Here is a 66,427-nt window from a genome sequence, read left to right as displayed (position 1 = left end):
TTCATTTTTTTGGACCTTAGTCTTTTTCCGAGAACGCTGTTTTTTGATAATGAAGGAAGAACAAATATTCTCTTTTTCTGGGAGGATGAAACAGTGATTCATTGTGTGTGATGGGTGATTTCATCTTCAAGTAAAAAACGCTGTGCCCTTGTTTTATTCTGCTACACTATGCACGTTATTTTTCTTGGCTTGGAGAAATGATGATTTAACTTGGGGAGGGGCTGGAACGTTTTTTTGAGTATTCACTTTTCAAAAAGAGGGGCGCTGATTCCAGTAGCTGCACGGTGATGGCTGGAAACATTTGAAGGAAGCACACGGTCGGCACAACATTCACGTTGTTGAGTTGGAGAAAAGAGAAGGGCTGGAATGAATGGTGTGCACGGTCCAGCAGTAGAGCAGTAGGTGAATTCTTTTAGAAGCTTTCGGTCCACGCTGATGCTAGAATGAAATGGAGGCAAGTGGTTGAATGTAGTAGGAGAATGGTGTGCACGCGCTGATGCTGAAGGGAGCACACAGCTCACGATTGTTGGCAGTAGGGAGCGTACGGGAATGGTGCTGGAATGAAGGGTCACGACTGGAAGCATTGAAGGGTAGCAAATGTTGATTGAGTTGGAGAATGGTGTCACGTCTAGGAAGCACGCAGAGAGGAGAGTGGAGTGACGCTTTGGAAGAAGAAACGGTGATGAGGTGAAATGCAGTGCACGGTACCGTGATTGAGCATTTCAATATGAAGAAGTGATTAGGTGGAGCTGGAAGAAGTGAAGCACCGAGAGAAGTTGGCAGACGCACATGTGAGTCATTTCTCATTTAAAGGCTCTCGGTCCAGCAGGTGGTGTCACGGTAAGCGTGTGTGCACGTTGCTTGAGATGGAGTGCGCAAGTGGTGGAGAGGTGTGGATGTTGAAATGCTGAAGCACGGGATTCAAGGGGCAGTGGTGTCACGTTTGTGAGGTGCTACATTGGCTTTGATTCACGGCCTGGGAAAATGCTCAAGCAGTGAATGTTTTTATTCATTTTGTTGATTAAGGAGAGCACATGAGTCACGTGAAATGGTAGAAAAAAATTTATCTTTTCTTATTTCTTTTGCCTTAGGATATTTTACATTATATGTGGAATTGCTTGTCATCTTTTTAATTAAGTGTTGCATTTTAATAGCATGAAATTGTGTTGGGATATTTATCTGTTGCTGTGTTCAGTTTAGTGTTTTTATGCACTTGAATACCGTCAATTATATTCGGTTGTGTTAGATTTTCAAGTTTTAATTTAGTTCATCCGCATTCACAAATTTTTCACAAACCCCCCCCACTGCGTGTTTGATCTGAAACTGAACCCAAATTGGTCCTTGAGAGACGACCTAGGAGTCACTTCCTAGTCTATACTGCATTCTTTTATGCACAACTTTTGTGGGAGGTGTGATCCTCTCAACACACCTCACCTACTCTCATCTGCCCTTTTTCATTTTACACGGTGGACTGTTGCCTCTCGTAGAAGTAGAAACAAAGAGGTTTTCTTTCCTCTCGCAGAAGCAGAAATAAAGAGGGTAATCTCTCTTCTCCTACTTGGCAGCCACGGCACGAGGAGGTTCTTTCCCCATTGAAGCAGCTTGCGCTCTGGCAAGGATGACGATGGTGAGCGGAGGGGAGGCACGATGGTTAAGATGAGTACCGCGGCGATGATGATGGGAGGCTCGCCAATCTAAGGCGTTTGGCGTGCAGAGAAGATGGTGCCTTGGAGATGATGGTAGGTTCGCCGATCTAAGAGTTGAACGAATCGTGGTGGTTTCTATGGAGGCGAGGTGGCGGCGAGGTCACAGCGAGGACGCAGCGAGACCGTAGTAAGGCCGCGACGAGGTCGTGGCGAGGTGGCGGCGAGGTCGTGGCAAGGTCGCGACGAGGGCGTCCTGCAGCGGTGGCGTTGGCGAGGTGGCGGCGAGGTCGTGGCGAGGGCGTTCTGTAGCGATGGCGTTGGCGAGGTGGCGGCGAGGTCGCGATAAGGTCGTGGCAAGGTCGCGGTGAGGGCGTCCTAAGGTCGCGGCCAAGGGGAGGCATCAACCTTCATCTTTTCTTCTCTCTGTTCTGGTTTGGCCTTGCAGGAGCCTCCTTTCTTCCCCAAATCGTTCTCAGAGTTGGTGATGGCAACCTCCGCAATGCTCATTGCATCAAAACCCATACTTTTTTTTTGTGTTATTTTGGGAGCAATTTTGTCAAGGCTGGTGTATTTGCTGTTGGAGTGCTTGCTTCTGAGATTTGGTTCTTAATCTTTTGAGAATTGGTTCTGTGAAAGGAAAGGAAAATTCAATAACCACTGTGGACTGTTTTGCTTGGACTGTGGACTGTGCAACGAAGAGGGAGAAGTGAACTGTGCATACCGAAAAAAAAACACGCTATTGCCTCGGTTATCTAAGAACCGAGGCATAATCCTATCTCGTTTTAACCCGGTTAAGAAGAAGGAACACGAGATTTGGAGATGATGATAGGTGAGAAATGAAGGTAGAGGTCGAGTTTGTGAGTGAAGAAGGCTTACCGAGATGATGAACGACTTGCGGTGAGGAGATTTCTCTCTCGAGAGTGAAGACGCCAGGAAGCTGAAATTGAGAGAAATGAGAGTGATGCTCTCTGATGCATGAGAGAGAAACTAATGAATGATGTGGCAATGCACATGCTGATGCGTGCAAAGAAGCTGAAATGTAGTTGCTAAGGCGCGCCACGCAGAGGAAGTGGATTGGTGGAGAAGCGACGTCGTGGAGGAGAGAGGTATGGAAGCACGGTGAAAAAAATGGAGAAACGAAAGAATGGGGTAGCTTGCTGGAAGGTGGCTAGAGGAAGTCTTCAGACTCTCTAGCCTGACTTTCAAGACAGAATAGTTTCAGATTCATAAAACTCAATTCTCATTATTCTCAAAAGTGAAAATTACAAGAGAGGAGCTGGGTATTTATAGTAACCCATGCTCCTTGAAAGCTAAGATACGTATACAATGAAATGTAAAAGTACAAAAAGAGGATTATGTAATGTAGGATTCCATCATACCCTCCCTCTTAAAAAAAGATTTGTCCTCAAATCTGACAATCGTCTTATGAAGAAGCTCCACAAAGTCTTGGGAGCATGGCCATCTTGGAGTGGCCTTATTCTTTTAGATCCACATTTCTTCCTCCTGGATCAAACACGAATATGCAATACACATCAAATATATCTTCAATTAATATTGATCCAAAGAAGAAACTTTTTACAAAAACAAGAGAATAAGGACTTCTAACATTTTGATTTGTCATCTTTGGAAATTTTAGAAGTCCAAATTCAATTTTGTCTTAAGTTACTTGTTTTGTTAAAGATAACAATAACTCAAGATTTGAATTGCCATATTTTGAAAAAGTATGCATAGAATATGGAATGACAATTGGTTTGAAAGAGAAATTAATAGTTGAAGAATAAACAATTACTGGAAAAAAAGTACAGTATTGGAAACCTTTCCTTTTAGGTTCCATAGTGTTTGAAAGAATAGGATTTCTCATTAGCAATTTCTCCTTTTCTTGCCCTTCTCTCCTTTTCTTCTTCTCTTTTTTTATCCTCTTCTCTTCTCTCTTCTTTCATTTCTTCTCTTTTCTTCTTCTTTTCTTCTCTCTTCCTCTTCTCTTTTCTCTTTTTCTTCTCTCTCTCTTCTCTTCTTCCTTTCTTCCTCTTCTTTTCTCTCAATCTCTCTTTCTCTTTTCTTATCCTTGAGTTCTTTAAGTCTTGCCCCAAATTCTAGTTCTCTACGAAGGAAACCATGATCATTTAAACTCTCAAGAAATAATTTTCCATCTTCAATGCAATCTCTAATTAGTTCTAGGTTTCTTTTAATGATTGAAGGCACAAACTTTCTTCTCATGCAAGCTTTTAATTCATACCAATCACGAATGAAGGACTTTCTACCTTTCCTAACATGATATTGTCTTTCATTCCACCACTCACTTGCATGCTCTTCTAACTTAGAGAGATATATGCTAAGGACATAAGATTCACTCTCTTTATAAAACCAAGGATTTATTTTATCAATTTTTTGTTCCCAAGCTAGGTATGTTAATGAACCTATGTCTTTACCAAAGAATGGAAGATTAATTTTCTATCCTAGATGACCTAGATGAACTATAACAAGACATTTTTGTTTCTAAAAGTTTTTCTAGTCTAAAGGGTTAGAAGCTTCACTCTTAGACAAGTCCCAGGTAAGAGAGGTGAGTCATGAAGACTGCTTAAGTACCAAATCTTGTCTTGCCAGAAATGTCTTAGGTTACTAATTATTTACCCCTTAAACTAAAATTACCTTTAAATTCAAAGGACAAGACTCAAACACAAATTTTTGGACACTAATGACCCCTAAACGTGAAACACAAAAATCAAAGGCAATCAATATCAAATTCCACTCCTATGGTAAGACTTGTAGCTTTGGCTAAAAGACACACTCACCGTCTACTATCGATGCAAGGAAAGAAAATTGCCAAGATTGGAGATAGCACCAAGGACTCTTCCAAACACTTGGTCTTAATGGCCTTTTTACAAGAAAACAAATGGAAACTAAATCTAAAACATACTAGAATCAAGCTATACTACTCTGCTGCTCCATGCATTGCATTTGAATTCGGTTCAGCTGCTCCTTTGGTTGCATTGCTTTAAATCTGCTCCTTTGGTTGCATTGCTTTAAATCTACTCCTTTGGTTGCATTGCTTTAAATATGCTCTTTTGGCCTTACACCTCCTTGGGCTTGCTGTGAAGATATTGAGTAGAAGTTTGCGACGTTTCCAAGATGAAGGCTGTCGTGTTGGAGAATTGGTTTTGTCCATACTTGCTTGGAAGGTTGATGGACAAATTTATGATCACCAAAATATGATGTCACAAACTTGTTTAACAATCGGCAAGTATGACCGAATCGTTTAATAAACTCGGTAAGATCAAGTATCGTTCTCCCAAAGGACTCACGGCCTAGTTTAGTTATGTGATTTGTTGATTAGCTAAGACTTAAGAACAAAATAATTGGATTTTACTATACAAAAGACGAAAATAAACATGTATGCATGAGGTTGATCAATGGCTAAAACAAAAGACAGACACTTTCAATGAAATATATTGATGAATATGTTGTTGGGGGTCAATTTCATCTAATCCACTCTCATATATTTTAGGAATTCAACATTCAAGTCATCATTGTTAATGCCACTCTCTAAATTACCTTTCAAGAAGGCTTCTCCCTAATTACGAGTTCATACGATTCCTAGCATTCCTAATAATTAGTTTTTTTAGCATAGGAGCTTAAGGCAACCAATATACTATTGGGAGAAATTCCCCGGATCTAGACTTCCCCGTATGTTCCCGTATCGACAAAACCAATAATCATGCATTGAATGAGTTAAACAAAACAAGCATTGAGCAAAGAGGAAAAACCCTAACTAATGATGAAAGAAAGCATAAGTCTTAGATTAAGATGCAAGCACAAATTCCATATATGAGAGCTTCAAAAGATTACATTGATTCCCCAACAAACATACAAGGTTTAGTTCACCATATTCATGGTGAACCTAGATGAACAATAATGAAAGAATGAAAGAGACAGAAAAACTCGAGAAAGAGAAGAGGAGAGCTGTCACCATCTCCCAATCTACCCCAAGGGGTGGAAGAGAGAGTGTTTGCTTCGTTTCTGCCAAAGATACCAACCCTAAGACATCTAGGTCTTTAAATAGGACATAAAAATAATAGAAAACGGGTCCAGGCCCAAATAGATCATAAAATCGCAGAAAACTGGCCCAAAACTCGTATGGTTGACTTTTTTCGTATTCTGGTTGACTGGTTGACTTTTTGGTTGACTGGTTGAGTTTTCTGGTTGACTGGTTGACTTTTCTGGTTTCTAGTTGACTTTTCTGATTCCATCTCTCTCCTTCTTCACTTCTTTCACTAAATTCACCTTAAAACCTGCACAAAAACACTGAAATCAAGCATAAACCTGTCCAGCTCTCTTATTTCTGAAAATATGGATAAAAGCATGATTTCAAGCTAGTTTCTAAGTGTAAAGGTTGCTTTTTGTGTCAATTTTAAGCATGAAAGTAACAGTTTTTCAACTGTTATCAAAGGTCTACCAAGATCTTTAAATTGATGCATTGATTTCAGTTCAAAGAGTCCTCTACTATATCAGATTCTGTGTTCTCTTGGTTGCTTTGGCCTTTCAATCCTTCTCAAAGAGGTTCCAAGCTTATGGAACAATTTGTATTCAGCCCTTGAGATGCAATGAAATATAGGCTTGATGATTTTCATGTCAAATCAGTAGCACTTCAGCTTAGATAGATCCATTTGCATCTACTTGAAGATCACTATTTCATTTCTAGACCTGCATGTTTATCACAAAAAAGCTAATGCTCTAGTTGAGCAAATCAATTTATTCAATTAGTCCAAAATTGATGATTAAATCAACTTAAATTTAAGGACCAAATTGGTCAAAATAGAACTGGATGAAAATTGGGTTATTGTCCAGAAGACAACACCAAACTACACCAAAAACCAGAAAGCTGAATTGGCTTAAACAAGGTATGATGAAAACTGTTTGAACAATTTTTAAAAGCTGAAATCTGCACCTTCAATTGTAAAAAACCAGTTCAATCAATAAGTTTCAAAATCCTTTTGATCATTTAAAATGTTTCTCAAATTAGAAACTGTAGAAACCAACTTGATAGCATAATTCAATTTGAGAAAATGGACTTTTTAGTGCAGAATTTTCCTCTCCGTCAAGGCTATTCAAATCTCACTTTTGAACTGTCTTACATGGAAGGAAAGACTTAGCTATGGATGCATGGATGACCACAACTCATGATACCACATGATGGAAGAAGGATCTAGCTGATTCTGGTGGTGGAAGCTATAAACTAGATCTTCTTCTCTGAACGAATATAGACACAACTACTTCTATTTTCACAATTGAATGACCGATGCAAGCAACTGGTTACATGAATGAATGGATGAAAGAACGCAACGGAATGAAGAAGGATTGAAAGAGTAGGTGTGTTCAGTGGAATGAAGACGTAAGGAATCAAGAGGAATTGAAGCAACACTCCAATCGGTGGTGATAAACTGATGAAGCGGTGATGTAGAAAAATGGAATGAGGGAAGACATTTGGGTGCTGAAATGTGATGCGGATGGGTGGAGAAATGCTAGGAATGGAAGCCTAGCTAGGGGAGAGGCTTGAGGAAACTCTCAAGCTCTCTCTCGGTGACCTTCAACAAGAAGAAATATATGGACATAATCAACAGAAAACAATTCTTCATTCAAATCAAAGGTCCTTTTTACAATGGCCAAACAAACTATTTAAAGGAAACAAAACAAGCTCTTGGTTCACGCTTAACGTTATCAATGCCAGCTGTGCAAGGGTGAAAAAACGTGAGTGGCTACGTGGGCAACAAGCTAGCAAAACACGTGGACCACAAGCTTGGTGTAGCTTCAACCGCTGAGCTCAAACCCTCATCCGCTGGGCACTAGGATTCTTCACCTTCAACCAAGCTGGTTGTTGGAATGTGACACATGTGGGCTTCCGAAGCAGCTTGTTGGATAGATGGACAATGCCTTTATGCATCCAAGTGAAGATTTGGTTTGCTTCTCTATTCTTGAAGTTTCCTTACTTCTTGATGTATCAAGCTTTTTTTGCTAGCGATCCATGATTTCCTAGCCTTATTAAACCCTATAAAACAACATACAAACATATTAAAGATAATCTTTCTAAGACTTAGAGAAAGAAAATTAAGAAAGAGCCTTTTAAAGTCCTTCTTCACTTCCCTTTCTTAGCCTTAGCTTTAGTTGGTACTCCTTTGAATGAAATTCCCTAAATGGGTTTCCATAACTGAACTTCATAAAATTAATTTGTAAGGTGATGTTTGTACCCACTTATATATTATAAATTGAAGGACTTTCTTCTCATGCAAGTATAAAATACTTGCATAATAGTATAAAATACTAATAACTTTACCTGCATAAAATGAGAACCATGAATATGTCCTATACTTATTAGTCGATGTTGTTATATATTAAAAGATGGTCTAATACGTAGTGGGAAGATTGTAATATTTAGAACCGATAACAAATAAACTAAAATGACATTATATCGATTAGCAATACCCATGTCTGGTAGTCATCCACTTCTCCATATTAGCTTATAATTAATGAAACAAATTGTTATGGGAGAAAAATGTAAGACATAATAATTAAAGTGTAAAGAATAGTAACACGTACCCCTAATTGTGAGTTGACTAACAAAGGCTTCCTCNGCTCTGAAGATTGTCCACTTGGTGGATAAAAAGCCAAAGTCCATGTCGCCCATTACCTTCACAGACGGGGAATTTAAAGCTCCTGGTCTAGAGCACGATGACCCCATGGTCATTACAGTCGAGATAACTAGATATTAAAGTTATGATCGATCAAGGGAGTTTGGTCAATATCTTCTACTAGAAAACTTTTGAGAAGATGGACTTGTCAGAAGACCTTATCGTCCATATAACAAACAAACTCTTTGTTTCGCACGTGAGGTAAATAGATCTAAGGACTAGGCTTGGAGCCGGGCGGGACAATAAGGAAATGTGAGTAAGGTATCTCCTCATGGAGGCTAACACCTCCTACAACATGTTAATCGGGCAACCCTGCCTAAATGCGTTCAGTGTTGTCGTCTCCATACTACATTAAGAAATGAAGTTCCCCTCCGATAGAGGGACGATCTAAACAGTCCACGCAAACCAGAAAACAGCACGAGAGTACTATGCAGTAAGGTTGATCAATAATTATCTAAAGCTATTAAAAACATAGGCCTCCAACAAATAGTTGGGACCATTGAGCTTCTCTAGTACGGAGTTTCTCCATGCACCTCTAAAATTTTCTTCCTGCACTTCCAATTTTCTTCAGAATGCCAAAATTGGTCTGCGATAAATCTTTTTACTTTGGAAGTTGATTTTTCCTTTTTAATTTTAATTTAATTTTTTTTAAATAATAGATTTTCTCCCTACACTTCCAATTTTCTTCATAATGCCAAAGTTGTCAAAGTTGATTTTTCCTTTTTAATGTTAATTTTTTTTAAATAATAGATTTATAAGTCATATACAAAATTATTAATCAAATGAAAATAAATAAAACATATATATTAAATTCAAAATAAGATAAATTTTAAAAAAATTGAAAAAACACCCAACATATTTCAAATCCAAGATTTCAAAATCCTGACTAGTTCTTCATCGAATTTCAAAATCAGAACCCAATCGAATTTCAAAATCCAATTAGTCAGATTTCAAAATTTTTTGAGTATTTTTCGCATCTGTAATTATTTATCCACCTCAACAAATAAAGATATTTTCAATAATTTGGAAATATAAGAAAAAAGTTTAGATGGTAGGAAGAAACTTCATCTCTAATATCATACTTGCATAAATATAATATTTTCATTTACTATAATTTGCTAACATAATATTAGCAATATACTAAAATTATATCATTGATATATTTGACACAATTAAGTCATAAAAATAATTAAAATCAAATAATCGTAAAACTTAAAGAACTAAAAACGTAAGTGAATAAATTTGGGATAATGATACTTTGACAATCTTTTTTTTTACAACATTTTAACACCATCTACGTGTCGTTCAATGATTATTCTATGTTGGTGTTTATGATTATTATTATTATTGATTATGGAGTAATTTTGAATCAATCACAGAATGACATGTAGATAATGTTAAAATATTGTCAAAAAAATATAGTCAAAGTATCATTTTCCATAAATTTGTACTTGATCCTATAATAGAAAAAAATAAATTATATATATATATATATATATATATATATATATATATATATATATATATATATGACGCAATGATTGTGTTACCTTTGTACCCATAAGTTTGAGAACAGAGGGTATGTGAAAGGGAGTGGTCAATGCCAACAAAAAAAACTAAAAAGAAAAAGAAAAAAAGAGGTAGTGGTTATTATTTGATTGAATGGAATCACGTGACTATGATGTGCAGGCAGTAAATCAAATCAAGTCACGTTTCTCATTAACTAACTAATCCCATTTACTTTAATTGATCAATTATTATTATTATTATTATTATTATTATTATTATTATAATTAACCATCACTGTTAGTCACCCTTCCCATTGCTTCACCTTAACCCACGCTTTCTCTTTCGCGTGCATTCCACGGCCTCCAACATTTTCCCTCTTCTTTGCTTCTTCTGTGTACGAAAATCCCACCAGCATGTTCAAAATTTCAAATCTGTCTAATTCAAAATTAGATTTTTATTTTTATGTTCAGATATTTTCTTCAAGACAAAAAAATAATAAAAAATATATGGAACTTTTAATTTTTATAAAAAATATATTTCTGAATAAAACTGTCTCAGAAAGGTATATATGGAGAGGAAAAAAGCTTATATTTCTGAATTGTTTAAAAGTTAAGTGTTATTAATAATGAAAATAAATAAATCGTTGCCATTGTAAACCATAGTCATTATTTTCTTGACTATAACTCATTTCACTATTTAACACAAGTTAATTACTCTTCAAGAGAAATATTTTTTTTTTTTATACGAATTGTTTTAGAGACAGTGATAAAGTTTTTAATTCTTTTCATCTTTATTATTATTATAAAAGTAGAACTATATTTTATCATTGCAATCAATTAGTTTCGAAATTTTTCGTTATAAATTGCATCGTTAAAATATGCTCTAAATATTTATTTATCAAAATATTTCGTAATAATAACCTGATATATAAAAATAAAAAAAAACTAAAAAAAAACTCTGTCATGCACTTGTAAATTAATTAGTTTGTTCATAAATCCATAATTAAGTGATGGGACGGAACACCAAAAGAAAAGTGATAGCAATTAGCAATCTTAATAACAAGGTTTTGGATTCAAAAAGTATAATAAAAGACATTAATTAGTTTTATCTCTTTTAACTTAACTCATGTAACCTACTTGAACTTATTAAGAATAAATCATTTCTTAAATACAGATATATAAAAAAAGTATCAAAAAAATATATAAATAACACAATTTATTTTATAGCAACGGATATATTCATTGTTGATATATATAAGGCTTAATACCCTATTTTGTCCCCAGTTTCGCTCGAAAATGTCAAATTAGTCCATGCTTTAAAAAATGCGTCAATTACGTCCTCACTTAATAAAATTTGCATCAATGAAATCCCTTCCGTTAAATCCGTACAAACGGCGTTAATTATTTTTCTCTCTCTTCTACTTGAATAATTAACGCCGTTTGTACGGATTTAACGGAAGGGATTTCATTGATGCAAATTTTATTAAGTGAGGACGTAATTGACGCATTTTTTAAAGGATGGACTAATTTGACATTTTCGAACGAAACTGGAGACAAAATAGGGTATTAAGCCTATATATAAAAATGTAAATAACACTTGCATGCAATATGTTATTTTAATTTATCTAAAGATTATTTTATGTAAAGAGTGCAAATATACACATATCCCTATATTTAAGTAAATGATTAATTATCTATGGATCTAAATCAAATAGATAAAATATATAAAAATAGATAATTGTTTCTTTACATAGGTGTGAGACATTATTGAATATCCTAAATTGAAGCAATGGATTTTGTTCCACCGAAAGCAAAGAAAAATTGGTATTGACAAAAGGAGAGGTCAAGCAGTTGGTGAGCTAAAATTGTCAACGGTTTGTGAACTAACCCTTCCTCCATTGAAAAATAATCATACACTTTCACAATCTTTGTTATTTTAAATCAATGCATGTAAAAGAATCTATTCACTTTCGATGAGAGAAAAAGTGAAGAAAATATAGAGATGTTTGTTTCGTCTTCAACAAACAATGTAAACAATTTCTCTTTTACAAGTCAGCATTGTGAAAAGAGAGAAAATATATATTTTCTCAATTTTGACTTTTAGACTATAGAAGACTTTTAAACATTAGCATAACAAAAAAATTTATATTGGTTAAAAAGAAATCTTTTGTACTGGTTTTTAACTCGTCATAGACACAACAAACACAAAAAGTTTTTATTTTTTATGTCATTTCTGAATCTACGATAAAAAGTTTACATTTTATATCGGTTCTAAACACGTTATAAATCGTTCACTTTAACATAGATAAATTTGTTAGGTTTGTAATAGAAAATCACTTTCTATATTGATTATTGTCACAATTAGCATAAAAAAATAACTTTATATGTTGGTTATTACTGCAATCGACATAAAAAAAACCTTTATGTTAGTAAATGTCATAACCAGTATAGAAAGTGAATTTTTATGTCAATTATTGTCACAACTAGCATAGAATGTGATCTTTTTTTTGCTTTCAGAATTATTTGTTTTCCTACTCACATAACAAAGCTTCCATATATACCAGAATTCTAGCCCACATATATACAATCTTTAACAATGTAATGTAATCCACATGATCATTTAATATTTACGTATAAACTTTTTATACTTAAAATATCTATATAAGTAACATCATTTACTATAAGTACTTAAAAGAAAGGATCCTTAGATCTCACAAACATCCTTTGAGACTTTATTCATCAACGAAGATGGATCATTGAAAATCTACACAATCAAATAAAAGATGAAATTTACATTTAGATATTTAATATTTGAGTTAATTATATATATTATCATATTCCATGAATCAATAATGTTTGCGGATACAATTATATGTATATGTTTCACCAGATAATATCCACACTAATAATTCTTTTGACCTCAGTACTACAAGTTAAATTCATAAAATATCATATATTTAATAATTGTATTTCAATAGTCATAAGATTAACTACTTTGGTGTAATGTACTACAACTTCATTTTAGTAACATGCGGATATCCCCACCCACAAACTCAAATGAGTTTCAACAACTTTGTGATAGTTAATGTAGATTTAAATTGCTTTAATTATCAAACTTAGAAAAACTAAAATTGAAATTAGTCACTCTTTGAAACTTTGACACATAATTTAGTTACTTAACTTAAATTTATGAATTTAGTCATTTTAACAAAATTTTTGACGTTTCAAACAATGATAGCATTTGAGGTGTTTGCACTGTTTGGCACATTTTTTCTTCAATGTTAGTTGAAAATGCGTTTGAAACCTCAAATAATAAACTTAACAAATTTTGATTAAAAAGACTAGATTCACATTGTCCTAAAGATGAGAACTGAATTAGTCTAAATTTTGAAAGAGGAACTAATTCCAATTTTTACTAAAAGTCAAGGACCAAAAACATATTTAATATTTTATGGGTGTGTAAAATGCAATGCGAGAGTAAAGACGATGCGATGAAACTTCAAGGACATAATGAGAAGAGCCAAAAAATGGAAGCAACTGATACAAGGAGGGTGAAGTGAAATAAGAAGGAGAAGATAAAAGAAGAAAATTAAAGATAATATAACGATGAACTAACATAATATTTGTATTTTAAATTAAAAATAATTTAATAAACTTATATTTTATTACAAAATTGTCATGTTCCATTTACTATAAAATTTTTAATAATAAGTCGTCATAACATTTAATTTTTGTACTAATAAAATAGGCTTGAACATTATTGCCACATTTATGAAGTTATAACCTTATACTTATCTATATTTATTTAAATAATTGATAATATGATATTATTGAAAGAGAAATCAATACAAATTAACTTGCTTAAAAAGATTCTTTAACGTGGGAAGTCAGTTTTTAGATAATTGAATTCTCAATTCCATTTAACTAGTTGGATTTTTTTTATGGGAGGTTATAGCCAGAAATGATAGTCATATAACTGGAGGTGCAATGTTTAATGCTCCATTTTGAACAGTGACATATCCAGTTGGTAGAAATTGAGAAACAGAAGAGTTGGATGCACAGAATGCAAAAACGGGGTTTGAACTTTGAACGTTGAATGAGAGAAAAAGCATTGATTGTTAGCATTTGTTGTCTGTGGTGGTTTACAGCAGCCATGGAAGAGGCAAAGAGAGAGAAAGGAAGAGACAAAATTAGGTAGACAGCATTGACAATGAGAGAGAAAAATGGGACCCACAGTGTTCCTAAGTCAGCACCTTACACACACTTTTGCTCTTTTCTTCCACCAATCTATTCTCCACAAGTCAGCCCTTCTCTCCTCTTTTCAATTCTTCTAACTAATACTTATTATATAAATATCATATTATAATCATCAATTCTTATATTAGGTCAAAAACTATATATCTCTTTTTATTAAATACTATATTCATCTCATATCAACCTTGTTCCATAATATTTTACTCAAATAACTTAATATATATATATTTTTTAGTTTCCTACCCCTAATTGTGGATTTCGTCCTTATGTGAAGAATTAGGAGTAAAAGTACATAAGAGTATAAATTAATGTAAATGGACAATTCAAAATTTTAGTTCGCAAATGACGGAATGATTCATATTAGAGTTTATGAGCTCTCGTCTTAAAAAAAATTGTCCGTTATAAAATAATTATTTTTTTGGAAGTTGTTATAATTAATGATACTAAAGATAAATAAAAAAAATAGTTGAGTGGTTAGAATTTATCTTTTATATGGTTAATGATTAATTAATTAATTAATGCGTTAATAAAAATTATTTGTATGACATTTTTATATGTTAAATAAACTCGTAAATAAAGTTGTCAAACTTAGAATTTAAGTAAATAATTTTAGTTAAATTTGAGTTTTTTCTAACGAAATAAGCTTTGAAATTATATAAAAAAGTGAAATATAAATGTTAGCCATGTTTGGTCATTGATATATATATATATATATATATATATATATATATATATATATATATATATATATATATATATATATATATATATAACAAATAATTGAATGTATTAGGACTATTGTATTTTATTAGTCAATTATAAAGTGATCTAATTAAAATGTGGTTAAGGAGATATATGACATGAAAGATTTATTGTATAGAAACTAATAATAATTTTAATTTGTTGAAATGACCAAATTATAATGAATGAAACTAAAGAAGAGTAACAGTCAAATACTACATAAAGGTCATGTCTCCATTTGCAAGTACACCTATCATTCTAGTTTCTTTGTTTTTATCTCATCAAAAGAGAAAATAGGAACTAAAAGTGTTGTTCTATAGAGGAAAGATCAGATACTAATTCAAGTTGGTTATGAATGTTGTTTCCACTTTACCGTGAATCATAAATTCTAGGTTTAATATATCATTTGGTCCGTGCTTTTTGTGATTTGGTTCAAAGTAATCCTACCTTTTAAGACCTCATATTTCGTTAAAAAATGTTGAATCTGGTCCTTTCCGCTCACACAGTTAAAAACATAACGGTGCAAATGCAACCGTGATGTTTTTAAGCGAAAGGGACCGGATTGAACATTTTTTTAACGAAATATGGGATCTTACTGAACTTTTTTAAAAGTAGGATTACTTTGAACCAAACCCCTAAAAGTAGGGACCAAATAATGTATTAAACCTAAATTCTAATAATAAATTGTTAGAAAAAGTACAATTTTATATTTAGAGAAGACATGGTTCATTATTTTGATCGATAATTAGGTAAGTTTAAGTTATAATTCATTTTCAAGTAGGTGTTTAGTCATTTTTGAATGATTGTATCATATAATTCATTTTAAATTATGACTTATTTTTTAGTAATTGTTACTTTTTTGTTGTCGTATTATATAATTTATTTTGAATAATTGTCACTTGTGATTATATAATATAGATTATTTTTGGGTTATGACTCGTAATTTTGTAGAATAACTCATTTTTCGAATGGTTGTATTATATAATTTATTTTCGAATAATTGTCACTTATTTTCACGTGATTGTATTACATAATTTAATTTTGAAGTAAAGTTTTTGAATATACTCGATGATGAAAAATTAGATTGTAGCATTTTATTACGTGGGTGTGGATTACAAGCTCATATGAAAAATGATAACAAGATTTTGACCATAATTTGAGATTCTTTTTACATTGTTGTAAGAAAGACGTTTATACATAAAGTTGTTGTTTAGAGGTTCAACTACAATACTATTGTTGCATTCACATAAATGCCAAATGAAAATTACAAACTTTGACCATACAATCATGTATAACATTATCTTATAAACATTTGTACCAAAGATTTGTGCACAGGAGTGTGACTATGCCAATATATTTTTAAAATACATTCATAAAGAAAATTATATAAGAAGTTCTGCCACAAAGTTTTGGTTGTACAAGAAAAACTTATAGAAAATTACATTAAAAATTTGATAATAGATAATTGCTTCATAAGTATAAAAGTTGTGCTTATATAGAAAATTATAAACATGATTGTGGTTACATCAACATTATGGTATGAGAGATCCACCAACATAAAAAGTTACATTAAATATTTCATTAGAAACTTAACTTTTTTTCATAATAGATAGTTTCTTTATGTTTTTGTGAAAAATAATTTTTATCATAAATTTAATACAATCTCTCATATTTTATTTTATTTTATTTAATACATTTTTATGTAATAAAAATTATTGATGAGTTTTAGATACGAGCATAATATTTAAAAATTATAATAATATTTAACATGATCTTATTTAAAATTTAAACTTTGTTCACAATAAATTTGATAAAACTTATAATTATAATTTTAAATATCATGCAAAAGAAAATATAATTATTCTTAGAGCAAGTAAGGATACGCATACACGTTTCTATAAATAAATAATAGAATTTAAAAAATAAAAACAATTATTCCATTAAGGATAAAAATGAAGAGTTATGTGATATCTTTTAATTTTAGAATTATGTAGCTGCTTTGATTGTATTATTATTTAATTTATTAAATAAAAAATTATTATAATTTGATTAAAGATAAAAGTATTTAATTTAAAAATAAAAATTTAATTATAAGCGTTATTTTCTTTATATAATAATATAAATAATAATTAATTTTAAATGACATATTTTAATATTTTAATGATAATATTTGTTTAATTTTTAATTAAATGAGTTTGGATAAAATTGGTGATGAATTGACTCTAGTATATTTTTATATAAATGTCATGACTTTTAATTGTATTTGTAATAAATAAGTGGATTGAGATAAATTGTTCATATTTTTTTTACACAATCTTGTATTTTATTTAATGAATAAAAAAAACATTATTATTTTGTTTAATAAAAGTATTATTATTGTTATTTTATGTGATATTATTAATTATCTAAACATAAAGTACTTAAATATATTGTTTATGGTCAGTGTTAATAAAACAATTTAATTATATATAAAACTTACTTACAATGAGTATACATTGAGTATGCGGATAATTATTTTTTAAATTTACTTGGGAGTATCTTCTTATTATCTCTTAGTCCTTTTTCTTACTATTATTTAATTTCTTTTTCATTTTATTCTTTACATCTCTATTCTTAATTATGAATTTTATATGGTAAGTTAAAATATTATTAAAAAAAAGTACATCTATTAAATTCTTAGCTGAGATAATTAGTATATTTTATTTTATAATGAACAGAATCCATTTGTAAAAAAATCATGATAACAGGGACTAGAATGCCTTAATAAATTCATATAAAAGTTTATACGTTATTTAATAATAAAAATATGTTAAAGGAAATAGTTTATTTCTTCTGATAAATATTTAGGCTGTGTTCGCATGAGAGGAATTCACTGTTTACAGTGATTTGCGAGCGACGATAGAGAGAGGTGAGTCTGTTCGTTTGAAGTGATTGTCGAAGACGGAAATGGACGGATTTGCGGGATGGCACGGTTTCAACAATCTTCGTATTATTGAGATGATTTGCGCGGATTGTTACCCATTTACACATTTGCCCTGGCCCAATTGCGTAATACCGAATAGATAATAACATAAAATATTACCCACATAGTTTGGCACTGCAGGGAGATGCTCACTTTTGGTGTTGGTCAAAGGCCATTCATAGGGATGACTGGGTTATGCAGAGATAAGGTTCTCTACTTGACACAACCCTACACTACACTGCAAAGATTCCTGCCAAACAGTAAAGATTCGTGCATGAGCTGGTTTCAATTACATGGATTTTGAAGTTCAGGAAGACCCCTTCAAAAGGGAGGCACATCTGTTTGGTGAGTGTACGAGTGTGTGAAACAAGCGAGTGTATGAACCAGAAAGTTTGGTGTATGAGGATGAGCTGAAGTTATGTGCAAGGAGAAGAGGAGTTCATATCAGGTAATGGTGAGGTGTGAAGAGTTTTAAATGTTGTTGCAGGTTGGAGGCATGTGTGGTGGACGGCCGGTGTTGAAGACGAAGAAGGGTGGTGTGTTTTGAAGGGAAGGAAATGGGCGGGTGAAGATGAAGCATGCGGTTGAAGAGGAAGAAGACAATCATGGTTATGTAAAATACAGTGCAGAGATGTGGCTACGGGTGAAGGAAGTTAAAACCGAGGGTGGTGTAATCAGTTATTGGACGCTGTAACCGGTTACGCTGCAGAGGATGAAAACGAAGCCATACGTAATCGGTTACGCACTAAGTAACCGGTTACCAGCATTCGAAAATTTGTGGCGTTTGGCTTTGAAAATGGCAAATGAAGGAGACGAAGGTGGAGCATGGCGGAGCCTGGACGATGCACAGCGGATGGCCTGCAGCTTCTTCTTCTTCTTGACAGACCCGCATGAAGGTGAGGAAGGTGGAGGATGGTGGATGATGGTGGAGGATGGACGTAGCAGAGGATGTGATGCATGTTGTTGTTGTTGTTGACAGACAACAGCTGAAGGTGATGAAGGTGGATGATGGTGGAGGGTGGAGGATGGAGTGTACATAACAAATTGTTCAAAACATAACAAACTCTTCCAGAATAAATTGTTCAAAACATAACAAATTAATTGGGTCCAAACTAGAATAAATTGTTGAGCTGGTTGGAAGCCTTCGGCTAGGGTTGCAATTGCAATTTCACTTCTTCTGAGTTTGGTTTATTTTCGTTTTGATAACTCATTTTTTTATTACATTTTTAAGTTCTTAAAGGTATGTTATTCTTTCTATTGGGTGTGGTAGTGTCGTAGGAATAAATCCAATTATAGATTCAGTAGTATCAATTATAATAATTTGTTTTAAATTATAATAATTAATCTTTATTAGCAAATTGTTGTATATCTATTTTTTCTTTATTTAAGTTAATTGTTAGAGCTAAATTGGTAGAATTTGTTCTCTTTACTCTTTCCAATTAGGTTATCAGTTTTGTAATTTATACCACAATAATCAAACGATGAAATCAATTCATTCAAATGCTTTTCTATATAATTAAAACTAATTATTATAATTGATAAGCAGTTCCAAAAATTGATGTTTTAATAGATGTTGTTTGCAAATTACTTCTGAGCATTATAATTTTTTTACTAAATTCATTTTACTTCTAAAAATTATAATTTTTTTAATAAATTCATTTTACTAAATTATAATTTTTTTACCTTTTAAAAAATTAATTTTAATTTTTTTTTAATTTTTTACTCTTTATAAACATTTTTACAATTAAATATAACATTAACAAATAACATTTTATATTACTAGGGACATTTTGGTAATCTTTAATTTCTACTAATTAAACAAATTTTTTAAATCTATCACATCAATCAAATCTTACACTAATTCTCACAAACTTTACTTCCAAATCCACTCCCAATTACCCACAAATCTACTCAAAAAAACAACAACAAAATTACCCTCAAATCCACTCAAATCCATTCAAATCATCTCCCTCAAATCATCTCCCCCAAATCACCCTAAAAGAACACAGCCTTAGGGATTCTGAGTAAAGAGAGAGAACTTTCCTTTTCTGTCTTTTACCTTACTACATCTCTCCTACATCATGTTTTCTTGATTTGAGATTTCTGCTATCCTTGTCTTCCTCTAGATTCTATCGGTCACTGTTTAGGTTTGAAAATCAGAGAGAGCTGACAGCTATTACTCTTGGAAAGAAAAAGAAAGAAAAAAAATCAAAATCTTAGAAGGAAGAAAACAATTAAAAAAGGTTTTGGTTTGGAAGCTGAAGGGGACCCGTTTGATGAAAGTTTGTTGAGAGTAGGTTCTCAGGGCACTGTTCTTGGTTACCCTTTTCTTTGCTCTGCTTCCTCAGTTCACCTTTGGGCTTAAATTTCAAACCTTTCTGGTTTCTGCTGCACCAAGTAAACACAGATTTCATTGTTGTGTGAAAGGGTTGTCTTTGGGGTGTGTTTTGAGTCCCGAGAGATCCCGTTGGATTTCTTCATGCTAAATGGTAGCTGTTGAGTTGAATTGAGTTTTGAGGTTATGAGTTTTTGTTTTTTAGCTTAAAGATCTTACATTTCAGGTTGGAATTGAGGGATCTTACACCTCCACTTGTGTTGTTGATTATTGTCTTACTTTCATTTTTTTAATGGCCACTGTTGGTTGCTTCGTCCGCAAGCTGTTGCCATATGGTCCCTGTTCTACTTACTTTGGTGTTTGGGGATATGGGATATAAGTATCTTCATTTGGGCATCTTATCTCTTTCTTCGAGGGAGGTGCTTCTGAATCTGCTTTCAGTTTGAGTAGGGGTTCTCCCACTGTCTAGATCTCTTGTTCTTGGGATTTGGTTTGGTGGGGATTGGTAGTCCAAATCTTTACCTTCAAATTGTGGCTTTCCTTTGCAAGTTGCAAGTTGTTTGTTGCAGTTTGAGGTTGAAAGTCTTGGGGCTGTGACTAAAAGATACTTCATTGTAGTTCTTCTTCTTTAAGTTCAACGCTGCACTTTTCAGTGATACTAGCTTCTGCTGTGCTCATGGGAGCTTAGTCCTGATTTTGAGCAGAGTATATATCAGTTTGGTTTCAGCAATGGTGCTGCTCAGATGTTTCTCAATGACACTTTTGCAATGGTGTTTTTTGGCTTGCTTAGTTTGCTTGTCACTAGGGCTTAATAATAATCAAGCCCCCTGTGACCCTCATGATTTATCAGCTCTGAAGAAGTTTGCAGGAAAACTTACAAGTGGCTCTATCATCGCAGCATGGTCCAATGACTCTGTCTGCTGCAACTGGTGTGGAGTTGTTTGTGACAATGTGACTGGAGGTGGTGGAACAGTTACGAGTAGAGTGACCAAGTTGATCCTGCCTGAAATGGGTCTCAATGGTACAATTTCAGCCTCTTTAGCACAGCTAGATCAGCTCAGTGTGCTGAATCTTTCATTAAATCACCTTAAAGGTGGATTGCCTGTGGAGTTCTCCCAGTTGAAGCTGTTGAAGTTCCTTGATGTGAGCCATAATATGCTGTCTGGACCTGTTGCTGGAACTCTTTCTGGTCTGCAATCCATTGAAGTATTGAATATTTCTAGCAATTCACTTTCTGGAGTTCTCTTCCCTTTTGGGGAGTTCCCTCGTCTCCTTGCTCTCAACGTGAGCAACAATTCATTCACTGGCGGCTTCAATTCACAAATTTGCAGTGCTACCAAAGAACTTCACACCCTTGATTTGTCAGCAAATAATTTTATTGGTGGTCTTGAAGGCTTGGACAACTGCACCACATCTCTCCAACGGCTGCATTTGGATTCCAATTCATTTACTGGCCCTCTTCCAGATTCCTTGTATTCAATGTCAGCCTTGGAGGAGCTCTCAGTCTCTTCCAACAATATTTCTGGCCAGTTAAGCAAGCAACTAAGTAAGCTCTCTAACCTAAAAATTCTGGTGCTTTGTGGAAACAGGTTTTCTGGGGAACTTCCAGATGTATTTGGGAATCTTTTGCAGCTAGAAGAATTAGAAGCTCATGGCAATTCATTTTCTGGACCCTTGCCCTCCACCTTGGCTTCATGCTTTAAGCTCAGGGTGCTTAACCTCCGAAATAATTCCTTTTCAGGGCCTATTGGGCTTAATTTCACTGGCTTGTCTTATCTTCAAACACTCGACCTTGCTACTAATCATTTCACTGGACACCTTCCAACTTCCCTGTCCTTTTGTCGTGAATTGAAGGTTTTAAGCCTTGCTAGGAATGGCTTAACTGGCTCTATCCCTGAAAACTATGCAAACCTAAGCTCACTTTTGTTTGTATCCTTTTCAAACAACAGCATTGAGAACTTATCTCGGGCAGTATCTGTTTTGCAGCAGTGCAAAAATCTCACCACTCTTATCCTCACCAAGAATTTCCATGGTGAGGAAATTCGGGAAAGTACCATAGTAGGATTTGAGAGCCTTATGATTTTAGCACTTGGAAATTGTGGTCTTAAAGGTCACATTCCTTCTTGGTTATCCAATTGCAGGAAGTTGGCAGTTCTTGACTTGTCTTGGAACCGTTTGAATGGAAGTGTTCCTTCTTGGATTGGTCAGATGGACAGTTTGTTCTATATGGATTTCTCGAATAATTCTCTCACAGGAGAAATACCGAAAAGTTTGACAGAGTTGAAGGGCCTCATGTGTGCAAACTGTAATAGAGAAAATCTTGCTGCTTTTGCATTCATTCCTCTCTTTGTTAAGAGAAACACAAGTGCAAGTGGACTGCAATATAACCAGGCCTCAAGCTTCCCTCCTTCAATTTACTTGAGCAATAACATATTGAGTGGAAATATATGGCCCGAAATTGGTCAATTGAAAGCACTACATGTCTTGGATTTAAGCAGGAACAACATCACTGGTACCATTCCTAGCACTATTTCACAGATGGAGAACTTGGAAACCTTAGATTTGTCTTATAATGATCTTACTGGAGAAATTCCTTCATCATTTAACAACCTAACTTTCTTGTCAAAGTTCAGTGTGGCATATAATCGGTTAGAGGGATCAATTCCAACTGGGAATCAATTTTTAGGCTTCCCAAGTTCAAGCTTTGAGGGAAACCAGGGGCTTTGTAGGGAAATTGATTCTCCTTGCAAAATTGTCAACAATACTAAGCCCATCAGTTCTTCCGGTTCTTCCAAAAAGCTTGGTAGAAGCAATGTCCTTGGCATAACTATAAGTATAGGGATAGGGCTTGCACTGCTTCTTGCATTTATTTTGCTAAGAATGTCAAGGAGGGATGATGATAAGCCCATCGACAACTATGATGAGGAACTCAATAGCAGGCCACACAGGTTATCCGAGGCACTTGTTTCCTCAAAGTTGGTTCTTTTCCAGAATTCAGATTGCAAGGATCTTACAGTTGCAGATTTGTTAAAATCCACAAACAATTTCAACCAGGCAAATATTATTGGTTGTGGTGGGTTTGGTCTTGTCTACAAGGCATATCTTCCAAATGGTACAAAAGCAGCTATCAAGAGACTTTCAGGTGACTGTGGTCAGATGGAACGTGAATTCCAAGCTGAAGTAGAGGCCCTCTCAAGAGCTCAACACAAGAACCTTGTTTCTCTGAAAGGATATTGTCGGCATGGCAATGACAGACTGTTAATATACTCGTACTTGGAGAATGGAAGCTTGGATTATTGGCTGCATGAGTGTGTGGATGAAAGCGCAGCTCTAAAATGGGATGCAAGACTGAAGATTGCACAAGGTGCGGCACGTGGATTAGCTTACTTGCATAAGGGTTGTGAACCATTCATAGTGCATCGTGATGTTAAATCCAGCAACATTCTTTTGGATGACAAGTTTGAAGCTCATTTGGCTGATTTTGGTCTCTCACGACTACTTCAACCATATGACACTCATGTGACAACTGACTTGGTAGGAACTTTAGGATATATTCCTCCAGAATATAGTCAGACACTGACAGCAACCTTCAGGGGTGATGTTTATAGTTTTGGTGTTGTTCTTCTTGAGCTTCTAACAGCTAGAAGACCTGTGGAAGTCATCAAGGGGAAAAATTGCAGAAATCTGGTTTCTTGGGTGTTCCAGATGAAATCTGAGAATAAGGAGCAGGAAATTTTTGATCCAGCAATTTGGCATAAGGATCATGAGAAACAGCTACTAGAGGTGCTTGCCATTGCTTGTAAATGTCTAGACCAAGATCCTAGGCAGAGACCCGCTATTGAAGTAGTTGTTTCATGGCTTGATAGTGTAAGATTTGATGGTTCTCAACAGTGATCTTAGTTGCATTGGTGTCCTTGGGTTTTGGTTGGTGTATCATTTGACTACACAGTTGTAAAGCAAGTTTATTGTATGAAGGTGTAATGTTATTGATATAGTTACTGCCTTATATCGTTCTTTAGTGCTTTAGTTCATTAAAACTGATAGGTGTAATATGTATAAATGATAATTTTGGCAACGAGATGGTCTTGCAATAAACAGTTTGAGTATTTGTTTTTTTTTTTCCGTTGATAATTTGTGGACAATTGTTAGTGATTTTAATGTAATGTCTTAGTCGGACATGTTTACTGTGCCATGCATGTGCATGTGATGCATAGTGATTCCTGACAAAATTATTTCTAATACTTCCAAATGTACCTGCCTTTTCTTATCGGGCTGACTTCTCGGCATGGTCTAAATCACTCAGTTTTGGATTTTTTTGTCTATTCCTGATTGTTGGTAAGATTCACTGTCTGTGGCTAATACTTCCGTTTTATCGTTGTACCTAAAAGGCATGCACCATTTATTTTTCTTAACAAGATTTGGTTCCAAGTATTTACAAATGATATTGCAAAATTAGTTTTTACACTTCATGTAGGTCTTTCCTTTATTCTTATGAAAACCTCACCTATGCCATATGTAAGGTATATCTGTCTGTGACTCCTTATATGTATTTCAAAAGCTTGCGAGTGAGAGCAGTGTAATATACAAATTATTTTATACTTAATGCTTCCTTGCTCTTTTTGATTTGAATCAAAAGCATGCATGATACCTTGTTTTTCAACCTGCCATTTACTTTTGGAAAACAAGGACTGAAAAAGATTGGAAGACTTCAATTTTCAAGTCAAGCAGTATTTTTTATGGGAAGAAAACACTGACTACTCTCTTGTAAGAAAACTGGTCTTGAATCACAAGAGGAGCAAGATTTCTGAGTGGTCAAGGAAGAAAGGAAAAAAGAACTCTGAAACATGGGGCATCATGGGCATAACAAGGTTAGTGGAATGTGCACTAAGGAATTTGAATTGGGTGATAAAACAAACCCCATCATAGCAGTGATGTGAAATTCCACTGCCATGTATTATTATACATGGGAGTGTCTTTTCCATGTTGAAACCCTTCCCAACACTCAAAAAGTTGCTTTCTGTGGGAAATGGAGGAAATTTCTATGGGTGCTTGAAATTCTATATTAGCCATAAAGTTTTGATTAACCTAAAATCCCATGAAACCAACCACAAAGTTGCAATAACACATTTAAATATATGTTTAAGCTTTTTGGGATGCTGAAATCTCTCTCTCTCTGTAGCAACTTGGTGTGTTCGACCTCTTCTAATGTACAAACTGGGTGGTTATAAACATCTCCAAGCATACTCTCTTCCGTATGGTGACCAATAATTGCTTATATTTAATGATGTACTTTATTCATAAAAAAAGTAGAAATGATATAGGTCAAGTCATCATCAATGAAAGCAGATTTGATACGATTATTTAAAATTGGAATTTTTCAACAAAATATGGGGCAGGTAAGTTGAAGAAAGACAATTGCATAATAATTTTCTTTTAATAATAATTTTAATAATAATAAAATAATGCAACATCCAAAAATACAGTTTAAAACTATATAGTAAAATAATCACATTCAATAATAATTCAGATCAGTCTTACACTAGAGTAGGGCGAACGCTTATGGCCGAACGACCTTACATAAAAGAGTTACAAAATTTAACTAAACAGGTTAAGAAAGTTTAACCGAACGGTCTACAAAAACTTATACCGAACAGTCAAAATAAAATCAAAAGGGGAGGTGATCGAACGACCACCTTACTATACTAAACTACTGACCGAACGTCCTACTCTTCAGTCTTCACTTCTACCTCTACCAAATTTTCTTCTTCCAGCACCTCTTCCAGCAGCTCGTCTCCTTCTGCTCACATCCACACGGATGATCATTGCAATGACAAAGACGGACGTACCAAACCAGACAGGACAGGAAAACACAGGGTAAGCTTATATAGTTTAATTCAAGTATAAACATACATTTCTCACATTCAAACACATAAGATATTTTTCAGCATACGTTTCAAGCAAGGCCTAATACTAAACTGACTGTCCGAACTGTATGAAATCTGTGTAGCTACGACGTTCGTGCACCCGGGTGATGTAATAACTGGAATACCCTCATCAGCTGCCACCCGAGGTTAGTCCTATCTGTCCAAAGTAACCCTAAGGACTAGGACCTCCTGTCGTTCCCACACATGACCTACCCCTCTACGTGAGGACGAGTACTCACAGAACATCAGGATGAACCGCCAGCTTAGCATAACCACATTCATACATTACAAATTCCAATATTCATTTATGAGTCGTTCCTCCCCGGAACGCTCGTCCATAACTCAACACATTTCAACTGTATCATATTCTCTTCGTCTTTCATTATCCATCATTTTAATTTCATCTTTGTTCACCGATTTTAAGGACATCAAATACCGAACGTTCAATCCTCACTAAGAATGAGGATGAACACTTGGAACGAGACAGAGAAGTCTCCCGTTCTAGAATAGAATAAGACCGAGAAGGTTACTGTCAAGTTGAGAAAGAAACCGAGTACAATTATATAACCCAAGAACGAACGTTACTTACAACATGAATCAGTTAAATGAACTGACTCTCGTGAGCTCAAACCAACACTTCAAAGAACATGTCAAGTACTAATGCTCTAGGCCGAAACTATTGAATATAGACACGTCAAGACGTTTAAAGAACCATACTTAGAATAATTCACATATAGAAACCTAATGTCAGTCAATGATCGAACACGGTAGAGGAAATTTTCTATTGAAGTTGGACGAACGCTATTTTCATTAAGATAGATCATACGAGAAACGAGTACGAGTGCTTGGTATAAGACCGAGCAGTACTCATTACGAGCGCTTGGTGTGAGACCGAGCACTACTAAAACTTATAATAGAAAGCTTGATAATTATAATAAGATACTATTGGAATAGTGTTTAAGAATAACCAAAATATACAAATACATATATTAAAAATTAAGTTTATCACGGAATACTCAGATGCAACTACGCTTGACCGAACGCTCAAGCATAGTATTATCACACGAAGACGCTCGTCCTCAACTAGGATTCTTCCCAAATGAAAGAATCCAATTCTAACCAAAATTACTAAAAATACCGAACGGTCAATGACCGTTCAGTGACGAACACACCTTTTCATAGGGGAAATTTCATACCAGAATTATTTATATTTCAACTCATTTCTTAACATATAGTTTCATAACTTTATACATTCATATCATAATCAATTTTCATATTTCATACCATCCAAACATAGAAATTTCATATATTTCATGTATCATAACATAGCACAATCATTTTTCATATCCAATCAAATCAACGAACGTTCATGCAACACATAATCATACGAATTAAATTAATAAGCTTCCCTTACCTCTGAGCGTGAACGGCCGTCCTAAAGACAGAAATACAGTTCGCCGGACTACGATTCCTTCTACCCTCAACGCTCAACGACTCTTCAAACCAAAATCAAACAACAAACCAAAATGGTTCAGAATGAGGCTATGAATTCATGCAACAAGAACTGGGTTTGCATGTGTCCTAGAACGAACGGTTAAGGACAAGAAGAACTTACCCGTTCAGAACTCGAAACTGTTCAGTTCAAAATGAAGCTTTGGACGCTGGGAGTGCTTCTACGGTGCCTGAATGGTGATGGAGAAGAGAAATGGTGAGTTTTGGTAGAGAGAAGGGAGAGCTTTTTAGAGAGAAGAAGGAGAAATGAAAGATCAGAGTTTTGGAGAAGAAGGTGCATGCAAAGAGAGTGTGACGTAACTTTCAAAAACTCAGTTTTACTTAAAACGAACGTCCGCTCATCTGCTGACACCTGCATTCCACTATTTGATTTTCAGATCCTTGTTGCTTGACACCTGGCGTCCGTTCAGAGGGGTTTTGGGTGCGTTTTTAATGAGGTCTGACATTCTTAGATTTATTAGAAAAGTAATATTTTTTTTATAAGTTAAAACAATGATTTAATAAATTAAAATCACTTAAAATCAAAATTAAATAATTTTCTCTTCTTTAATCTATCATAACAAGTTTTTAATAAATTAAAATAACTTAAATCTAGAGTTTTTTCTGGTTGTTATGTTGCAATTGATTAAATCAACTTTTTTATCAATTAAAATAACTTAAAAGGGATTTTAACAAATTTAAATATTGTTTTTAAAAGATATAAATCATACGAGCTAAATTTTAAAATCTATGTTAATTGATTAAATTAGTTTTAAAGGATGTATAAATATTTTGACATCTCTTTTAACTCTTCATGAAATTAAATTCATTCTTCCTTAAAACATACTTTCCAAAAGTGATCTTGCTTCATTGTTGTGATTAAAATCTTTAGTCCGAGAAGAATATTGTGTGTGATCCTTCAACTAATTTTTGTGTTATGCTAAATCATTTTTCAGGTGATTTTATTTCGTGTTATTTATTTTCATCTCTAGTTATTGTCCTATATAAGGTTTCGGGTTGATCTTATCATAGTATTTCACAAGAGATTGATATAAGGCTTTGTAAGGTTCAATAACTTAGTTTTACAGTGTTTTTCTTTCTCTTTTTTAGTATGTTTGTAAATAATTGAAAGACTACTGGAGTGGTTTGGTTAGGGTGAGTGAATAACTCGATGTAGTTTAAGAAAATGAATAAATACAAATGGTGATTTTTCACTCCTACAGATTTACTTGTCATATTGTGAATCACTTTTGACATATATCTTGCATATTAAAAAATATCTGAATTGAATTTTAGTTTTTTTTTTTTTTTACAAAAGTTGATTTGCATTATTTTCAATCAAAAATTGTTAGAAAGTTTAATTCAACAATCTTACTTGTATTCTCATATTTCTTGATAAACACACTCTCTTAAATCAAGATATGTACATCTCATGTATAAGACCTGATATTAATAGGTGGTTCGATAACGATTTAGATGTAATAATATACCCAACAAACATAAAATTTCATTAGGATAAACTCTAACCATGATTGTGATACTATGCTAATAAGTAGACTTTAAGCTTAACTGAATGATGGAAGAAGGATCCAGCTGATTTTGGTGGTGGAAGCTATCAACCAGATCTTCTTCTTTGAACGAATATAGACGCAACTGCTTATATTTTCACAACTGAATGACCGATGCAAGCAGCTAGTGACGTGAATGAATGGATGAAAGAACACAACAAAATGAAGAAGGATTGAAAGAGTAGGTATGTTTAGTGGAATGAAGACGTAAGGAATCAAGAGGAATTGAAGCAACACTCTAATCAGTGGTGATAAACTGATGAAGTGGTGATGGAGAAAAATGGAATGAGGGAAGACATTTGGGTGCTGAAATGTGATCCAAATGGGTGGAGAAATGCTAGGAATGGAAGCCTAGCTAGGGAGAGAGGCTAGAGGAAACTCTCAAGCTCTCTCTCGATGACCTTCAACAAGAAGAAAGTTCTGGACAAAATCAACAAAAAACAATTCTTCATTCAAATTAAAGGTCCTTTTTACAATGGCTAAGCAAGCTATTTAAAGGAAACAAAACAAGCTCTTGGTTCACGCCTAACGTTATCAATGCCAGTTGTGCAAGGATGAAGAAATGTGAGTGGCTATGTGGGCAACAAGCTAGCAACAACACGTGGACAACAAGCTTGGTGCAGCTTCAACCGCTGAGCTCAAACCCTCATTCGCTGGGTGCTACGATTCTTCACCTTCAACCATGCTGGTTGTTGGAATGTGACACATGTGGGCTTCCAAAGCGGCTTGCTGGACAACTGGACAATGCCTTTATGCATCCAAGTGAAGATTTGGCTTGCTTCTCTATTCTTGAAGTTTCCTTGCTTCTTGATGTATCAAGCTTCTTGGGTAGTTGATCCATGATTTCCTAGGCTTATTAAACCCTATAAAATAGCATACAAACATGTTAAAGATAATCCTTCTAAGACTTAGACAAAGAAAATTAAGAAAGAGCCTTTAAATGTCCTTCTTTACTTCCCTTTCTTAGCCTTAGCTTTAGTTGGTACTCCTTTGAATGAAATTCCCTAAATGGGTTTCCATCATACCCTTCCTCTTGAAAAATGGTTTGTCCTCAAATCGGGAAGATATAAAGAAACACAACTTTGGTTTATCACTTAATGTATGAATGTCCAAACTTGCTAAACCAAATTCAATTTTCAGGACAAGTTAAACCACATGATATCCAAGCATAATATTTAAGCAAGTATGGTTAACTATATCTAATCAAGCACAAATCTAACACAAAATTACACAACAGATTGAAGAGACTCCCTATTCAGCTTGGTGTAGTTTATGCAGGTAGCAAAACCCCTTTTGCTCCACTTTATCTACTCTTAGTGTTAGACTTCCCACACTTACAAACTACTTTTGAACAACTTTAGTACCTGTAGAGATCAACCAAAAAGAAGACTGCACACCTCTAAATAGTTAGCACAGTTCAAGTTCAAAACTTATTTAAGGACTTAAACAATAACACTCTCAATAAGAAATTTGGCTCTAAGATGCAGCCACACAAAGCTCACAAAATCATTTCTCTCTTTGGAAGCTTAAAGCACTAAAAAATAATGGAAAGGTTTGGAAAGGAGATTCTCTCTTGGCAGTTCAAAGCTGGAGAATCTTTCAGACCACCACCACCTAAGATGCTACCAATCACACAGACCTTTCTTTCAAATTCCAGAAACCAAAGTGTAACATCTTCTCAATTCAGAAAAAGGTTAGGCTAAGGCGCAGATCAATATAATGGACAAAACAAATATAACAGAACAGGACATCCATCAAACAATGAAAGTGACAACACAACAAAGCAACTAACTCAAGATCAACTCTAGACCAGATTACAAAAGCAAACAAAAGCTAAATTAAAGAACAACAGATCAGAAGTCACATGTGATGTAGACACGCTAGTAAAAATATGCTTTTTAACTCGTCCAATAGACTTCGGTCTAAGAAAAACCGAAGCCTATCAGAAAGCGATGACAATTTTGTAGTTTAGATGAATTTATATGCCTCGGTTCAGTGAGAACTGAAGCATATAACACATATTACGACCTATTAACTCGGTTAAAGGTGGAACCAAGGCCTATTACCTCGGTCAAATCACCCAATCGCACCTTGATGAGTCGTTATTTCTTGAATTATATTTAGTTTATTGCACTTAAATAAACCAGGGAATTGTGTTTAATTGTTTGTTACTTCCCCGTTTTCCGAATTCTGCTTAATTTGGTCGGAAATTTGTAATTGTGCTAATTTGGGTTTTTTGAGCTGATTAAGTGCATTTTTGAAGTGCAGGAAAATTTTGGAAATACATTTTGGGACATCAGGAAGAGTGCCAAATAAATTCAAGGCTCTCCATATAGACATTTTAGAATTAATTAAATTGTAATTCAGTAGTTTAGAATTTCTGTATCAACTTTTACATTTTGGGACAATTTTTGGTAAAGTAGACTAGACCCAAAATGTGAAGGAAAAATGACTTGGCACCTTAGGGTTTTTGTGTGGACCCCACCCTCATTAAAGGGGAGACACACGGCCTTTAGGTTAGGCCGCCACTTGACACGGACCACTTACTCTTTCATTTTTTTGGACCTTAGTCTTTTTCCGAGAACGCTGTTTTTTTGATAATGAAGGAAGAACAAATATTCTCTTTTTCTGGGAGGATGAAACAGTGATTCATTGTGTGTGATGGGTGATTTCATCTTCAAGTAAAAAACGCTGTGCCCTTGTTTTATTCTGCTACACTATGCACGTTATTTTTCTTGGCTTGGAGAAATGATGATTTAACTTGGGGAGGGGCTGGAACGTTTTTTTGAGTATTCACTTTTCAAAAAGAGGGGCGCTGATTCCAGTAGCTGCACGGTGATGGCTGGAAACATTTGAAGGAAGCACACGGTCGGCACAACATTCACGTTGTTGAGTTGGAGAAAAGAGAAGGGCTGGAATGAATGGTGTGCACGGTCCAGCAGTAGAGCAGTAGGTGAATTCTTTTAGAAGCTTTCGGTCCACGCTGATGCTAGAATGAAATGGAGGCAAGTGGTTGAATGTAGTAGGAGAATGGTGTGCACGCGCTGATGCTGAAGGGAGCACACAGCTCACGATTGTTGGCAGTAGGGAGCGTACGGGAATGGTGCTGGAATGAAGGGTCACGACTGGAAGCATTGAAGGGTAGCAAATGTTGATTGAGTTGGAGAATGGTGTCACGTCTAGGAAGCACGCAGAGAGGAGAGTGGAGTGACGCTTTGGAAGAAGAAACGGTGATGAGGTGAAATGCAGTGCACGGTACCGTGATTGAGCATTTCAATATGAAGAAGTGATTAGGTGGAGCTGGAAGAAGTGAAGCACCGAGAGAAGTTGGCAGACGCACATGTGAGTCATTTCTCATTTAAAGGCTCTCGGTCCAGCAGGTGGTGTCACGGTAAGCGTGTGTGCACGTTGCTTGAGATGGAGTGCGCAAGTGGTGGAGAGGTGTGGATGTTGAAATGCTGAAGCACGGGATTCAAGGGGCAGTGGTGTCACGTTTGTGAGGTGCTACATTGGCTTTGATTCACGGCCTGGGAAAATGCTCAAGCAGTGAATGTTTTTATTCATTTTGTTGATTAAGGAGAGCACATGAGTCACGTGAAATGGTAGAAAAAAATTTATCTTTTCTTATTTCTTTTGCCTTAGGATATTTTACATTATATGTGGAATTGCTTGTCATCTTTTTAATTAAGTGTTGCATTTTAATAGCATGAAATTGTGTTGGGATATTTATCTGTTGCTGTGTTCAGTTTAGTGTTTTTATGCACTTGAATACCGTCAATTATATTCGGTTGTGTTAGATTTTCAAGTTTTAATTTAGTTCATCCGCATTCACAAATTTTTCACAAACCCCCCCCACTGCGTGTTTGATCTGAAACTGAACCCAAATTGGTCCTTGAGAGACGACCTAGGAGTCACTTCCTAGTCTATACTGCATTCTTTTATGCACAACTTTTGTGGGAGGTGTGATCCTCTCAACACACCTCACCTACTCTCATCTGCCCTTTTTCATTTTACACGGTGGACTGTTGCCTCTCGTAGAAGTAGAAACAAAGAGGTTTTCTTTCCTCTCGCAGAAGCAGAAATAAAGAGGGTAATCTCTCTTCTCCTACTTGGCAGCCACGGCACGAGGAGGTTCTTTCCCCATTGAAGCAGCTTGCGCTCTGGCAAGGATGACGATGGTGAGCGGAGGGGAGGCACGATGGTTAAGATGAGTACCGCGGCGATGATGATGGGAGGCTCGCCAATCTAAGGCGTTTGGCGTGCAGAGAAGATGGTGCCTTGGAGATGATGGTAGGTTCGCCGATCTAAGAGTTGAACGAATCGTGGTGGTTTCTATGGAGGCGAGGTGGCGGCGAGGTCACAGCGAGGACGCAGCGAGACCGTAGTAAGGCCGCGACGAGGTCGTGGCGAGGTGGCGGCGAGGTCGTGGCAAGGTCGCGACGAGGGCGTCCTGCAGCGGTGGCGTTGGCGAGGTGGCGGCGAGGTCGTGGCGAGGGCGTTCTGTAGCGATGGCGTTGGCGAGGTGGCGGCGAGGTCGCGATAAGGTCGTGGCAAGGTCGCGGTGAGGGCGTCCTAAGGTCGCGGCCAAGGGGAGGCATCAACCTTCATCTTTTCTTCTCTCTGTTCTGGTTTGGCCTTGCAGGAGCCTCCTTTCTTCCCCAAATCGTTCTCAGAGTTGGTGATGGCAACCTCCGCAATGCTCATTGCATCAAAACCCATACTTTTTTTTTGTGTTATTTTGGGAGCAATTTTGTCAAGGCTGGTGTATTTGCTGTTGGAGTGCTTGCTTCTGAGATTTGGTTCTTAATCTTTTGAGAATTGGTTCTGTGAAAGGAAAGGAAAATTCAATAACCACTGTGGACTGTTTTGCTTGGACTGTGGACTGTGCAACGAAGAGGGAGAAGTGAACTGTGCATACCGAAAAAAAAACACGCTATTGCCTCGGTTATCTAAGAACCGAGGCATAATCCTATCTCGTTTTAACCCGGTTAAGAAGAAGGAACACGAGATTTGGAGATGATGATAGGTGAGAAATGAAGGTAGAGGTCGAGTTTGTGAGTGAAGAAGGCTTACCGAGATGATGAACGACTTGCGGTGAGGAGATTTCTCTCTCGAGAGTGAAGACGCCAGGAAGCTGAAATTGAGAGAAATGAGAGTGATGCTCTCTGATGCATGAGAGAGAAACTAATGAATGATGTGGCAATGCACATGCTGATGCGTGCAAAGAAGCTGAAATGTAGTTGCTAAGGCGCGCCACGCAGAGGAAGTGGATTGGTGGAGAAGCGACGTCGTGGAGGAGAGAGGTATGGAAGCACGGTGAAAAAAATGGAGAAACGAAAGAATGGGGTAGCTTGCTGGAAGGTGGCTAGAGGAAGTCTTCAGACTCTCTAGCCTGACTTTCAAGACAGAATAGTTTCAGATTCATAAAACTCAATTCTCATTATTCTCAAAAGTGAAAATTACAAGAGAGGAGCTGGGTATTTATAGTAACCCATGCTCCTTGAAAGCTAAGATACGTATACAATGAAATGTAAAAGTACAAAAAGAGGATTATGTAATGTAGGATTCCATCATACCCTCCCTCTTAAAAAAAGATTTGTCCTCAAATCTGACAATCGTCTTATGAAGAAGCTCCACAAAGTCTTGGGAGCATGGCCATCTTGGAGTGGCCTTATTCTTTTAGATCCACATTTCTTCCTCCTGGATCAAACACGAATATGCAATACACATCAAATATATCTTCAATTAATATTGATCCAAAGAAGAAACTTTTTACAAAAACAAGAGAATAAGGACTTCTAACATTTTGATTTGTCATCTTTGGAAATTTTAGAAGTCCAAATTCAATTTTGTCTTAAGTTACTTGTTTTGTTAAAGATAACAATAACTCAAGATTTGAATTGCCATATTTTGAAAAAGTATGCATAGAATATGGAATGACAATTGGTTTGAAAGAGAAATTAATAGTTGAAGAATAAACAATTACTGGAAAAAAAGTACAGTATTGGAAACCTTTCCTTTTAGGTTCCATAGTGTTTGAAAGAATAGGATTTCTCATTAGCAATTTCTCCTTTTCTTGCCCTTCTCTCCTTTTCTTCTTCTCTTTTTTTATCCTCTTCTCTTCTCTCTTCTTTCATTTCTTCCTCTTTTCTTCTTCTTTTCTTCTCTCTTCCTCTTCTCTTTTCTCTTTTTCTTCTCTCTCTCTTCTCTTCTTCTTTCCTTTCTTCCTCTTCTTTTCTCTCAATCTCTCTTTCTCTTTTCTTATCCTTGAGTTCTTTAAGTCTTGCCCCAAATTCTAGTTCTCTACGAAGGAAACCATGATCATTTAAACTCTCAAGAAATAATTTTCCATCTTCAATGCAATCTCTAATTAGTTCTAGGTTTCTTTTAATGATTGAAGGCACAAACTTTCTTCTCATGCAAGCTTTTAATTCATACCAATCACGAATGAAGGACTTTCTACCTTTCCTAACATGATATTGTCTTTCATTCCACCACTCACTTGCATGCTCTTCTAACTTAGAGAGATATATGCTAAGGACATAAGATTCACTCTCTTTATAAAACCAAGGATTTATTTTATCAATTTTTTGTTCCCAAGCTAGGTATGTTAATGAACCTATGTCTTTACCAAAGAATGGAAGATTAATTTTCTATCCTAGATGACCTAGATGAACTATAACAAGACATTTTTGTTTCTAAAAGTTTTTCTAGTCTAAAGGGTTAGAAGCTTCACTCTTAGACAAGTCCCAGGTAAGAGAGGTGAGTCATGAAGACTGCTTAAGTACCAAATCTTGTCTTGCCAGAAATGTCTTAGGTTACTAATTATTTACCCCTTAAACTAAAATTACCTTTAAATTCAAAGGACAAGACTCAAACACAAATTTTTGGACACTAATGACCCCTAAACGTGAAACACAAAAATCAAAGGCAATCAATATCAAATTCCACTCCTATGGTAAGACTTGTAGCTTTGGCTAAAAGACACACTCACCGTCTACTATCGATGCAAGGAAAGAAAATTGCCAAGATTGGAGATAGCACCAAGGACTCTTCCAAACACTTGGTCTTAATGGCCTTTTTACAAGAAAACAAATGGAAACTAAATCTAAAACATACTAGAATCAAGCTATACTACTCTGCTGCTCCATGCATTGCATTTGAATTCGGTTCAGCTGCTCCTTTGGTTGCATTGCTTTAAATCTGCTCCTTTGGTTGCATTGCTTTAAATCTACTCCTTTGGTTGCATTGCTTTAAATATGCTCTTTTGGCCTTACACCTCCTTGGGCTTGCTGTGAAGATATTGAGTAGAAGTTTGCGACGTTTCCAAGATGAAGGCTGTCGTGTTGGAGAATTGGTTTTGTCCATACTTGCTTGGAAGGTTGATGGACAAATTTATGATCACCAAAATATGATGTCACAAACTTGTTTAACAATCGGCAAGTATGACCGAATCGTTTAATAAACTCGGTAAGATCAAGTATCGTTCTCCCAAAGGACTCACGGCCTAGTTTAGTTATGTGATTTGTTGATTAGCTAAGACTTAAGAACAAAATAATTGGATTTTACTATACAAAAGACGAAAATAAACATGTATGCATGAGGTTGATCAATGGCTAAAACAAAAGACAGACACTTTCAATGAAATATATTGATGAATATGTTGTTGGGGGTCAATTTCATCTAATCCACTCTCATATATTTTAGGAATTCAACATTCAAGTCATCATTGTTAATGCCACTCTCTAAATTACCTTTCAAGAAGGCTTCTCCCTAATTACGAGTTCATACGATTCCTAGCATTCCTAATAATTAGTTTTTTTAGCATAGGAGCTTAAGGCAACCAATATACTATTGGGAGAAATTCCCCGGATCTAGACTTCCCCGTATGTTCCCGTATCGACAAAACCAATAATCATGCATTGAATGAGTTAAACAAAACAAGCATTGAGCAAAGAGGAAAAACCCTAACTAATGATGAAAGAAAGCATAAGTCTTAGATTAAGATGCAAGCACAAATTCCATATATGAGAGCTTCAAAAGATTACATTGATTCCCCAACAAACATACAAGGTTTAGTTCACCATATTCATGGTGAACCTAGATGAACAATAATGAAAGAATGAAAGAGACAGAAAAACTCGAGAAAGAGAAGAGGAGAGCTGTCACCATCTCCCAATCTACCCCAAGGGGTGGAAGAGAGAGTGTTTGCTTCGTTTCTGCCAAAGATACCAACCCTAAGACATCTAGGTCTTTAAATAGGACATAAAAATAATAGAAAACGGGTCCAGGCCCAAATAGATCATAAAATCGCAGAAAACTGGCCCAAAACTCGTATGGTTGACTTTTTTCGTATTCTGGTTGACTGGTTGACTTTTTGGTTGACTGGTTGAGTTTTCTGGTTGACTGGTTGACTTTTCTGGTTTCTAGTTGACTTTTCTGATTCCATCTCTCTCCTTCTTCACTTCTTTCACTAAATTCACCTTAAAACCTGCACAAAAACACTGAAATCAAGCATAAACCTGTCCAGCTCTCTTATTTCTGAAAATATGGATAAAAGCATGATTTCAAGCTAGTTTCTAAGTGTAAAGGTTGCTTTTTGTGTCAATTTTAAGCATGAAAGTAACAGTTTTTCAACTGTTATCAAAGGTCTACCAAGATCTTTAAATTGATGCATTGATTTCAGTTCAAAGAGTCCTCTACTATATCAGATTCTGTGTTCTCTTGGTTGCTTTGGCCTTTCAATCCTTCTCAAAGAGGTTCCAAGCTTATGGAACAATTTGTATTCAGCCCTTGAGATGCAATGAAATATAGGCTTGATGATTTTCATGTCAAATCAGTAGCACTTCAGCTTAGATAGATCCATTTGCATCTACTTGAAGATCACTATTTCATTTCTAGACCTGCATGTTTATCACAAAAAAGCTAATGCTCTAGTTGAGCAAATCAATTTATTCAATTAGTCCAAAATTGATGATTAAATCAACTTAAATTTAAGGACCAAATTGGTCAAAATAGAACTGGATGAAAATTGGGTTATTGTCCAGAAGACAACACCAAACTACACCAAAAACCAGAAAGCTGAATTGGCTTAAACAAGGTATGATGAAAACTGTTTGAACAATTTTTAAAAGCTGAAATCTGCACCTTCAATTGTAAAAAACCAGTTCAATCAATAAGTTTCAAAATCCTTTTGATCATTTAAAATGTTTCTCAAATTAGAAACTGTAGAAACCAACTTGATAGCATAATTCAATTTGAGAAAATGGACTTTTTAGTGCAGAATTTTCCTCTCCGTCAAGGCTATTCAAATCTCACTTTTGAACTGTCTTACATGGAAGGAAAGACTTAGCTATGGATGCATGGATGACCACAACTCATGATACCACATGATGGAAGAAGGATCTAGCTGATTCTGGTGGTGGAAGCTATAAACTAGATCTTCTTCTCTGAACGAATATAGACACAACTACTTCTATTTTCACAATTGAATGACCGATGCAAGCAACTGGTTACATGAATGAATGGATGAAAGAACGCAACGGAATGAAGAAGGATTGAAAGAGTAGGTGTGTTCAGTGGAATGAAGACGTAAGGAATCAAGAGGAATTGAAGCAACACTCCAATCGGTGGTGATAAACTGATGAAGCGGTGATGTAGAAAAATGGAATGAGGGAAGACATTTGGGTGCTGAAATGTGATGCGGATGGGTGGAGAAATGCTAGGAATGGAAGCCTAGCTAGGGGAGAGGCTTGAGGAAACTCTCAAGCTCTCTCTCGGTGACCTTCAACAAGAAGAAATATATGGACATAATCAACAGAAAACAATTCTTCATTCAAATCAAAGGTCCTTTTTACAATGGCCAAACAAACTATTTAAAGGAAACAAAACAAGCTCTTGGTTCACGCTTAACGTTATCAATGCCAGCTGTGCAAGGGTGAAAAAACGTGAGTGGCTACGTGGGCAACAAGCTAGCAAAACACGTGGACCACAAGCTTGGTGTAGCTTCAACCGCTGAGCTCAAACCCTCATCCGCTGGGCACTAGGATTCTTCACCTTCAACCAAGCTGGTTGTTGGAATGTGACACATGTGGGCTTCCGAAGCAGCTTGTTGGATAGATGGACAATGCCTTTATGCATCCAAGTGAAGATTTGGTTTGCTTCTCTATTCTTGAAGTTTCCTTACTTCTTGATGTATCAAGCTTTTTGGCTAGCTGATCCATGATTTCCTAGCCTTATTAAACCCTATAAAACAACATACAAACATATTAAAGATAATCTTTCTAAGACTTAGAGAAAGAAAATTAAGAAAGAGCCTTTTAAAGTCCTTCTTCACTTCCCTTTCTTAGCCTTAGCTTTAGTTGGTACTCCTTTGAATGAAATTCCCTAAATGGGTTTCCATAACTGAACTTCATAAAATTAATTTGTAAGGTGATGTTTGTACCCACTTATATATTATAAATTGAAGGACTTTCTTCTCATGCAAGTATAAAATACTTGCATAATAGTATAAAATACTAATAACTTTACCTGCATAAAATGAGAACCATGAATATGTCCTATACTTATTAGTCGATGTTGTTATATATTAAAAGATGGTCTAATACGTAGTGGGAAGATTGTAATATTTAGAACCGATAACAAATAAACTAAAATGACATTATATCGATTAGCAATACCCATGTCTGGTAGTCATCCACTTCTCCATATTAGCTTATAATTAATGAAACAAATTGTTATGGGAGAAAAATGTAAGACATAATAATTAAAGTGTAAAGAATAGTAACACGTACCCCTAATTGTGAGTTGACTAACAAAGGCTTCCTCAATTCTTTTAGTCGATCATAACTTCCCATTAATCTTACATATTCATCATGCCACCAACCAAGTTCTTTAAACAAATAATGTCAAATAAGAGACCTTGACTCTTCACCCATCTCCAATAAAGCAGTTATGCATCTATACCCACAACGACCATCAACAACGTCATCAACAACATCGACAATGTAAGGGTGACAAATAGAGTGAAACTGATCTAACATAGGTATTCACCTTTATTACATAAATTTAAATCATGCATCAGATTTAGCCATAGATTTCATGTTTTTCTTTGTTGAAGAACTATCATGTCTTGAATGCAAGGCGTTCGAAATATGAGGGCTCACGCTTTGTAGACCTTTGAGATCGATGAACTTTAGTCGTCAATGCACCATTTGTTTCAACTTTATGCATTAGAGGGACCATTGATGTCATAACAGGATAAAGAATTTCAAGTAACTTCAGTTTGATTATCATTTTTCCTGCAATGTCCACTTCCTTAAAATGATTGAGCACTAGACCAAGTTAATTTTCAATACATAACTCTGTTTGAAATTTATTTGATGAAATATTTGAAAATCTCAATTTAGTCAACTTGATATGAATTTTAGACAGAGGAATCATCCTAGGGTCATATCGTACTAATTCACAGGCACATGATAAACCATATGTTTGTCTCAAAATGCAACCACAACTTTCACTGTCAAATCCTAAATGTTGAACTCGATTGAACTCCTCAACAATGAGTTTCAAAGCCTATTTTAATACATATCCAACCAATCTTTTATACTTGCTTGGGTTAAAAACTTCACTTATAAGATTTAGGCTTTTTTCAAATGATGCCTTTATTTCATTATGTTGTAGGATGATGACGTTATAAATTGCATCCCAACATGAGTAAATGTCTCTCATACTACTTCCCAATACTTTCTTCAAGCTTCAGATTCAACCTTGATACAAATGGCATGAACAATGTCATAAAACGTCTAACAAAAATAACTAAATAAAATAAGATTCAAACATACACGATTGATGTTGTGTTTCTTAAATGCATTACTCAATTTGTACGCACCTTTACAAAATATTTCTTATATGGAGTGATCCGAGAGTCATTGACATATTCAAAGAATAAATGCCATGAATATCAAACACGATAAAGGAGATCAAGACGATCATTAAATGTTGACTCATGTCATAATCCATGATATTTTACCATGCTTCCATGACACATCCCATTAACATTTTGTGCTTAACTTGCACATTTTTCTGAATATGGAAATGACATAAGAGATGATGACACCATTTAAGAAATGAGGTGCCAATTATATTTATCCAAAATAGGTCTCTATCGTTGACAATGACTTATGGAAAACTGTAAGATGTCATAAGAATCCTCTTACCCTTTCCAGAGTCACAAGGAAAATTATTTTCCCATGGACTTGGAAAGAATAAAATGGCAGATGATAAAATCAACCCTGTTGATGTGACTTTAACTGTCTCAAGTAATGATAACCGATATTTGTTAGTTTTATAGGTACTATCCATCAATACAATAATATTAGATGCATTCAACAATTTTACTGCATTGTGATCTATCCAAAAGAGGACTTACCACCACTAGTACATAAAGAGCTTTTCACGACATCTATTGATGATATTTAACTAGTTACTGTGGTAAGAAAACACACGATGCGAAAATTGTAATTTTTGTGAACTTTTTATCAACAATTGTCTAAATAATCCTCGTTTAATGTAGAAATGACGATGGTTATATAGACAATCATCATTAAAAGTAGGACATACGAGAAATAACAATGATGGTCATATAAGGAGCTATTGTTAAAACTTTAGAAATGACAACGATTAGATAAATAATTGTTGTTGAATGTGCAATACTTTCATAAACAAAAGACGCGCTTCTTTCTCCTTTGTGAATTTCATTTGACTGTTTCCTCTTCCTCCCACAATTTTATTTTCTCTTTCCCTTTCCTTTTCATGTTCTCTTCCCCTTGCATCTCACAATCGCTGCTACTGCTAATGGTGAACCTCCACGAGCCTCCGTTAGTCACGAACTTCTCTACGCGAACCACCTCCAGTTGTGAAGCAGTATTAATCTCACTGACACTCAAGTTTCCATCACATATTGCCATAAAACTCACACCATGAGGCTCCTGCGTGAAGCTCTCCATACTACGTTGCAAGGCTCCTCTATGAAGCTTTCGACGATGGTTATTTTAACCATCGTCAATTTTGTCAAGCTTTTAACGACGCCAACATCTACGAAAGTTTGAACACCTTCGTTGGAGGAATATTCTAATTGATGTGCAAAACCCATTTTGTAGTAGTGCACCTCAGATTCGTCTACATATATACTCTAGTGGATGTATTTATCATATTATAACATTATCATCAACTGTTGTAATTCAGTTATCGAACCTTTCAATGATCGTTTGCAAGTGTATCTTGCATTATATACTTAATTATTGTCATATTACACTTATTATTTTCTTTGAGAGTAAGGAAAATATTTGTCGGCTCCACTTGACTCTCAATTATATCTACAAACAATGATTGTTCAATGGATTTTAACCTCCTAGCAAAATAGTGACCAAAAAAAGTCTGTGAAAAATCATGGTTATGATATCTACACATTACCTTCAATACCCACCTCTCTCTACTATAATTTACCTCTCAATTTAAAAGGACAATCACATTTTCTTGTGCTAGATATACTAAGTTGAATACGATATTTGTATTTTTTGTACTTTGCACACCTTTCACATTCTAACAATACATACATCTTTCTCCCAAGTTGATCATTAGCTTTATAAGATCTTATATTACAAACACAACCAAGATCAAAAGCAATCCCTCAAACCCATTGAATTAACTCATCACGTGTGAGAAAAATATGATCGTTTGTAAAGTTATTTGTGTATTCTCCCACGCACATTTCATTTATAAAAGAAGAGAAATCTTACATGAAACTAAAATTTACTTGTGATTCCATAAAACTTAAAGGACAATCTTCCATCTTTGATGTGGAGACTCAAACCACCTACAACATGACATCAACATATAATACCTCACTTGTTCAATAATAATAACTAGAGATCAACAAAGTCGTAAAATAAAATAAGCAAAATAATTTTAAAAGAAATTAAAAACAATAAACAAAAGAAGCAAAATAAATTTTTTAAAAAAATTAAAAATAAAAAATAAAAACAATATCAGATTTCAAAATCCGAGAGAATGCTTAATCAAATTTCGAAATCCCATGAGATTCTAAATTGAATTTCAAAATCTTAAATTGAATTTCGAAATCTGACGAGTTCCTAAATTGAATTTCAAAATTTCTTGAGTTCTTAGCTGAATTTTGACATCCAGTACGTTCCTAAGCTAGATTTCAAAATCTGAGTTCCTAAACTGAATTTTAAAATCCGAAGAGTTCCTAAATCTGTTGAGTTAGTTAACCAGATTTTGAAATTTGATGCCCTTCTAAATTGGATTTCAAAATTTGATGCTTCTCTAAACCAAATTTCAAAATCCAGTAATTATTGAAACTATTCACCTACAAATTTCGAAGTTTGGAGAATACTTTTACAAATTGAATTTCAAAATATAGTAAAAATATAATAAAAATATAATACGTATACTTGTTTCGAATGTAATACGTGTACTTACAAAATATAATAAAAATAAATATCAAAACAAAAGTACAAGTAAAGAAAAATAAAGTAAATACGTGTACTTGTTTAGAATGAAGATGAACGAAAATGAAAAGAAGTTTTGAATATGAACGAAAACGAAAGAAGTTGTTCAAACTTGAAGTTGAATGTCATCTAAAGAAGAAAATTGTTGTTAAAGATGAAGAGAAAAAAGATCAATGTTTTTCAAATTAAAAATGACTTGGAGGTGTAAGATCTCAATAAATATGCTGCTTCAGTTGTTTGATAATAGTAATTATTATTTATCTAATTAATTTAATATTATATATATATATATATATATATATATATATATATATATATATATTTGGAAGGATAAATTTGACATTACAATTAAATTTTGGAGTGCAGAAAGAAAAATTTGAAATGTAAGAAGAAAACCCTCACAAGCAAACAAGTACCAAAACATACCATTTATTATTTAAGGAGTACCAAAACCTACCATTTATTATTTAAGGAGTGTTGTTCCCTCGACCACTACCACCACCAGAGTGCTCCCTATACTTCTCCAATTTTTTTAATTCCAATTTTTTTTCACTTTTTAATATTTACTCTTTTTTACTTTTATGTCAAAACCCTGATTACCCTACACCTCCCTCTCATTTTCACTCACAGACAGTCACAACTCCACCCCCAATTCTCACTTTCTCTTTTCTCTCCATATCCATTTCTTCCCCTACCATTCTCCATTACTCCATGCATATATCACACGTAACCTCTCTCATACTTTCCTACTCTTTTTTTCTTTCTCTTTTACCAAAAACTCATCTTATCCTTCCTTCCTTCACTACCAACCAAAAAAAACCCCCTGCCACTAATTTCTCACACACCTCACGTGATCCTCTCCGTACCCCTACCCATTCTCAAACCATCAACTCTTTTATCTTCATTAAATCACCCACATTTTTCCAACAATTCTCACACACTATTTTTCTATCTTCCTTTCTTCTGACAAACAACTTCAAAACAACACCCACTCTCTTCTTTGATTCTTTATATAGTATCAAAACCCATCTTCCTTTTAAACTTGAAACCCTACCATTCCACTGTTACCATTTTCTTTTCTCTTCCTCTTACAAAACTCACATACCACACTAAGTACTCTCTTCTCCCTTTTTCTATTTTCTTCTTTTCTCCTTTCTCTTCCTTTTTAAATAGCCCATCCTCCTCTTCCTTAACATTTACACTCTCCTAGATCTCTCCTTCATCAAAATCCACTCTTCCAGTACTCCTTCTCTCCTATAACTCTTTATTTCGCTTAGCACACACACATCTCTGTACGCTAACACTTCCTCATCCTTTGGCTCCCATAGGTTCTTCCACTACCTCTCATTCTTCTTTTCATTTTACTCACTCTATTTTCTTCACTACAACTACTTCCTTCCACTCTACGTTATACACCCTATTTTCACATTCTCTTCTTTTCTGACTTACTTCACGCACACACCACACCTTCCTTCTCTTATCTTTTTGCTGCGATGTGTGCCTGTGTTTTGTGTTTGTACAAACAAAGAAGATAACCGTGAACGACTCAACAGATATGGAACATTCGTTTGGCCTTCAAAGGATGTGAATATCCGTTGAAGGCCAAACGGACGTGCCATATCCATTAAGCCGTTCACGGTTTCTTTTTTTAGTTTATTAATTAATTATTTTTTAAATTAATTTATAGATAGTATTTAAATTAAGTGTTTTAATTTTAATTTGTTACCTAATTATATCTAAATTATTTTTATTTTATTTAATCAAATAATTATTATTAATTTAATTACAGTTAATTGATTTTTGTTTTGAAGAATCACAACAAAGAAGAATCACAAGAGAGAAAAAGAAAATGAAGAGTAATTTGATTTTTGTGGAAGTGGTGGGGTGTGAGAGTGCATTCATAAAGTGGTAGGGACCATTAATAAAATTTATTGAAATGGTTAGATGTTGGTGAAAGTGAAAACAGAAATTAAAAATTTACAGAAAGACAAAAGAGAAATGGGAAGGTGGACTGTGTGGTGGTGGTGGAGGAGGATTCTTTCTTACACTCGATTAAATTTCTTCTTCTACTCCATAAAAAAAGCTTACGGAGAAGTTTTTTTTAATAAGAGGGAATGATTGTTTTTCGAAAAATTTTCCAAAATTATTTATTTTATTTTGAAAAATAAATCGGAAGTGATAGGGTGTTGGGAGAAATTTGATAGGATGCAGAAGCAATTTCCTATTATTTATATATTTGGGAGAAAAAAACAATACTTAAAATATCACGAGTAGTGCTTGGACCTAAAATATCTGTCATTTATTCCTATTTAAATATTATATTCCTGTTATTATTATTATTATTATTATTAGTTCGATTCGAAAGTAAAATAACTTGATCATATTTAATCGAAATATGGAAATTAAGACATTTTTTCAGATTATAATAATCAGACGGTAGGATCAAGATATATTGAAGACTTCAAGATTAAACAAAGCGAAAATCAAATTATATAAATATGGAAGATGCTAGAAAGCAAATCGTGAACCACCATAGTTACAGAAGATACATGCATTCTATGATTTCTGACTCATCAAATGCTGAACGACACATGTCAAATTGTGTCCATGCACACTCTTCGACGTGTGGCTCAAACACTGGTAAGCAGAATTTCCTTCATCTTGTCCTAATCCTAACATATATCAAACCTGTAGGTAATATACTTAAAACAAGCTAATATCATCGATACACTTAAGACGAGCGATTATCATCCATATCCAATAACGATTATTCTACTCACTGAGTCATAAGTATATACATCTGCCATCAAGTAACGATCGCTTTATCCACTGGTCTAGAAGCACTCGTCAACTCAAATCAAACATGCCTCGCGCATGTTAAAAGTCATTTACTCAATGAGGTCAATCCAGGTTTAAAGCTCAGTTAAAACTCAGTCAACATAAACGATGTTAGACCGTGACCCAACATTTAAGTAATTGGATCAATAATTCACTAAAAGTTGAAATAGTAAAAAGATATGAATGATGCAGAATACGAGCAACTAACCGGATTTTAAGGTAAGTCTGTTATAGATTTTATCAGAGGTTAAATACAAGAAAGGCGGGAGAAATAAGTAGGTTTTATTGACACTGAAAAATATCCTACAATAATAATAATATCATTTTTCTTGAAAATTGAGGCTCCATAACTGATGTCTGACTTGAACGTCGAAATATATTTGTAAGTACTCTCCCTTTGTTGAAGTGGACAAGTAATACAAGGTAAAGAAGTGTGGACAAAATTCCATAAAGGTGGATAGGTGAGGTCAATAAAAGAGAAGTTAGCATCCCAAACATTTGAAAGCAGCCAAGACACACCAATAAGGTCAGAATCCCGACCCCGGATATCTATACCGAAACAAAACCTAAGAGGTGGCAAGTTCTAGAAGAGATTGCAAAATAGCAACGCCAACGTTCTTACAATGTTGTTAGCCAAAAAAACAATCCTCAGTATCTCCAAATCAATTCGCTTTTACGTTGTCCCTCGCCTTTCCACAGCTTCTCTATATATCCACTGCTTATGAACGTGCTGAGGTATATGTATACATGTTTTTTTTTTCTTTTTTTTACATCTCCTACGTACATGCATATAGACATAGTATCCGGTTGAATTTTTGAGACAGTTTGAAGAAAAGACATGTGTTAAGAATCTGACCTAAAATTTTGTTGATAAAGAAAACAGCTTAGCATGGAATATGAGTTGTGGCAACATATAATATTAATGGAATAATGATATGATGATATGAAGATGTTGAATAGAATATGTTAATGTTGCAGGGTAGTAATGCAGTGGCAGAAGGAAATGGTGTGGATGGGGGGATGAAGAGAGAAGTGAAGGAAGAGGAGGTGGCAAGAGAGGAAGGAAGAGAGAAGTGAAGTGAAGGAGTCCATGGATGGAGCTTGGATGGCAGCTCAAGAAACAGCACACAAGGTTAGAGACAATGAGAACAATGGTTGAAGATCGAACAACTCAATATCATCATCACCACTCATTTCATCTTCCAAGATCAAAATCATACTCTTTCTTAGCAATTCCTTGTTAAAATTTTTATGTGTAATGTTTTAGATGTTTTTCTGTCTTCGAGTTTCATTTTGATAAACTTTTTATGTTTTTTTTTTATAATTTCTAACGAGATACACTCTTTTATTTTAATTGAAAAGAGCATTAGAAATATTTAATTTTTTTATTATCATAATGAGAGACTAATCTCAATTATTATAAAGATAATGGATTTTTTTCTGATTAATCTCCCTCATATTATACAGATTTAAACAACAAAAGTAAATGCATCTATCAAGATAAATATTAAGAAAATATTTTAATTTTTATGTATTTACTAGAACTCTTTTATTTATTTTATAAAAAAGGATTGAACTCGTTGAGAATTCGTTTATTATTAAAAATTAGATACACATTGCTAGATTTTTTTTTTGTTGGCAAATATGTCTTATACTAGAAAACATATACTTTTTTTGGATAATAATTTGTTTTGAACATGATTGGAAAATAAAAAGATAACATGATATTTATGAATTTCGGTAAAACTAATTTACAATAGTGTAATTTTCATATAATTTTAATATAATTTTCATATATTTCTAATGTAATTTTTTTACATGGTTAGTGGATTAAAAATTATTATAATATATATAATTTTTCAAATGAAAATTAAAAAATATAGTTTATGATTGAATAACATTTAAAATATACTGATTAGGAATTAAGATGTAAGGACCTAGAAAATAGAGTATTAAAATAGATAAGTGTATTAAAATAATGAGACGAACATTTTATTTTAAAATAATCTTATAATATAAATAGAAATTTCTAAAACTCGGTTCATTATCAAAATTACTTCTATCTCTTTAGAACTCTATTCTCCTTGGATTCTCTATCTCTCTAGAACTCTATTCTCCTTGGGTTCTCTGATTTCTCTCACTAGTAAAAAAGTGACATCTAACACGCCATATACGCTTCGGTTACGCAAAACCCGAAGCGTAAAAGACTATATACCTCGGTTACACCTTAACCCGAGGTAGAATGATGATATTACCTCGGTTAGAAGAAGACTCGATACCTATACCTCTGCCCTATTCAGACTTTTTGTCTGACAACTTTATGAAAAGACCCTATTGTCTCGGGTTGCCAGACAATCGCTGCCTATACACATGTGCAAGGTCAGGCTTTGCTTCATTTCTCTGATCTTTTTCATTTCAACAGCCCAAAAACTTCTTCTTCCCTCGTGCTCTCACTTCTTCCTTGTCCGTGCTCTCCCATTCTTCCCCTCTCTCGCTGTTGTAGCCTCCTCCGCCGCTGCCTCCGCCACTGCTGCCTCCGTCGCTGCTGGCTCCACCATTCTTCCCCTCTGTATCTTCATCTTCATCCACCGCTCCAGATTGACATCGCCAAATCGTCAAGCCGCTCCAGATCGGAGAGCCTTCCGTCGTTGCTGCCTCCGCCATTCTTCCCCTCTGTAACTTCATTTTCATCCACCGCTCCAGATCGCCATCGCCAAATAGTCAAGCCGCTCCAGATCGGCGAGCCCTCCGTCGTCGCCATCGTGGCGCTTGTCGTCAAACTCCTCACCGCGAGTCGTCGCTACCCTCTCACCCCTTAATGGAATGTCGACGCTGCCATAGACCAGCAATCTTCCTCCAACCGTCGAAGCCCTGTGTGATTGGAACCCCTAAGGGAGCTTCCTGGTTCGTTGCAAAAGGTGTTCATCTACTCTTGTTCTTCTGCTTCTTCTTCATATCTTAATCCAATAAAGATGAAGTTTAACAGTGTTAGATTTGTGAAATTTTGCAGATTTTGGCATTGTTCTTGAGGCTAGTGAAGACTCACAATTACAAGTACTTTGGGTTCTATCAAATTGGGTTTCTGAAATTAGGAAATCTTAGGTTTGTTTGGATCTCGGGTTGGGATTTTCTGGTTGCGTACTGAAAAACAATTTGACTTGCACCACTCCGTTTCTGGTTGCGTACTGAAAAACAATTTCTAGTTGCGTATTGAAAAACAATTTCTGGTTGCGTACTGAAAAACAGGTTGCATAGTATCAACCGAGTCCTAAAATCTGAAAAAAAAATATGCTACTGCCTCGGTTATTTAAGAACCGAGGCATATCCTATCTCATTTTATCTCGGTTTGTGATCGAGGCATAAAGCCTACCCTTTTTACCTCGCCCACATTGTCTCGGTTGCATAACCGATGCCAATAATCAAAACTAACCGGTGTCTTTTCTTCTTATTGTACTAGTGTCTCTACCTTTTCTCACTATAGAGTTATCTGTTCAACGATCAGGGAGTGCCTAGACAATCCTGGTGTCAAGGGCAACAATCTTTACCGATGAATTTCTCGTTTTGAACCGGTAAGATTCGTTCCCCTTTTCTCGGTTTTCTATAATTTCGTGGTTTCGTAGAATTTCTACTCCTGCATGTGTTTGGAGTTTCCTTCTCCTAATTTTTAGTTCCAACTTAGCTTTAAGAGTTGTTTCTATCACCAATTGGTGATCTGTAGGTGTTTCTAGAGTTTCCTTGCGGTGCAAGGCATGGTCAGAATAATCTTGTGAGCTGGGCAGTATATTTCTGAGGTAAGGGAAGCTAGAGTACATTGATTTTTGAATTTTATTGTATATATATATGATAAGCATGTGACTCATGAACTGTTAAACTAAATTTCTGTTTTAAGGTATTATTGAAATGTATTTTTGAATGTTTTGGTGTGCAAATCGTTGAACTCTGTGAAATTTAACTTGATTGAATGATGTTTAATGTGGGATTGACTGTGTTAGAAGTTAGAAATGTGATAATATGAATTGGTTGTGAACTGAGTCATCTTGTTGTGGTTTAGAGTAATTTATGCTTGCTTTAAGTCAATTTGGAGTAAGTGAGGTAGTGAAAATAAGAACTAAGAGTTAAGGCTCAATTGGTTTGTTGGGATAGTTTGGGCAGGTCAAATATGACTTCTTTGAGTCATAAAAATGGTCAAAAACATGCTCAAAGTGGTAGATGGTGATTTGATTCCTTAAGTTGATGAATTTAATGTTCTAGAGTAGGAATTGATCCATAAACACTTTAGATTGATGTTATGAAGGTTTAGAATCACTTAGTCAAGTCTAATTAGGTATATAAAACAATCTAGAGGTGTTAGAAGTTGGGAAAACTAGATAGAATTGGTAATTGGGGTTTGAGTTGCATAATTCTACAGATTTTCGTTTTGTAGATTATGCAGACTCGTTGTGCGAATCCATTCGCACAACGAGTCACCCTGGCGAGATGCTCTTTGCTAGGACAGTCGCACAACGAATAGACGCGCTGTGCGAATGGTTTGAGAGGGTTGCTCTTTGTTTGATGATCTGTATGGCGAATTGAGGCACTATGCGACTGGTTGGGGTCTGAGACTATTGCCAATTTTATTTGAATAACGAATAGGTGTGCTCTGCGAGTGTTTAGGGAGTCTGAGCCACTGCCTGGTGCTCTCGCATAGCGATTTGAGGCGCTATGCGAGGGGTTTAGGGTATGATTCAATTAGGAGTTTATTTGCATAGCGAGTTTAATCGTTGTGCAAATGGTTATGAGGGGTGGGTGTGTCTCTGTCTGAGGATTCACACAGCGAGTTGGGTCGCTGTACAAGAAACCTCTGGATTCGCTTTGCGAATGTGCGCGCTATGCGAATGGTCCATGTTTAGCACTCTTTTCTTTTAGTCTTAAGTTGATTTAAATGAATTGTTGAGTGCAATACAAAGTATGTTTAAGTTTGTCTTACATTACATAATTGATTATTGTCACGAGTTATGTTCTAAAGTGAAAGTATGTGATTTCAAAGTATGGTTGATGGACGTAATTTCATGATCCTCACGGAGAGTTACATGGTGGTGCCCTATGTTGTGATCCAAAGTGAATTCTCTTGTTGAGATTCAAGTATGTTTAGAATGAATGCAGGAGCTCAGTCTTGGGGGTTATCCTGAAACTCCAATAGTCTTTCATTCTCAAGTAGAGAGGATTGATCCATGTCGTGAGGAGTAGCAGGAGGTCTTAGTCTTGGGGGCTTCCAGTATGCTCCAAGGCGTGGTATAGACTAACCTCGTGAGTGTGGTAGGGTGAAACCCATTGACAATGGCTTTGCAAAGCAGTAAAAGCGACCACGAGTGCACTATCCGCCATAGCTCGACAATCATTCTAAGTCCGGATAGTCAAAGTCAGTGTAGTGTCATGTATGAAGAGTTTAGGTGATGTGAATGAATATGTATGATTGTATGAAACTTAGTAAATGAATATATGATTAATCTTTGTTTAAACTAGCTTACCCTGTTGTGTGCTTGTGTTTTGTATGTGTTGGTATTCTTTCTTTTGCAATGATCATCCTATGGGTGTGAGCATAGGGAGATGATGTGTCTCTGGAGCAAGCGTTGGACAGAGGTAATGCTGCTGGGTAGTTAGTTTTAGTTTAACCTTGTAGATAGTTTTGAGTATCCTATTGTATATATAAAGTTTTAAATTTATAGTTGTTTTTGGATAACTGTAAAGGAAATACTTTATATTATAAGTTAGATAACTGTTCTATCTTATCATGTATATAATAACTCTCTTCTATAGTTTATACTACATTTTGGGATGTTACATAAGAAATATGTTATATTTTAAAACTCAAATAGTTTGGAGATTTATAAGCAAAGAATATCTTGTTGAAACCCTAACCCCCAAATGAAAACACAAAATTCTCCAAATCAAAATCCCCAATCCCAAAATCGTAACTTCAAAAGCCATTCCTTTAACACTGGAACATGAAAGTTGGTTGGCACTATTCCGCCAAAGGTCGTCGTTGCCGGCTGGATGAAAGATTGAGAAGCAAATTATTGGTGTGGAGATGGGAAGGGAGAGAAACCGCATGAGAGATGGGGAGGGAGAGAAATGGAAGGGTTTAGCACTCTGAAACATAAAAAAGATTAAAAAGATAAATTTAAACTTTTATTTTAGTATTAGCATATGTTATAAATCTAAACACTGTAAAATTTAAGTCTCTTCCTCTTTAAACAGACTTAAAACAAAAATTTTTAAGTCTGTTATGAAATTAACAGACTTAAAATAGTTTCTTTTACTTACAAAATTGACACCGTATACTTTTTAAATATAAATTTAAGTCTGTTATCAGATTAACAGACTTAAAGTAGCATCTTTTATTTACAAAATTGTCACCGCATATTTTTTAAGTCTGACATTTTTTTAACAGACTTAAATTACAGACTTAAAAGCCTCTTTTCGCACTAGTGTTTCCATATTTGGTTTATGTTTTTTCTAAAACTAATATTTTAAAGAAATATTATTTTTGAAAACGTCTTTTATCTTTTGTTTTTAAGAAATTGTACTCACGAAAAATATTATTGCAAATATAACTTCCTTTAGGAAAAAAATGTACTGCCACAAAAAGCAAAATATTACATTTATTAATTAAAGTTTAAAGAAACTTTTATTTAAAATTAAATGTGAAAATATTTTAATCACTGTTAAAATTTGTTACATGCCTTAAAGAGACGGTGATGTTGAAGTTTTTGATGATGTTAAGGTTCTAGTATAAGTGTTTCTCTTTAGATAGATTATTATAAGCTTGTGTGTCTTGTGAGTCTTAGTATGTGTAAAAAGTTAAGAATAAGCCTTTTCAATGAATCTTAATTAATGTGTAAAAGCTGCCATAATTTAAATTAAGTTAGGATAATTGAGAAAGTGTTTGCTTTACAATTAATCAATTAAGTCTAAATATAATTGATTATTTCACTAACGGTATGAGTTTTATAAATAATCAAGATACTTAACATAATAATCGATTAAAGAAAAAATTGGAACCAAATAGGTTCTCATAGTTAATTGATTAGATCTAATATTAATTGATTAATATAAGTTTCATTCAGTTTTTAGATTTTTCAAAAAACAAATTAATTGATTAGACTTTTAAAATAATTAATTAATTTAAGCAGTTATACCATTTTTTTAAAATCTTGACACCCTCCTTCATTTGAAATGGACTTTTTGATATTCTAAGAATTGAAGAACGAGGGAGAGATATTTTAAGAGTTCTTATACTAGTGAAATCAAGTTTTTCATGAAGATCAAAGATTAAGGGTTTGTTCATTGGCTATAGGTGTTTTTGTCTGTAAAAACCATTTCCGAGTGATATCTTTCTGGTTCTTTTCCTTGTAATTTTATTTATTCTCTTGTAGTTTGTGTGGTGAATTTTGAGGTAATTGTTTTTGGTATTTTCATTTTTTGTGTAATGCTTGAAGGGTTCTTTCAAGATTTTTGTGTGTTTAAAGTGTAGGTTATTAAGGTGTATTTGTAATCTGACTCTTAAATCTTAATTTTAGTAGAAATTCAGTACAGGTTGCTAGCTAACTGAATATAGATTTGCATAGAATCGAATCAAAATAAAAAATATTGTGTCTCTTGTGTTTTCGTGTCTTTGTTTTTTGTTTTTGATTTGGTACTTAATATTGTATCTTATTTTAAATAAATCATCAAGATTCATAAGAATACATATGATATGTTTTGAAAATTTGAAAAATCATTTTGCTTAAAACCAATCCACTCCCTTTCTGTTTGAGTTTAACTTATTTTCTTCTTTAATAACTGGCATCAAAGCTAAGTTATGATAAAATAATCTATTAGATCCAATAAAATGACTAATATTTCTCAAACCTTTGTTAAAGGGGTTCAAAGAGACATCTTTTGTTTGCTAATGAAAACTACTCTTTTTTGAAGATAACAATGAAGATTTTTCTTGAATAATAAAGGTGTATGGGGTATTGTTGTTAATGGACCTTATTAACCCACTAAGGTTGTAGATGGTAAATATGTGCCTAAGGAGTTTTCTTTGTCGACTCTTGATGAAAATAAGAGGGCACATTATGATTTTAGAGTTAAAAATATAATTTCCTCTACACTAATCCTTGATGAATTTTATAGGATATCTTTGTATGTCTCGTCCAAAGAAATGTGGAATGTTCTTGAGGTCACTCATGAAGATACTAAGGAAGTAAAAAGTGCAAGGAAGAATATCCTCCTTCAAGAATATGAAATGTTTTGAATGAAGACCGGTGAAAGCATATATGATGTTTATAAGAGGTTCACTCACGTTATGAATCATTGGATGACTCTTGGGAAGTCTTTTGACAAAGAGGAGTTGAATATCAAAATCCTGAAGAGTCTAAATAGGACATGACAACCTAAAGTAACTGCTATCTTAGAATTCAAAGATCTCACAAAAATGTTGGAAAACTAAGAGAATATGATCTAGAGTTGGGAAGACTCAAAGAAGAGGAGGAAAGTGATCGAAAATGCAATGTTGCACTAAAACATTGTTAAGAAAAAGGATGAATTTGTAGCAGACAATGATGTAGAAAAATCTTACAATGAAAAGCTAAACTTTTCGACAAAAGAGTTTTCTAGGTTCTTTAAGTGTAAAAGTAGATCTTACAATAAATATTTTGTTTGAAAGAAATCTCATACGAAATAGGAATAAGGAACAATTCAATCATTCTTTGAGTCTGGAAAATAAGGGCATATCAAGCTAAATTCTCCAATATTCAAAATGAAACAAAAGCTAGAAAAGAAGAACGAAGCTAACAAATACAAGAAGAAGAGTGCACCTATAGCATGGGAAGACAATGTCTTAAGTACTACTAACGAATCTAGTGAAAGTTTAGAAGAAGTGATGGCATACCCTTAGCCATAACCTAACACATTCATGAAGAGTTGGAGACCTAGAGTAAGAATACTTTTGGGCTTTGTATTTTGGGCCAAGTAGTCTAGATTTTATTTGGGCTTTGTATTTTGGGCCAAGTAGTCTAGATTTTATTTGGGCTTTGTATTATGAGCCAAGTAGTCTAGATTTTATTTGGGCTTCATATTATGGGCCTAGTAGTATATGATTTCAATTGGGCCTTGTATTTTGGGCCAAGTGGAATAAGATTTTGGCCAAACAAGTCAACAAAGAGCCAAGGCTTAAAGTTGACTATGCTTGGACATCCAAAATGGGTGTGTTGACCAAGGAGTCAACATTTTAGCTAAGCTTGGAGGACAATGGAGCAAGATTTAGTCCAAGGCATGTGGAGGCATCCCATTGGATAGTTTTCCTCCTAGTTAGTGGCCATGTGTCACTCTAGGAATGAAGAGTTTTTCCATAGGTAATGACCACTGTTAAGACTCCAACAAGTGTACCGAATCGTATCAAGTAATATAAAATGGTAAGACCAAGTATCGTATCCAAAGGACTCACGACACTAAACAATTATGTAATTGCTTAACCAATTAAGACTTAAGAAGAACAATTTTTGGGGTTTTGAATGCAACTGCAATAAAAATAAACATGAATGCAATTTGATCAATTGAGGTTAAACACTAGAATGGATGGATGAAGTTGATAATATGAGATGAATATGTTGTTGGGGTTTAGATTTCACCAAGTTTACTCTCATGTATATACGAATTCTACTTCTTCATTAATGTCAATGTCACTCTCTAAAATACTTAAAACCCGATTCATCAGCGAAGAAAGTCTATCCTTAACTATTAGTTCATACAATTCCTAGCATTTCTAATAATTAATTCTGAAGAGCAGAGGCTTAAGACAACCAGAACTCATACCGCCATTCCTGAGCAATATTGCTTCTGGAAATAATTCTCTAGGTCATGAATTGTAATCTACCTTCCGGTACTCATGCAAATCATACATCATGCTAAAGAATGAGTTAAACAACGCAAGCATTATGCACAGAAGAATTATCCTAACAATTAAAGAAAGAAGCATATAATATCAAGAATCAATTTAATACATGAGAGTTTACAAAGGTTACATCATCCCCAACAACAAATAGAGTTTTAGTTCCCCATCATCATGGAGAAACTAGATGAACAATGAAAGGATGGAAGAGATAGAAAAACCCTAGAAAGAGAAGAGGAGAGCTGTCACATCCCCAAATCTACCCTCGAGGAAAAGGAGAGCTGTCACATCCCCAAAATCTACCCCCAAGGTGTGAAAAGTGTGTTTCTGTGCTCAAGCCATCAAAAGATACAATCCCTAGGACGTCCAAGTCCTTAAATAGAACATAAAAATAACAGGAAACAGGTCCAAGCCCATGAAACTGGCGTTCAGCGCCCCTGGAAGGGGCCCAGGCACGAAACAACACTAAATTTTGCACTCTAGTTGACTTTTCTGCACTTTGGTTGACTTTTCTGCATTCTAACTATTTGGTACTTTAACTCTTCCTTCAAATCATTCCAATAGCCTACAAAATCAAGGGAATTTAGTGATAAAATCATCAAGTATAACCTCAACTCTCTTATTCAAAAAACTAAAGCAAAAACATGAGTTAAAACAAGTTTCTAAGTAACAAAGGGTGCATTTAGTATCAAAACTATATCACAGATCACGGTATTTTCAACCGTTATCAACCATATGTCACTCTCTCATTTGAGAGGATTTTTTCCACTTGTCTTCCTCCTATTGGACAGGGTTTCTCCTTGCTCTCCAAGCCAACCAAGGTGGCTCTTTTAGATTAAAGTTTCTGCCCATTTTGAGACACCTTAGCCTATAAATAGAGGTGTTCTCCATCATGTAATCACCTTTGATTTATAGTAAAGTTATGCTGCCATTTTTGTGCCACACTACTCTTTTAAGGTCACCCTAGGCTAGAGTATCCCAAGTTGCCTCCTCTAGCCACCTTCCACCAAGAGTTGGCCCAACCTCTCTTAGAGAATCCTTAAACACATTTAGAAAATCCTTAAGCCAAATGCTTAACTGTAGCAAACTACAAGTTTTAATCGATTACATGATATGCATAATCGATTAAAACTCGTGCCTTTGCCAACATCTATTTGCTGAGTGTTGTGATGTGTTTTGAGAAGAAAAAGTTTTCAAAATTACTTAAGTGTAATACTTAACCGATTACACAATTTACTTAATCGGTTAATTCTGGTACACATTGAAAACTGTTTTCATGTTAAGTCTTAACTATCATAACAGTCATATTTTCAAATGTTTTGACTTACAATATATGTGCAACTGATTACATTAATTGCTTAATCTGTTTTAATGTAAATTTGGCATAGCACTGTTAAAAGCATAACCGATTACATTAATTTCGTAATCGATTAAAATACGTCAGTATTGTGAAAATCTTATCAATAATTGTCTTGTGCGTTGTTTCAAAACAAGATACAAAATATACAATAAGTTTGTTGAAGAAGACTGGATGTAGGCTTGGCCGAATCAATGTAAAAATCTATGTTGGTTTTTCTATCGCTTAAACTCTTTTACTGCATTATTGTTTTTATTGTCTTGTGTGTTAAAGATCACTCTAAAGATTTCCAAAAAGATAGTCAAAGAAAGTATTTTCATTAAAAACCAATTCACCCCTAGTAAGAGAAATAGGCCTAACATTTCTTACAATATATATATATATATATATATATATATATATATATATATATATATATATATATATATATATATATAATATCATCACCAATGAGTTGGAGTGTGTAATCTAGTTTGAGATTTTAAGTGTATACACTATCATTATGAATTAGATGGTGAATGTTTTTGATGAATGAATAACTAGAAAGGTTGAGTATGTTATATTTTTTTACTGGAACTTTCTAAACATGAGTGGAAGTTGTGTGTCCATACTTAGAAAAATAAATTATGTGTAGTATTATGTTGACGTGCTTTTAGAAAGAGCATAACTTGTTATGTATAAGTTTATGTGAGTTTGATCATTGAATCTAGAATGTTTTGTAGCTAATCTAGTGTTTTGGTTATTATTTTATGATGTTTCTATGGGTTTTATATGCCTAAAGTGTCCAAAGAGTTGTGAGATGTTTCTAGGAACCATAAGGGAGGTAATTTCGTAAAATGGAGTCTGATGTGAGCATTGAACTCTATTCATCATTGTTAGGCGGTGGCACGTGGGTGTAGGGAAGTTCTCGCTAAGCGAGACCTAGGTTTTGCAAACTTCTGTTTTTGATGAATTGCTTGCTGTTTTAGTGGTATGTGGTTATTTAATGATTATGAGGATAAGTGGTTTTAAAGGCTAAAGCACTTGGTTAATGATGGTTGTAATGAGATAACTGGTATAAAGTATTGTGGTTGTGTGCATGTATCTTGTGATTAATCTGAAGAAACTTGTGATTCTTGATGTTGTTAGATATTCAAACGTGTTCTTGAAAAAAAAAAGATTATATGATGTTGATGTGATGTTCTTGAAAAAAAAATGATTATGTGATGTTGATGTGATGTTCTTGATGTATTCAAGTGGTGGTTTAGATTGCTAGTTGCATACCCTGAAATGTTTAAGTCATCTTATATCTATGTGAATGGAAGTAGAAGCCTTAGTTTGTGTGACAATGATTACTTTGTGTGACATAAATTACGGGTATTGGTTTTAAGAAATCTTATTCTGTGCAACTTTAGACCACTGAGAGTAAGTTATTATGTGAATATTATTGGTTAAGATGCTTTGATTATTGTATTTTTAAAGGATATATGCTTTGTGTTTATTCAATAGCTCACCAATACTTCTTGTTCTTGTTGTTACTACGATGATCGTATGATGTGTACGGGAGCAGACAGGAAAGCTAACGCTGACAAAATGAAATAATTGACAAGAAAAGGGCTAGCAATTGGGAGCATAAAAGAGTCATTAATGTTTTAGTTCATGAAATAAATTTTATCAAATGTAATTGACACTTTATTTGAACTTGAGTTATGGATATTTTAGATTTAAAGTTCTAATGAAATTCAGTTCTTTTGAAATTCTAATTTTGTCTTTACGAAAATGTCGATTTTGATACGCTTAAAGTGACTCCCAAAATTGGGAGGTTAAACAAATCACGAAGCAACTGGTTGGAACATATACGATTTGACAGGAATAAGTCCAACCTATTGCATGTATAAGATCATGCTGGAGAAAGATTTCAAACCCATAGCACAACCACAAGATATTGAATCCTATCATGAAGAAAAGAGGTGTTGAAGTTTCTTGCGAAAGGGATGATGTATCCTATCTTAGATCGTGCTTAGGTTAATTTTATGCATGTTGTTCCAAAGAAAGGAGGGATGAATGTCATTGGAAATGAGAAGAATGAGTTGATACAACTAAGACAATCACTAGATGGAAGGTGTGGATTAATTATAGGAAACTTAATTAAGCCACCCAGAATGATCACTTTCCTCTTCCTTTTATGGATCAAATGTTGGAAAGGTTAGTAAGTGAATCCTACTGTTGTTTTCTGGATGATTATTCCGGTTATAATCAAATAGTGGTTAATCATGAAGATCAAGATAAGATTGCCTTTACTTGCCCTTGTGGTGTGTTTGCATATTGAACGAGGCATTTTTTGTTTTTGTAATGCCCCCACTACCTTCCAACAATGTGTGCTTTGCTATTTTTTCTAATTTGGTTGAGAAGTGTATAAAAGTGTTCATGGATGACTTCTTAGTTTTTGGAACATTTTTTTATCTTTGTCTGAAGAACTTGGATGTGGTGTTAAAGAGATGTGTGGACATGAACCTTGTGTTGAATTGGGAGAAATGACACCTTAAGGTTCGCAAAGGTATTGTATTGAGCCATAAGATTTCATCCAAGAGGATAATAATGGATCATGCTAAGGTGGATGTGATAGAAAAATTGCCACCTCCAACCAATATGAAGGATGTTGGAAGCTTTCTTGGACATGTTGGGTTTTATACACAATTCATCAAAGATTTTTCCAAGATATTTAAACTCCTTTGTACTCTCTTAGTTAAAGACACTCCTTTTGAGTTTGATGAAGAATGCTTGCAAGCTTTCAACAGTTTGAAGGAGAAATTGATTTCTGCCCCGATTGTCATTACACCAAATTGGAATCAAGACTTTGAGTTTATGTGCGATGCCAATGATTATGCCATTGGGGCTGTTTTTGTCAAAGATATGAAAAGGTTTTTCATGTCATACGTTATGCAAGCAAGGTCTTGAATGGCTCTCACCTTAATTATGCCATAATAGAGAATGAAATTTTGGCAATTGTTTATTCGTTGGAGAAGTTTAGACCCTATCTCATTGGGTCTAAAGTTATCATTTACATCGATGATGCTGCCATTTAAATCCACGGTTGATATGATGGTTTCTCTTACTCCAAGAGTTTGATTTAGAGATCAGATACAAGAAAGTGAGTGAGAATGTTACCATATATCATCTTTTTCGTCTTTTCAATGAAGAAATCACAAGCAAGGAGGGAGAGATTCACGAGGAATTTTGTGATGAAAGTCTGATGCTCATACAACATCGACCATGGTTTGTTGACATGACCAATTTCAAAGATGCGGGTATTCTTTCATGGCATCGAAAAAAGAAATTATTAAATAAGGATAAGCAATTTATTTGGGATGATCCTTTCTTGGTCAAGCTTGGTGCTGACAATCTTTTGAGGTGGTGTTTCACTGTAGAGGAAGTTGTCGGTATCCTACGGCATTGTCATAATTCACCATATGATGGACACTTTAATGGTGAAAGAACGATCGCCAAGGTACTTCAATCTGGATTTTACTAGCCTACTTTGCTTGAGGATTCATATGCTCATTCTAAGAGTTGTGCCAAGTGCTAGAGGGATGGAACCATTTCTCGAAGACATGAGATTTCACTGCAAACCATTTTAGAAGTTAAGGTGTTCAATTGTTGGGAATTTACTTTGTTGGTCCTTTACCTTCTTCCTACAATAATGAATATATTCTTTTGCAACGGATTATGTCAGCAAATTGGAGTAGGCAGGTTATTTATGATATCCTCACAATGGTTAATTGTTAAATACAAAATAAGCTTAGTTGCTCAAGGTTATTTATAAGAAGACATTGAACTGAAGTAAAACATAAGCTTTGTTACCTTAAAAGTACATGTTATTTACATATCCTTATAGTGGTTGATTACAAACCAAATATTTGTTCACATATGGTGACACAATAATTTCATGGTAGTCTGTGAAACAAACCATAACAACAAAGTCATCAAATTATGCAGAATTTTACCGTTAATGAGATAAGTTGGGAATGTTTTTTGTTAAGATCAATAATTTGACATGTGCAACAAACTTGTAGTATATCCTAAAAAAATGGAATCAACAACCTTATATGAAGACAATATAGCATTGTTCAATTGAAAGGATAGTATAGAGATTCAAAAGATTCGTTATGTGAAAAATATGGCAAATCTATTTATAAAGTCTTTGCCAATGAAACTTTTGAGCAATTGATCCACAATATTGAAATTTATTGTCTTAATGATGCAAGTTTACATAAGAGAGAAATAAAATATATGATGAACAATATTAGATTGGAAAAATAAACAATGATGTACTATTTTTCCTTCACTACACTAGTAAAAAATCGGGTTTTTACAGCGCACATTATGCCACGGTTCAACGAAAACCGCAGCATAATGGTGCGCGGTGGCAGTTTTGTAAATAAAACGAACATATATGCCGCGGTTCCCAGTAGAACCGCGGCATATACCCCAGTCAAACTTTGCCTTTGACGCCACGTATGAATAAAAAATTAAATAACAGAGTATATGCCGCGGTTGTGCAGAGAACCGCGGCATATACCCTGCCAATTTATTGCAGGTGCTGACTGGGTCAGTGAATTTGAAAAGTTACAGGGGGTATATGCCGCGGTTCCCTGGGGAACCGCGGCATATACCCCCTGTAACGTCTTAACTTCTCTGCTAGTCAGAGAATTTCAGAAGTTACAGGGGGTATATGCCGCGGTTCCCCAGAGAACCGCGGCATATACCCCCTGTAACTTCTGAAATTCTCTGAAAGGCAGTTGGGGAGACAGTTGTGCTGAACACGTTTCAGGGGTATATGCCGCGGTTCCCCAGGGAACCGCGGCATATTCGCCTATATGAAATTAATTTAATATTTATTTGAAATATTTCGAGGTATATGCCGCGGTTGCCCGCTGAACCGCGGCATATAGTTTGAAAATAATTTCAAAAATGCCATTTCTGATAATTTTTTAAATTAGTATATGCCGCGGTTGGGGGTTAAACCGCGGCATATAACCCTTTTATACCGCGGTTAAGTAGTGAACCGCGGTAGATTCCCCTGTTCAGAGTTAAAAAACAAAACTTGGAACAGTGCATCGTCTTCCTCGCGCGTTCTCTCTGTTTTCGCGTTTCTTCTTCCTCCGAACCACCCTTCATCTCAGATTTTGCATTTTTAACCGTTTAAACTCAAAATTGTTCGGTCATTATTCGTTTTTGACGATAAAAACGAGTTTTAGCCGATCAAAATCGTGATTTCCTTGCGTTTTTCACCCTCTCCGCCGCCGCCGCCGTTGTGTTGCGTTTTTCACCCTCTCCGCCGCCGTTCCTCTTCCAGGTATTTATGTCCATTTGCATTTTTAACGTGATTTTTTCATTAATTTTTGCATAATGCTATAGTTTTGGTAATGTATGAAGTTTCTATAGTTTTGGTAATGTATTATGGTATAATTTTTGCTTTAATTTTGATAGTGCATGAAATTGTTATAGTTTATTAATTGTTTGATTGTATGATTGAATTGATTGTATGTTGAATATATTGTATAATTGTATGATTGTAATTTTGTAGAATATTTACGTATGGATCGAAATTGGATTAATTTACCACGCATTAGTGTTGAGTACGAGAGAGGGGTAGAGGAATTTATACAATTTGCGCAACGTAATGAGGGGAGAACTGATAATGAAGTGAAATTTAGATGTCCTTGTGTGAACTGTTTGAATGGGAGAAAGTTGAACGCAACTCAAATTAGAGAACATCTTATATGTGATGGTTTTCTAAGATGCTATACAACATGGATCTGGCACGGCGAAGAAATGGATTTTCCCACTGACTCTCAAAGTGTAAATGTTACTGATTCCACCATGGAAGAAGATCGACCGGATGAAGACAAATTGGAGGACATGATCCGCGATGTTGGAGCAGAAAATTTTGCCAAAGCTCATGTGTATGAGACGATGTCGACTGATGCAGAAACACCTTTGTATGTCGGTTCAACTAAGTTCACACGTTTGTCAGCGGTGTTAAGGCTCATGAATTTGAAGGCGAGCAATGGATGGACTGATAAGAGTTTTACAGAACTGTTGACGTTGTTGAATGAAATGTTGCCAGATGGAAATACACTGCCCACTCGTAATTATGATGCAAAGAAAATTCTTTGTCCAATGGGTATGGAGTATAAAAGGATACATGCTTGTCCTAATGACTGCATTTTGTATAGGAAAGAGTTTGAATTTTTGACAAAGTGTCCAAAATGTGGCTTATCACGATACAAGTCAAAAAACAATACTGAAGATAATGGTCAGATAGAAAAAAATGGATCTGCTTTGAAAGTAGTTTGGTACCTTCCAATAGTGCCCAGACTGAAGCGTTTGTTTGCGAATCCCAAAGATGCTAAAAACCTTAGATGGCATGCAGATGAGAGAAAAATTGACGGGCTGCTTCGTCATCCAGCTGATTCAAAGCAATGGAAAAATATTGATCGACAATTCCCCGAATTTGGTAAAGAGTGTAGAAATCTTAGGCTTGGTTTAGCCACTGATGGAATGAACCCATTTGGTAATCTGAGTACCAATCACAGTTGTTGGCCAGTTATATTGATAATTTACAACTTATCTCCTGCATTGTGCATGAAGAGGAAGTACATGATGTTGTCTATGATGATATCTGGTCCAAAGCAGCCTGGAAATGACATAGATGTTTATCTAAGCCCACTAGTTGAAGACTTGAAGGTTTTGTGGGTTGACGGGGTTGAAATATTTGATGCATTCGCTTCAGAGACTTTTATGATGCGTGCAATGTTATTTTGCACCATTAATGACTTTCCTGCTTATGGTAATTTGTCAGGATACAGTGTCAAGGGTCATAAAGCGTGTCCTATATGTGAAGAAAACACTGCAGCTCATCAATTGAAACATGGAAGAAAGACGGTGTATCTGCGTCATCGGAGATTTCTAAAACGTAATCATCCATATCGAAGGTTAAAAAAAGCATTCAATGGAGATCAAGAGAGGGACGAAGCACCAAATCCACTTACTGGCCTTGAAGTTCTTCAAAAAGTTAATAAAATACATCATGTATTTGGGAAAACATCGAAGAAGTCATCTGTAACGACCCCTTGGAAGAAGAAATCAATATTCTTTGATCTTCCATATTGGTCAAAGTTAGATGTTCGACATTGCATAGATGTGATGCATGTAGAAAAGAATGTGTGTGATAGCTTGATTGGTACATTACTCAACATTCAGGGAAAGACAAAAGATGGAGTGAATGCTCGTTTGGATTTGGTTGACATGAATATCCGAGAAGAGTTGGCACCGAAGGAGATTGGTAAACGTACTTATTTGCCCCCTGCATGTTACACAATGTCTAGACAAGAGAAGATAAGTTTTTGTGTATGTTTAAAGAGTATCAAAGTACCACAAGGATACTCTTCAAATATCAAGAGTTTAGTGTCAATGCAGGACTTAAAGCTTGTTGGCATGAAGTCTCACGATTGTCACGTCTTAATGCAACAGTTGTTACCGGTGGCTATTCGTGGAATTTTGCCCAAAAATGTTAGGCACACCATAAACAGGTTGTGTTCATTTTTCTCGTCAATATGTAGTAAAGCCATCGATCCTACAAAGTTAGATGAACTTCAAGGCGAGATTGTTATCATCTTGTGTGAACTAGAGATGTTTTTCCCTCCATCTTTTTTTGACATCATGGTACATTTACTTGTTCATTTGGTTAGAGAAATCAAGTTGTGCGGACCGGTATACTTAAGATGGATGTATCCTATTGAGCGTTATATGAAGATTTTGAAAGGGTACGTTAAAAATCCATATCATCCTGAAGGTTCGATGATTGAAAGGTATATTGCTGAAGAAAGTATCGAGTTTTGTTCAGATTACATGACATCAACGAATCCAATAGGAGTTCCTCGCACAGCATGGTTGAATAAATTTTCTACAAGTAAAAGCATCCGAGGTGTCAATGTGGTGACAAAAGATCGCGAAGAATTGTTGCAAGCGCATCTTTATATATTGAACAACACAGATGAGGTGATCCCTTTTTTGGAAGCACACAAAACCATTGTTAAGAATAAAAATCCAAGACAATCAGAGAAATGGCAATTGATGGAGCATAACAAAACATTTATGTCTTGGTTCAAATCTGAAATTGACAAAGAGCCACATTCTTCTGAAACTTTATTGTGGCTTGCAAATGGTTTGAAGTTTGATGTCGTGTGTTGTACAGGTTATGAAGTCAATAATTGCACATTCTATACGAAGACTTTGGATGATAAAAGCACAGTACAAAATAGTGGAGTCAGTTTAGAAGCTGAGTCACTTCAATTTTCCACATCAAAAGATCAATCTCCTGTACTTGGATCAATGAGATATTATGGTATAATAGAAGAGATATGGGAGGTTGATTACACCAAGTTTTCCGTTCCATTGTTCAAGTGTAAGTGGTTTGACAATAAGAGTGGTGTGAAAATAGATGACTCGGGTATGACACTGGTTGATTTTCGCAAGGTGGGTTATCGAGACGAACCGTTTATCATGGTACATCAACCATCTCAAGTTTTTTATGTCAAAGATCCTTCGTCTGACCATTGGTATGTTGCTCTTCAAGGCAAAAAACAAATTGAAGTTAACGAAGACAATCTAATTAATATTGATATTGCTGAC

General features: G+C 34.8%; 2 protein-coding genes across 2 annotated transcripts; both read left to right on the top strand.

The window, feature by feature from the left end:
* Window positions 1-19,602: 19,602 nt before the first annotated feature.
* Window positions 19,603-24,260, top strand: LOC124834537 (phytosulfokine receptor 2-like). The gene has a single exon (XM_047309244.2). The coding sequence runs from the start codon at window positions 20,859-20,861 to the stop codon at window positions 24,021-24,023; it is 3,165 nt and encodes a 1,054-aa protein (XP_047165200.2). The 5' UTR covers window positions 19,603-20,858; the 3' UTR covers window positions 24,024-24,260.
* A 36,068-nt stretch (window positions 24,261-60,328) lies between these two features.
* On the top strand, window positions 60,329-61,262 carry LOC148196601 (uncharacterized). Its single transcript, XM_088092914.1, has 2 exons — window positions 60,329-60,651; window positions 60,872-61,262. Exons 1-2 carry the CDS (start codon window positions 60,329-60,331, stop codon window positions 61,260-61,262), a joined length of 714 nt encoding a protein of 237 aa, XP_087949040.1.
* The last annotated feature ends 5,165 nt before the right edge of the window (window positions 61,263-66,427 follow it).

Source organism: Vigna umbellata, chromosome 6, assembly GCF_029865625.1.
Source record: "Vigna umbellata cultivar VRB3 chromosome 6, Vumbellata_1.0, whole genome shotgun sequence".
Lineage (NCBI taxonomy): Eukaryota > Viridiplantae > Streptophyta > Magnoliopsida > Fabales > Fabaceae > Vigna > Vigna umbellata.
Note: the sequence above shows the minus strand (reverse complement) of the source record. Positions and strands in the feature narration are given on the sequence as shown.

Excerpts from the sequence above, each read along its gene's own strand:
- LOC124834537 (XM_047309244.2), top strand. The coding sequence starts at position 20,859 with ATGGTGCTGCTCAGATGTTTCTCAATGACACTTTTGCAATGGTGTTTT.
- LOC148196601 (XM_088092914.1), top strand. The coding sequence starts at position 60,329 with ATGGATCATGCTAAGGTGGATGTGATAGAAAAATTGCCACCTCCAACC. Across the intron at positions 60,652-60,871 it reads TTTGTCAAAGATATGAAAAG|ATACAAGAAAGTGAGTGAGA; the intron begins GTTTTTCATGTC and ends TTTAGAGATCAG.